Source organism: Oryctolagus cuniculus, unplaced genomic scaffold (assembly GCF_964237555.1).
Source record: "Oryctolagus cuniculus unplaced genomic scaffold, mOryCun1.1 SCAFFOLD_89, whole genome shotgun sequence".
NCBI classification, from domain to species: Eukaryota; Metazoa; Chordata; class Mammalia; order Lagomorpha; family Leporidae; genus Oryctolagus; species Oryctolagus cuniculus.
The window spans coordinates 140033-212121 of NW_027208271.1; the positions used below are offsets into that span (position 1 = coordinate 140033).

Consider the following 72089-nt stretch of genomic DNA (forward strand, 5'->3'; position numbering starts at 1 on the left):
TAGGTAGATAGGGGATATTTTCATTTTAAGCTCCTGATCAGCATTCCTGTTCAACCAGATTTAAAAGTCCCTATGATGCAGGGAAAGTAACTATCCAACCCTAATTTTCTGACAGAATCCTTGTTTCATAGGATCTATCAATGAAGGTAAATTTTATTCAAATGGGAATTATTTCATTTTCTACCCATTAAATTCTCACATGTAAATTCATTTAAGTATTAGCACCCTTGTTTGTGATCCATTGCTCCATTATTGAGCATTATGAGTTTTTTGTTTGCTAACAAGAAGAGGACAAAGTTCTTGGAAAGGATTTCCAGAAAGAACCAAAATAATAGCCTCTTTCCTAATGACTTCACATTGAATCTATCCTCTCACTGCCTCTAATTTAATCTCATGCATAATAGCTGCTAGGTCTAAGGAACAGGAGTGGGAACAAGGCCTGAGAATCTGATATCCTATGAGGCCCTACCATCTAAGTCCAAAGGCCTGACCGTGTCATGAATCAGCTAAACCGAGGCTCAAGGAACCTACTGGCCTTCTTTATTTCCAGTTAGCAGGTATGGGTCATCTGGACACTGATCCCGAGGGGTGGTTCTGGGTCAGGTTTTCAGGGAGCAGTTCAGGGACACTCCTGTGGTTTCAGTTCTCCCTTAGATGTCTGGGAAGAAGGAGTGTATCCTGAGTTTGTCAAGGCAGCCCTTGGAGGGCACAGGGCCCCTGGTCAGAGAGGTGGTCCCAGGACCAAAGAAAGGAAATGAACATGATGTGTAAGCAGTACAGTCTATGTACCTCTTAGGGCCTCTCCCACCCTCATTTTGAAACATCTCCCACTCCAATGGTCCCTACATTCCCAATCCAATGGTCCCTACTTCCCCAAAGACACTTTTCCCTAGAGAAGTAAAATTCCAAAAGCACAGTCCAGAAATTATACTAGAATTTTCACAGAGAGGTGAAAGATTATTCTGCTTGTCTCTGCAAAACTTCTGTAGGACACTCTATTTTTAAAGATTTATTTTATTTACATGAAGAGTTACAGAGACACACAGAGAGAGTGGGAGAATTCTTCTATCCACTGGTTCACTCACCAAATGGCCACAATGGCCAGGGCTGGGCCAGGCTGAAGCCAGGAGCAAGGGGCTACTTCCAGGTCTCCCGCTTGGTGCAATTCCCCAATTACCAGGAGCATCACCAGAAATCTGGATTGGAAGTGGAGCAGCCAGGGCTTGAACCAGCATCCATATGGAGTGCCAGTTAAACAGGCAATGGCTTAAGACACTATGCCACAATTTCAGTACCTGTAAAATACTTTTAAGGTGTGGGGATTGTAGGGCTATAGGTTAAGCTATCACTTGGCAGGGCAGATTCCAGTTCTGGCATCAACACTTCCCATCCACCTTTATGCTAATATGCTCTGGAAGGCAATGGATAATGAACCAAGTACTTTGGTTCCTACCACTCATGTGGGAGACCACCCAGATGGAGCTCTTGCCTCCTGGCTTTGACCTGGCCCAGCCTAGGCTATTTTGAGGTGTGAACCAACAAATGGATGATCTCCCTCTCTCCCTGAATGTGCCCTCTTTTTACTCTGCTTTTCAAATAAATAAATCTTTTTAAAATATCTTTTGTTATCTCTACTTATTCCCAAAATTCCTTTCCTCTCCCCAGAGATTTTTCTGTCTCCTCCTTGTCCTGTTCAGCCCCATTGGCTCCATCTGGTTCAGAGGCCTCACTTGCCTTCTCCGTGGGCTGGAGGGATCCATATGATTCTGAAAGCAGCTCATGTTCACCATCATAGCTTATGCTGTCCCTGTCTCATCACTACCTGCAGATGAAGATGTCCTTCATGGCCATGGTAGTCTTCCTGGTCATGGCTTGGGGATGTTCCTGCCCTGGGATAGAGTCCTCCCTTAGGGGAAGAAAGTTTTTGTTTATGCAGTGCACACCATTACTCTATACCCACATGCTATGAAACACCTTGAGTGGTCTACCTTCTTTTTAGAAGCAAGCTACTTCCTTTGCCCAATGCCACCATACTGTGGCAGTAAATTACATGGAAAATTTCCCTTACATTGAGACAGAGATGGACCCTAGACTTTGGAGCTCACTAACTCCCTTAGAAAGCACAAGGCACAAGTTCCTCTTATCCTCTTACTTGTTTCAAACTCAAAATGTCTCTATATGTCCGCTGCTACTCACCCCAAGAGCCCCTTGTACCCAGACTTCCTTCTACAGGCTCCATCCTGCCATGAACATGAAAGCAAGGGTTCTCCAAGAATCGCTGGATTGGCAATAATTGATGCTCATTCAATAAAGCTCACAAATGTGAATTTAGTCAGAGTTATAGGGATTATATTGAGGAACTGAAGAACTTTGGCCAGGAAGTGCAGGTATAGTCCAAGGGACCAAAGGTGGTGGGACGAGTCCTTGACATTCTCCATCCCCCATGACACTCAGGACTGTGTAGTTCCCACCTCTGCATCTCTGGTCCTCTGATTCTTTAGTTTTCCCCCTCCTTAAGATCTTTCCTCCCCGACCTCAAATGTTCAAACACGGATACCTCAGTGTCAGTGCCATCAGTCAATTGACCCATGTATCTGATCCCAAATTCTCAGGATTGATCTGTTTGGTTCCCCTGAATCATGGCATTTCTCCTGCAATCAACTATGACATAGAAGTAGTGGGTCACCAGGTTCAAACCCTCCCTTGTGGAGGTGTGGGTGATTAGAGGCCCCAGGCATGGACCGTTTTCACTGCTGACTAGATCCTCATTTATCTCTAACCCTACTGTCCTCAAAGAGCTGAACTGAGACAGGACTTGTTCTTTTTTTCTGAACCTTTTCTTTATTTTAATCACCATTCAGGTTTTTGGAATCAATACTCTTCCTCATATTTGTTCTGTTGGAAACTATGCTGCACATGCTTGTTGGCCCCTATTTGGCCACAGCCACAAGAGCAACATAGGGTGGATGAGGTGCTGAGAGAAAACCTGGAGTCCTGCCCATGGATCTGGCACCAGGACTTTCACCAACTGGACTCTGGACTATGCACCTTTTCTTGCTGTCCACCACTGCCTGTCCCTTCCTGCCAGAACCTTGGCTTCTGATAACTACACCTGCCCAGAACCTTGCTTAGCCCCAACTTAGTGCCCAAATAGCAGGGTTCCCCAAATTACTGCCCCAATCTTAACCCTTAGCAGGTGGTCATGCCCCCTACCCTTTCCACAGAACATAGAGAGACACTTGACCCCAGAACTCTTATAGAAACTCCTGGATGACAGAAAGGGACAGGCATTCCTCTTGAATTATCTGAAATCAAACATCAATAAACAGGGTCCCAGGCTCCCTCAGCTGGGAAGTAGCACCTGTAACAGACTGATAACAAGTGCCAACTTTTTAAGGACTGTGGATTATAGTACTCTGCTGGCCACAGAGAAACACAAGGAATTCATCATATTTCTCAGACACTGTCCTCTGCACCACTGTTTCCTGGAGCTAGGGAGCATTTCACAAATTCATATTCTGAGCATCATAGGAGTGCATATGTGTGTGTCCAGAGGTGTTCTTCAAGTATGAAAACCCTTGAATTTTAGGAACCATTTTGGAAGTTTTGGCAGGGCTCATTTTCAAGGTTTGAATGAACATTTTCATGAACACATTTTAAAAAATCATGTTGCTAATTGAATTTCTATGGAAGAAAATCCAGCAAGATTTTCTTACTTAATATTTCAGTAACCCAGAAAGACATCATGCGTCTAAGGCAATGATTAAATCATTATTCACTCCCCTCTTAGGAATGTTCTAAGGCCACAGCAAGCTTCCTACCCAGGAAGATGGGTTATAGTGATCTAGGCTATATCTGCTCATGTTTTGCAAAACTGGTCGTATCTCATCTGCATGTTCCATGGTCCCACGCTATCATGACCATGACCATGACCATGACCATGACCATATTATATAATAAAGAGCCCACTGTAGAGGACCTGAGTGGGAGCCACATGATGGGGTTGAAGATTTGATCTCTTCCCAAGGGTTTCAACATGCCCTTGACACAGGCAAATGGACAGCTTGTGGCAGAACCCTTGCTGCCCTTTTGGTATCCCAAGGCCTACCTCTGACAATGTGACTTCTTGGTGAGAAGTACCAAGAGCTCGGTGACCTCACCCTCATCTACACTGATAGCCTCATGCCTATCTCCAGGTGCATGGGAAACTGCTCTGGCCAAGTTCCCACAGCCAGAAGTGCAGAATCCATGCCTCCAGGACCAGCTCATCTCACTGGGGGAGGGGCCTAGTAGGTGAACAGTCCATGCTTCCATCCTTCCAGTAAGCAAATCCATTCCTGTCCTAGAGGTGGCAGTGGATCAAGCTTCAGGGCCAAAGAAAGCAGCCTCAGCCTTTCTTCCTTCCTTAGAGGGACTTCCTTATCTTCTGCTCCTTTTCTTCTGATTCCTGGGACCAGGGCTCACTGGGTCTCCCTGGACCTAAGTCTCAGACTTGGCCTCCTAGGAACTCAAACTAAGGTCCTATACCTTCCCCACCACAGCTACACAGAAAACACATGATACTAGGGCTTTTCAGAAGTATCTAGCAGTGAAATCTCATGCATGTCCAAGTGGTCTGTATAGGGTCACTCAGAAAAACTCTAGCAACTTCCCCCCACACTGGCCTCTCCTTACTAGCCCTGAGCTGCATCTCAGCCAAGCATGGTCACTCATGGCAGGGACACCTTGCTCTCAGGCTGATGGAACTCACATCATTGGTTTCTTCCATGTCATAGTTCTCAGTCCATGAAGGGAGGCTTAGAGGCCAGAGATGGGTCTTGTCTTTGGGCTCATAGAGCTACCATCACTGTTGTCACTATCAGATAAGCATGACTCCTGCCTCACAGGCCTACAAAGTGTTCCACAGGGAATGTACAAACATCATCACTTTCTACTGAGGGTCCAAGTAGACTCTGCCTGAAGCCAGAGGCCACATCAGACACCTAGACCTAGATGGGGACTCTAAGCAGCCCATCTTCCAAGCACTCTCCCAAACTCCTTGCAGAAGAGCCCAGTGGAAAGAAAATGCAGTCACTGCACAGATCAAGGAATTTGGAACATACTATTGCCAAGAAAGATGTGGGTGTATCATGAATCCCACATAGGAGGGAAAATGGCAGCCAGGGTCTCTGGACCCAGGATGACTTGCAGGCTCCATCAAGAAATTCCTTCCTCACATAAGGACTAGCTTTTCCCAGTGACAGAATAAGAAGCTTGGGAAACACCTGCACAGGCCATCCTGGCTCCAAAAATTCTTACTCTGACCATGACTCCAGAGCACCAGACCTGGGAGCCAGAGAAGGATGCTTCATGGATATGGTGTCCATTGGTCCCCAATATCCTCAGGAAACCCTGCACACAAGAGTCTTACTGGACTGACACAGCTTCTCTGCAGACCCTGAGAAAGCCTGCAGTACCTGTATTTGAGTTTCCCTAACATATGAAACCACAATAACACTTTTACACAAGGATACTCATTACTGCCAAACACATGTTGAGAACTGATTATTGTGCCCCCTCCCAATTTGGTTGATCTTTATCAGTGGTCCTCTGAGGACAATGTCTCTTCGGTCTGTACAGTCAGAAGAATCATCTCAAATAATAAAGGTCCAGGCACAGGAAAACAGATGTTTCCAGGGGTTGTTCTCAGAATAGTGCAATGAGGAACAAAGAAGGGAAACATCTGAAACCCTGAGAGGCTCCTTATTTCCACTTGTGTTTTGTCTGCATGTGGTCAGAGGTGGAAGAATAGGCATCTCCAGCTGGCCAGGCCTTAGCAACTCCTCCTCCTGGTGTGTTTGCCCAATGATAAAATCAGGAAGACCCCGAAGCCACCCAAGCTCTGCAGATCTTCCATAAGTCACAACCTCAGGGGGCTAAAGATTGACATGCAGGGCAATGTATTTAAGGTCTTGAAAGAAAAACCTTCCAACCAAGAATGGTTTTTACAGAAAAACTATCTTTTCAAAGTGAGAGTGAAATAAAGTATTTCCAGACAAGCAAAATCTGAGAGAATTCCTAACCATCCTAACCTTACAGGTTATAGTGTAATTCTGAACGGAGTCCTACATTAGAAGTAACCATATTGAAAGCACATAGTGGTACAAACTTCACTAACAGAGTTGATAGAATCAGTAATCAATCAAGAAAATGATAGCACTAAGTTCTTATCTATCAATATTAATCTTGAATGTAAGTAAAATAAGTTCTGTAGTGAAAGATACAGGTTGACTGGATTGATTTTTTAAAAGACACAACTATATGCTGCCTATGATATATTTACTTCACAGATTAAAAATACACATAAACTGAAAGTGAATGGCTGGAAAAAGATATTCCAAGCAAATGGAAGCCAAAAACAAGCTGTATTAAAATAGATTTTGAATCAAAACTTGTATAAAAGACAGGGGAAATATATATTGTGAGAAGGAACAATGTAGCAAGAAATGCAAGAAGATATAACAATCATAAATATATAGGTACCCAACAAAAGACAACCCAAATTATACCACACATATTATTAGACATAAACAGAAAGATAGACTCCAATGCAACCATAGTAGGGGACTTCAACATCTGACTATCATAGGTAGAGAGATCATTCAGACAGAATGGGGGCTGGCACCATGGCGCCACAGTAGGTTAATACTCTGCCTGCAGTACTGGCATCCGATATGGGTGCTGGTTCTAGTCACAGCTGCTCCTCTTCCAATCCAGCTCTCTGCTATGGCCTGGGAAAGCAGTAGAAGATGGCCCAAGTTGTTGGGCCCCTGCTTGTGCATGGGAGACCGGGAAGAAGCACCTGGCTCATGGTTTTGGATCAGCGCATTTCTGGCCATTGGGGCCATTTTGGGAGTGAGCTAATGGAAGAAAGACCTTTCTCTGTCTCTGCCTCTCACTCTCACTGTCTGTAACTCTACCTCTCAAATAAATAAATTTTAAAAAAATCTTAAAGAAAGAAAACCAAGAAATATACACCAGATTTCAACCACACTATTTAACGAATTGACCTAACAAATATTTACAGAAAATTTCACCCAACAATTATGCAACCCATATTCTTCTGATAAATACATGGAAGATTTTCTAGGATTGCCCATATATTGGGCAGGAAACTAAATCTCAATAATGTTTTAAAACTGCTTTATATCTTCTAAAACCACAGAGAAACAAAACTAGAAATCAACAAGAACAATGGAAAATTTACAAGCATACCAAAATTGAGCAACATGCTCTTGAATGACAAGTTGCTCATTAAAGGAATTTTAAAGAAATATTTTGAAACAATTGAAAATGAAAATTCAACATATCAAAAATACATATGGTATATGGAAATATTGTTAAGAGGAAAGTTTATAGCATTAAGTGTATACATTAAAAATAGAAATATTTCAAATAAATAGTCAAATGATGCATCTTAAAGACTTACAAGAGCAATAAAAAACACGATCCAAAATTATTAGGACAGTAGAAACAATAGGGATCAGAGAAGGAATTCATTAAATTTAAACTAAGAAAACAATACAAAAGATCAACAAAAAGAAAAGCTGATTTTCAAAAAGTTGATTAAAAGAGGCAAACATGTCAGAGAAACAATGAAAAAACTGAAATGAACAAAATTTGGCATGAAAAAAGAGACATTGCAACTGATAAAGTGCAATGGATCATAAGAAGCTATATGCTAACTAGTTGGAAAAGCTTAGGAAGTGGATATATGACTGGATACAAGCAACCTAATAACATTAATTCAAGAAGATACAGAAAATTTACACAGACCTGTAATAAGCAATGATACCTAAATCTAAGCAATAACAACATTTTTTCCTAACAAAGCAAAGTCCAGGACCTGATGGTTTTACAGCTGAATTCTACAAAAAGAGGGAAAAAAAGAGGAAATAAATCTGGGAGCAGTGTTGCATTGCAGTGGGTAAAACCACTGTCTGTGATGCCAGCATCCCTTATGGTGTTGGTTCGTGTTCCACTTCCAATCCATCTCCTTGGTAATGACCTGAGAAAAGCAGGGGAAGATGGCCCAAGTACTTGGACTTCTACCCCCGACCTGGGAGACCCAGATGAAACTCCTGGCTCCTGGTTTCAGCGTAGCCTATCCCCAGGCACTGTGGTCATCTGGAGAGTGAACTGGTGGAATGAAGATTTTCTCTCTCTCTCTCACTTGCAAATGAATCATTTTAAAAAAGAGGAAATTACTCAAATATGTTCTAACAATTCCAAAATATTGAAATAAATAGAACTCTGTCAAACTGTTTTTATAACACCAGTATTACTATGAAACCAAAACAAAAGAAGGATACAACACAAAAAGAAAACTACAGACTGATATCCCTGATGACCATAGATGCAAAAATTCTCAAAAATATTAGCAAGCCAAAACCAATACTACATCAAGACAATACATCATGTACAGGTGAGATTCATTCCAGGGATGCAAGGATATCTCAACATTCACAAGTCAACAAAGGTAATAGATGACACCAAAACGAATGAATGAAGAACAAAAAAGCCATATGATTATATATGTGGTGGAATGAGGTTTAAAGGTCATATCAAGATGGATGCTAGGCCAGAGCCGTGGCTCAATAGGCTAATCCTCCACCTTGCAGTGCCAGCACACCGGGTTCTAGTCCCGGTCAGGGCGCCAGATTCTGTCCCGGTTGCCCCTCTTCCAGTCTAGCTCTCTGCTATGGCCCAGGAAGGCAGTGGAGGATGGCCAGAGTCCTTGGGCCCTGCACCCACATGGGAGACCAGGAGAAGCACCTGGCTCCTGGCTTTGGATCAGCATGATGCGCCAGCCACAGCTGCCATTGGGGGGTGAACCAAAGGCAGAAGGAAGACCTTTCTCTCTGTCTCTCTCTCACTCTCCACTCTGCCTGTCAAAAAAAAAAAAAAAAAAAAGATGGCCGCTGAGTTGAAAAGGTCATGCCAAGATGGCCACTGACAACAGAAACTGCCTGGCAACCAGCCGTGATTGGATGGCTTTGGAAACCACATGACAACAGAGGAAACCACCTGACAACAGAGCCTGACTGATGGCAGGCCATGATTGGATGCTTTCAGAAACTGCCTGGCTACAAGAGCCTGACTGGCAACAGGCTGTGATTGGATGGCTTTGGAAACTGCCTGGCAACAGGCTGTGATTGGTTGGGGAATAGACCACCCCTTGACTGGATTGGCTGGTCTTGGCTATACAAGCTGTTGTAACTAACTCTGTGGGCTGCTTGCCTCAGGCCTGCTTTCACCTGACTCCTGGGGTCTGTATGGTGACTCTGCGCCTCTTGCCCCAACCACGCTCCTCCTCTCAGAAATGAATCCAGTGCAACATTGTTGAGAAATCAGCTGCAACATATATCAATAGATATATAAAAAGCATTAGTTAAGGCCGGCGCCACGGCTCACTAGGCTAATCCTCCGCCTTGCGGCGCTGGCACACCAGGTTCTAGTCCTGGTCGGGGCACCAGATTCTGTCCCAGTTGCCCCTCTTCCAGGCCAGCTCTCTGCTGTTGCCCGGGAGTGCAGTGGAGGATGGCCCAAGTCCTTGGGCCCTGCACCCCATGGGAGACCAGGAGAAGTACCTGGCTCCTGCCATCAGATCAGTGTGGTGCGCCGGCTGCAGCGCGCCGGCTGTGGCAGCCATTGGAGGGTGAACCAATGGCAAAATGAAAACCTTTCTCTCTCTCTCTCACTGTCCACTCTGCCTGTCAAAAAAAAAAAAAAAAAAGCATTAGTTAAGAATCAAAAACCTCCATGATAAAAACTTTCAATAAATAAGCTATAGAAGAAAATATACTTTATAGAACAAAGCTGGTCTATTTCACCTCTCTTATTCAATATATTATTGGAACTGTTAGCAAGAGCACTTAGAGAAGAGAAAGAAATAAAAGTCATCAAAAATGGAAAATAGAAGCTCAAGATATCCATGTTTTTCAGATTATATTATTTTTACATGTAAAACCTAAGCACTTCCCCCAAAAAGCTCCATTCCACCCTAAAAAGAATGAAATCTTATTTGCAGCAAATGAATAGAACTGGAGGACATCATGTTAAGTTAAATAAGCCAGAAACAGAAAGACACATGCTTCTCTCCATGAATGGGAGTAGCCTCATTCCAGGTTGCATGGCTTACCCATTCATTCATGTTACTGCATTTCAGCCCTGCATGTCCCCTATCTTTACCTACCTCTGAGAGTCCCCACAAAGAGTGGCTTCCCACCTGAGTGTGAGGGGAAAATGGGCAAAAATTGAGCTTCTTGGAACTATGAACTCACAAACACTCCCACAATGCTCTGTTCCCCACTCCTGGTCCCAGACATCAATAAGAAATAAAAGACGTCATAGAGTAGGAGACACTGTGACCGAACCGAAACTGAAGGGCCAGGGAGGAGCAGAGCTAGGGGTTAGGAGGATCCTCCTAAGTGCAGTTACTGGGTATTCAGCCTCCAAGCCTAAACTTGGCCCTAAATGACCATATTGGCTTCCCACATCTTGCTCCCCATCCCATATCACCCGTGCCATGCCAGCTTAAGCCTTGTGTACAAATCTTCATCTCTATCTGAAGGGCTCCCTGACTCTGCATCTGACTGTAGAGTCCTCTCACCTTTTGCCTCCTCCATCCAGAATATGTCACCAATGCTGGACTGACCATTGGACAGAATGCAGCTTTCATTTCTTGAAGGTTTAGTCTGTAGACAGCACATCTTGGGCTTCTAACACTTGTGTTCCCAGGCTCATCCTCATTGGCCCTGATTTGCCAATGAAAAACCTGAGGACCTGGAAAATCAATGATGTTCCCAAAGTCACACAGACAGGAATAAAGTGGCAGGGTCTGTACTCAAATATCAGGTGCACACCTGCTGCTTCATTTGTTTAACAGGGTGCAGAGGAAAAGTATACACAGAGCTGGGTTAGACAACCACATGAGGCCACTACTTGCAAAACCAGAATCCCATATGAGCACTAGTTTGAGTCTCAGTTGCCCCAATTCCCATCCAGGCCCCTGTTAATGTGCTTGACAAAGCAGCAGAAGACACCCCAAATAGTTGGGCCCTTGCACCAACATAGGAGACATAGAAGAAGCTCCTGGCTCCTGGCTTTGGTCTGGCCCAGCCCTGGACATTGCAACTGCTTGGGGAGTGAAACAGTGGATGGAAGAATTCTCTCTGTGTCTCTCCCTCTTTCTCTCGGGTAACTTTGCCATTGAAATAAATAAATCAGAGCTATGCATTTTACAGTAAATCCACAAAACCCTAATAAGCAGGTGCTGTTATTATGCCCATTTTAAAGATGAGAAAACTTAGATGGATGAAGCAAGTTGCCCAAGGACCTCAGCTAACCAGAACTGTGTTTCTAGACATTCAGCTTGTAAACATAACTCCTAGGCTATGGGTTATTCTTGTGCCCATGGACTAGGCCAACTGATGCTGAGGAAACTCCTGATTGTTGATAACCCTCTGTTAGGCAGTGGTCATGCTGGACTCAAGACATGTGTTCCTTGTGGATGTATTGGAAGAGTGAGGAGTACATGAGCAACAACAACCCAGACCTGGCCAAGAACACACACCTTGCGGCGCCGGCACACCGGGTTCTAGTCCCAGTTGCCCCTCTTCCAGGCCAGCTCTCTGTTGTGGCCAGGGAGTGCAGTGAAGGATGGCCCAAGTCCTTGGGCCCTGCACCCCATGGGAGACCAGGATAAGTACCTGGCTCCTGTCTTCGGATCAGCGCGGTACACCGGCCGCAGCACGCCAGCAGTGGCGGCCATTGGAGGGTGAACCAACGGCAAAGGAAGACCTTTCTCTCTGTCTCTCTCTCTCACTGTCCACTCTGCCTGTAAAAAAAAAAAAAAAAAAAAAAAAAAAAACCACACACCTCATTTGTAAGCTCTCAGCATGTCACTGTCTAGGAAGCCAGCACTACCAAGAGTCCAAGGTCAACTCTTCACCAACACACTTTAACTTAGCATAAGTGGCAGAAATTTGGAGGAGCAAGGTCCAGTCACCAATGGGCCTTACTGCAGGGAAGTAGAAGATGTTAATGGCTGCTGGTATCCTTCCTGGTCCCACCTCATCAGTGCCAGAGGGGAAACGAGTACACAGTATGTCACACTGCTAGCTAGGACACAGTGTGCTCATGCCCTGGAGGAAGATGTCTGGGCTGGCTGCTGGGGTGCATGAACTTGTGAATGTCTGAGGTGCCTGGTCACTGATCAACATGGGAACAACCATGGGGCATTCCTCTTGGGTTAACGTGGATATTTCTGCAGCTTTCAGTCTCAGCAAGTTCCTTTCCCTTTAAAGGTTGTTGGCTGTGGACCAAATTAATATAAATCAGTTTCAGGCCCCCCACTCCCAGATCTGTCCTCCTCACCCAGCTCACACTTCTCTGACATCATGCAGAGAAAATATTTATGAATTTCCAGAAAGATGCCACTGGCTCAAGAGAGGACGAAATGGCAAAAACCAATCCAAACAAAATGTACTTAACTTCCACATAAAATTCCATCCCCTTCCCACTAGTGGATTTGATCATTTTTCATTCAAGCCCTAGTGCAAAAATATGAACTGTTTAGGGAAATGAAACATCATTTTAAGAGATTCATACATATTATATCATACTTCAAAACAATAAACAATGGATCAATAAAGTTTCACTTGGAGAAAATTACAAAAAAATACAGAAAATGTTAAGACCAGCTGGGCCAAATGAGAGGAGTAGCTGGCCTGCAAAAACACATTTTCTTGTCTCCTGGACAACATGTCCTGATTTCTCCTCCTAAGTTTGCCATCAGTGATACACAGGGCAACAGTTACTAAAAATTATGAAAACACTATGTTTTTATAAATTCCCTTGGAAAATGGCTAGAATCCAGAAGACTGTGGAAGTGAGGACTAAGGCAATTTACAGAGATTTTTGGTGAGTTTAAAACCGTCAGCGTTTTAAAGTTCCAGATAGGAATCTTTCTTTCACAAAACAGTTCCCAATAGTCAGCCAGAAACCTCCCACATTTGAAAACGAAACAATGCAACAGAGGCTGAGGGCCCTGCAAATCAGCGCTGATCATTCTTGGCGACTGGGATTCCATGCGCATGCGCAGCGTCTGGCCTCCTAAAGGCTGCGATTGGGCATGCGTTTACCGGCGTTGCTTGGCAACAATCATTGTGAGCCAAGATTCAGGAAGCGCTGAGCTTTTCTGTTGGGACATGGAGGCGAAACTGGTGGCTCATCTGCAGGGCTAACCTTAGATTTCTCTGTCTGGGAAGATCGGCAGTAGTCTAGGACGTGAAAGTCTTACCTTCCCATGTAAGAAGAGGGAGTGTCTATGGATGTTGATGTCCTCTGTCGGCTGTTGAGAATGGTGAATGAGATTAAATCAGGTTCTCGGTACTGCTTCCCACCAAAGGCTCTTGGGAAGCTGCACAAAGCTGCCAACGAGGGTGAAGATGCTTGAGAGCAGCCGCTCCTGATGCTCAGAAGTGGCGGGAACTATAGAGACCAGAACCCCTTACAAACCTTGGTGGATGGGGAGAAGTGTGAGCTCAGCACCAACTGTGGCCAGCCCCTCCTGTAACCCGGAACCCTGGGCTCCCAACCCCGCAGGCTTCTCAGCACCTGAGATGGAGAAACAGCGCCTAGGCTGCCTCTCTGAGCAGCTGAAACTAAACCAAAACCTCAGCTGGTTTCCGAGCTACCTGTGATCCCCTTATAGAACACCTTCCTGACAAGGGTAAGTGATTTAACTAACACAATTACATCTGTGGAGTGGCTTATTTTAATGTACTCATTCTACTGCATATACTGTACACACTACAGAAAAATGCATCCCGAGATAAATAATTTCCATCATATATGAACTTCTGAGCCAATAATTCTTTTGGTAAAATCCAGTATCTGTTTCATATCAGTGAACATTTATGTATACGCATTCTTTAATGAGAGGCCTTATATGGGAGCATGGACAGCGAAGGTGGTTCTGTGTCAATAAGCAATTATCTATTCTCACAATGTGAGCTCTTTATGTGTTTATTCATTTTACAAAGCAAAATAATGATGGCAGGGCTTTAAAAGTTTGAGTTACCATGCTTTCATTTACTCTTGTGACAATACTTGTTGGGAATGCCTTAAAAACGTGCTATTAAAGATATGAAAGTGGGCTGCTAATTTTCACAAAATAGTCATTACTGACAGTTGAAAAGACAAATGAATGGAACATGATAGGAAATCCAGAAACACCAAAGAATATGTAAGAATTTAGAGTTGATACTGGTTATATTTCACAATATAAACTTGATGAATGATTACAAAATAATAATGAGCATAATTAGTTTTAGTTTGTTTTCTATTATAGTCCCCAGTATTTTCCCATTTCAGCTATGTCAATTCATTATAAAGGGACACGCTGTTTCCCTGGTGCTCTAAGAAGAGCGTGGTTTAGCAGTCAGTTTCCCTCCCAAGGATCCTTTAAACTGGTACCTTACACTGCAAGCAGCAGAACGAGGCTGAGGATGCACACCGGCAGCAGCAGCATCATTGCATACCTATGAGTGAACTTTACTGCCCTGCTCTGTGCTATCTTGTAGTTACAGCAGATGAAGCAGATCATCACTTCCAATATGAATAGGTACAGGACCCAGAGAATCATGGTGTAGGTGCTTGGCAGTGTACACCTCAGCGCCCACCCATGCAGTCATGTAGTGCAGCACCAGAGGGAAGCCCAAGTCACCCACCAGCAGGGGCAGCACTCTCCAATCTTGAAGACCCCTGGTTCTGCTCTACTAAGTACACCTCCACAACGGCCACGCTGCCCATGATCACCAGTGAGATCAGACACCCAGTATGCCTGTCAGAGATCAGCAGCACTGTGATTGGCACCAGGATCCTGGCCTGGACATGCACAGCCCCCACACTAGGATGGAGAAGGCTCTGGGTAGGAGGGAGAGCAATGGCATGTGGAGCACTAAGCCCATGGGGATGGCATGGGAAGGATAGGTGCTGAGCATGTCCAGTTGCCTGGAGGGCACTATTCTGGGTTGGTGAGCTTGGAACCTAGGGAAGACCAGAAGAGTCCTGGTCAGCCTGTGGGCCAGGCAACCAACTCCCATCCCCAGGTTTCTCCTGCATGTTTCCATGTCTGGTGCCTGAGGGTCATCGCGCACTCGAATCAGTACAAGAGCAGAGAGCAAGATCCACTGGAGCAATACCACCAGGGGGCGACATAGGATGACCTGAGGCACCTAGATCTTACCACCACCAGCTGGAAGGAAATGTAAAGGAGGTGGTTCCACTAAGCTGCACAAACCCCCTCCCAAGTTTGATCCTGCTGCATTCTCACTGATACTCCTCTCTGGACTGCAGATGGAGGCCCAATCCACTGGTCCGAGGGTGCCATCTTTCCGTGGGGAGACAGGTCTGCCCAGTCCACTGAGCCGGGAAGCCCAGGAGACCCCGTCCATCATCCCAGACTGGAATCAGGCTCTATGATCGAGTCCTCCTTTGCCTCCCCAACTCTGTCTTGCTGGCCCAGCTTCCTCAATATTCTGTCCAAATGGCACAGGCCTTTCCAAGTCCTGCTGCTTACACACAATGCTCCCATCTCCATTCCTGCACAAGCCCTCCTTGTCCTAACCCTCACTAACCCATTTCCAGGGCCTGCTCACACTTCCCAGTCAAGTCCCTTCCCACCACTGCAAAGAGCCCCAGCCCTGGAGCTCAGCTGACTGACCTGTTTAGACAAAGTCATGACTCTTAATGTTAGTCATAACAGTCGAGTGCTCAGTCATGGCACCTCTACTCAGCTCTGCCTCCCAGTGGTACCCTTGGCCAAACGAGGGTTCCCTACCACTCACAGCCCCAGAGTATGGAGTCCCTTGGGGGTCCCTGGGCTCCTGCTTGCAGCAACAGGCTATTTTAGTGCCCACTGGCTCGACAGTCTGGCCTGGAAACCCTCAAGGGCCCCTTCTTGCCCATCTGGGCCTCCTTTGGCTTCAATCACAGCTGGAAATTTCTTCTTTCCATCTGCTGTCTACACCACCCCTGCATCCTCCCTTTTTCCCTGATTCACTCAGAAAATCCAGGGCTGAGGTGCACTGCTGGTGGGAAAGAGCCCATCCTCAGGAATTAAGGGACTGGTGACACCCTCATCCTCAGCCCAGGCTTCTTACTAGGCTTCTTCTGGGCCCAGATCTTGGCTACTAGGAACTCACTCAAGGATCCTGGCTTCTGGTGGCTGTCCCACCCCACACCTCCAGTGGCTCCCCATAGGAACCCTTCAGTGAGCTCAAAGGAGTGGACAACTTGACGTTCAGCTGGTGGGTAGGGATACTGGTGTCCCCAGCTGTGCTGAACTGAACACAGAGGGACTCACTTGTAGCTCTGATACTGTGCAGCAGCCCTCTGGAGTCTGGCATTTCACCCACCCAGGGAATCCTGCTTACCTGCACAGGCAGCTCGCTGGGCCTGGTATCTTTCTGGCAGCCTACAATAAGGTACAGGGCTAGCTGTCCATCTTGATGCTGTTGGTCCCATGGATAGGTACAAGGCGGGTCCTCGGTCACAGTCCAAACTGGAGCAAGGGTCCTCTGGGCCTATAGGAAGCAGTTTAGCATTCCTGGATTTACTGGAAGGCATGACAAAGGGAAGATGAATGGCTTTCCATGGGAGTCATGGGTTGAGGCTTCAGGTGCCACTCTCCACGCTGTCCTCACTGAGTTCCCACCTCCTGCTGTCCCATCAATTCCTAGGGCAAGGGTTGTCCTTTGTGAGCCAGAAGAGGAGACTGAGGCTCAGAGAGGTGACATGCATGATTGCAATGCCATGATTGGTGAGCCAGCACCCTCCTATGCCTACCTACACAGAGGTCCTTCACAGGACACTGGGTCACTGCTGGTGGTGGAGTCTGCACAAGTTGCCCCAGCTGCATCCCTACTAGGTTCCTGATAGCCAGGCAAGCATGGTCACAGGGGGACAAGGTAGGCTGGCCACCGTGGTGTTGCCCCACGCACTGAAAGGCCATTCATACTTGCTCTTCCTGAGGAAGAGCCCACAGGTTCCCAAAGCTGACTTTGCCCAGGAAGGAAGCCGTATCCCAGCTCCTCTCTTGTGGGGTGGGAGTGGAGGAGAAAGACCACCACTCCCTCCAGTCTCAGAGAGAGTTCACAGGCAGACCCCTCTACCCTCAGTCAAGTATGTGCTCAGTGCCCACACAGCAGTCATGACCCACAGCCGTGAGCTGATTGACTCATGCAAAGGGGCTCTTCAGCCAGAGTGGGGCAGAGTCTTGTGATGGGGTGTTTCCTGGGATAACTGTAAGAACATCAGTCAGGAATGGGAAGACATTGGAGCAGGCAATGCAGACACACACACACAGACACACACACACACACACACACACACGGATCTTCCATTCTTCTATTGACCCCAATGGCCTGAGCCAAACCCACAATCCAAGTACTGCATTTGGTCTCCCACATGGATGGCAGAGGCCCAAGCACTTGGACCATCTTCTGCTCCTTTCCTAGATGGATTAGCAGACAGCTGGATCAAAAGTGGAGCAGCCAGGATTTGAACCAGAGCTCACAGGGAATGTCAGCATCTCAGTCAGCAGCTTAATCTGCTGCAACTGCAACTTTAGGGGATTCAATTTCATTTTGAGAAATGAAACTTCAGAATACTTTCTTTAGAGGTCTTTGTTGATGTAAAAATGTCATTTATGACTTGGTTTTCCTTTCAGACTTCAGGGTTTTGTATATTTAAAATTAAGATTTTTTATTCCATCACAAGTTTACTTTTGTTTTTTCTTTATTTTTAACTCAATATTTCATTATGTTTTTGAGGTAATATTGTAATTTATACTACTGTCAAAGGTTTAATGATGTTAATAATTAAAGAGAGCAACACATAAAATGTTAAAAAGCTACAGTCCTGTAAGAAAGGGATATAGGCCGGCGCCACGGCTCAATAGGCTAATCCTCTGCCTAGCAGCACCAGCACACTGGGTTCTAGTCCTGGGCGGGGTGCCAGATTCTGTCCCGGTTGCCCCTCTTCCAGGCCAGCTCTCTACTGTGGCCAGGGAGTGCAGTAGTCCTTGGGCCCTGCACCCCATGGGAGACCAGGATAAGTACCTGGCTCCTGCCATCAGATCAGCGTGGTGCGCCGGCCGCAGCACCCCAGCCACAGCGGCCATTGGAGGGTGAACCAACAGCAAAGGAATACCTTTCTCTCTGTCTCTCTCTCTCACTGTCCACTCTGCCTGTTAAAGAAAGGGATATAAACAATAATCAAATGAAAAGATGTTTAACTTCTTTCAAATAATGCAAATTTAAAAATAGTCACAGAATCATAAAAGTTATAGGGTCATAAAACCTAAAGCTAATTTCTCTAAGTTAACAGGGCAACAATATGGAACTATTGGAAACTATATGGAACTAATTGGAAAATGAATTTTTTAAAGTGTTGCTCCCCGTCTTCATGGAGGAACAACACAGGACCCTGCGCTGTTCTTTTGTCTGCTCACCCCCCCCTCCGGGTTTGTTGCTGGTTCTTCCCGGGTTGGCTACCGTCCCTCCACCTCCGTGGAAGGGCGGGCCCCCTGCCACTTTCCCCACTTCCGCAGGGGAGCGGCACACCGCCGGCCAGCTCTCTCGGGGGCTGCACAGGTGTTATTCGGATAGATGTTCCTGGTGCATGTTGTCTCTCTCCTCCTTTATAGTCCTCTTCCACCAATCCCAACTCTGCTACCCACATGCCGAGTACGCTGCTCTCCTGCAATCAGGAGCAGGTCCTGCTGTTTATTGGTTGAACTGGAGGCAGCTGTGTAGAAGCTGTTTCCTCCTCTCCCAGCGCCGTATTGTGGGAGAGCAGATGCATAGAATAAGTCTTAATTCCAGTAACTTAGTCTAGTCCGAGTTGCTCCCCACATTAAAGATTTATCTATTTATTTGAAGGTCAGAGTTTTACAGAGAAGGAGAGGCAGAGAGAGAGAGACAGAGATCTTTCATCTCTGGTTCACCCCCCAATTGGCCACAACAGCCAAGCCGCACCAATCTGAACTCAGGAGCCAGACACTTCTATTGGGTCTCCCACAAGGGTGCAGGGGCCCAAGGATCTGGGCCATCTTCTGCTTTCCCAGTCCATAGCAGAGAGCTGGATGGGAAGTAGAGCAGCCAGGATCTGAACCGGCACCCACATGGGATGCCAGCACTGCAGGCAACAGTCTTACCCATTATGCCACAGTGCTGGCCGCTGGGAAGTTAAATTCTAAATGCTTACCTATATTTGAGTGTTTCTGGATTATCTGTTCTTTCATTCATTTCTTTCCAATTTTGAATAAATGATTAATTTGTGGAAATCAATACCTTGTCATATCTAGAAAGACAAGACTTTTTAAAAATAAATTACAAACATCATCACAACAGTAGAAGAGCATTTGTAACTCTAAAATTTGAAAACCTTGTGGTTTTGGTCAAGGCAATAAACATAAAGTACTAACATTTTGACAAAAATAAGCCTCCTTATACATGAACACAGGGGCATCTTCTCACTGCAGTGCCCCCTCTTCAATAATGCACACATCAAGTGAGGTGTGCACTGATATAACATGGATACGGGATTTACTGAAAGAATGTTTTTAAAGACTTATTTACTTACTTTTATTTGAAGGGTTCAGAGTTACAGAGAGAGGGAGGGAGAGAGAGAAGAGAAAGACAATGAATGTGAATGCCTTCCATCCCCTGGTTCACACTCCAAACAACCGCAATGGCTAAGGCTGAGCCAGGCCAAAGCCAGAAAAGAGGAGACATTTAGGAGACAGGGCCCCAGCACTTGGGCCCTCTTCCCCTGTATCATTTGGTCACTCCTTCTCTGCTGCTCCACCTTTCAAAGAAAAATTAATAACTATTTTTTCATGCTTTGTTGTTGTTATTCTTATTAAATTATGTCAATAGCCCTATTTTAATATTATTTAAGGTGTAAATTTCATGCCATTAATATGTACAAATTTAGGAACTTAATGATAATTATAACCCTACCTCCCTCCCACCTATATTCCCATCCTTCTTCCTCCTCCCTCTACCACTCCCATTTTTTTTTTACAGAGACCTCTTTTCAATTAACTTTATACTCATAAGATTAACTAGACTAAGTAGAAGGATCAACAATAGTGTGAAGAAAAAAAACATAAGAAGCAGAAAAGAAACAAAAAGCAATGTTCCTCAATAGTCAAGTTAGGACTGTTCAAAATCATTGCATGATAAAGTGCCAATTTCACTCCCATAGATTACCTTTTAGGTACTATACTAGTTAGCACAGATCAGAGAGACTATATGGTATTTGTCTTTTTGGACTGGCTTATTTCACTAAGTATAATGGTTTCAAGTTGCAACCATTTTGTTTCAAATTACAGGTTTTCATTTTTTAGCAATGCATGATATTCCATACTGTGTGTGTGTGTGTGTGTGTGTGTATATATATATATATATAGCATAATTTCTTAATCCAGTATTCGGTTGATGGACATCTGGGTTGATTCCATATCTTAGCTATTATACATTGAGCTGCAATGAACATGAAGGTACAGATAACTCTTTAATACACTGATTCATTTACTTTGGGTAAATTCTCAAAAGTGGGATGGCTGGTTCATATGCTAGGTCTATATACAGCTTTTGAGGTATCTCCACACTGTCTTCCACAGTGGCTGCACCAGTTTACATTCCCTCCAAGAGTGGATTAGTGTACCATTTCCCCCACATCCTCACAGGCATTTGTTGTTTTATGATTTCTGTATGAGAGTCATTCTTTTTAAAAAAGATTTATTTGAAAGTCAGAGTTACACAGAGAGAGAAGAAGGAGAGGGAGAGGGAGAGAGAGAGGGAGAGAGAGGGGGAGAGGAAAGGGAGAGAGAGAGGGAGAGAGAGATCTTCCATCTGCTGGTTCACTCCCTAACTGGCTGCAATTGTTGGAGCTGAAGTGATCTGATCTGAAGCCAGGAGCCAAGAGATTCTTCCGGGACTCCCATACCAGTGCAGGGGCCCAAGGACTTTGGCCATCTTCTACTGCTTTCCCAGGCTTTAGCAGGAAGCTGGATCAGAAATGGAGCAAATGGGACTCGAACCAGTAACCATATGTGATGCTGGCCCTGCAGGTGACAGCTTTATCTGCTATGCCACAAAGCAGGCACCTCCATTCTCTCTTTCCACACCTTCAGGACCTCCTAATTCATATATATGGATTATTTGATAGTATCCATACATCTCAAACAGTGTTTTTATGCTTTTTAATTTCATTTGTTCTGGTATGACTGAATTATTTCCAAAGATTTGTCTTCTAGCTTGGATAGTCTTTCTTTTTCCTCTCCAAATCTGTTGTTAAGGCTTTCTACTGCATTTTATTTAATCTATTGAATTCTTCATTTCTAATATTTCATTTTGATTTCTCTTTAAAATCTCAATTTCATGTGAAAAATTTTCATTCATGTCACATATGGTATTCTTTAGCTTGTGGATTTGCTTCTGACTACTTTTGAGTAATCCTATGACTAATTTTTTGAATTCTGTTTTCATCATTTCATCCATTTCTTGACCTTCACATTCTATATTGAAAAATTGTTGTGTTCCTCTGAAGGGCCATGATGTCTTCCTTATTCTCATTTCCTAATTTTCTACATTTATTTTTAGGCTCTTGTGGAGGTAATTGCTCTTTTTTGTTTCCTCTGATGAGTTGTATCTTTGAGCTATGCCTATGTGCATTGTCTGTACTTTCAGTGACTACCAAGAGGTGTATGACGGATGTTTCCAGGGACCTCTGTTCAGTGCTCTAGAGTAGGGTGAGTATCCAGAGTAACAATCAAGTTGGGTTTGGTAACTCTCCTCTTATTAACAGAAGTGGAGGGAGGATGGTCACATTTGTTGGTGTGATCAGCCTCTCACCTCTTTTCCTCCAAGCTGAGTAATGCCCAGGTGTTTGTCCCCAGTGTCTTCAACACTCATCTGCACTTCTGTATGAACCACACAAATGACCTGCATAGTCCTCTCTGTGAGCATGATTCCTGCTACAGGGATCTGCCCTGGCAACCAAAGAGTTCTGAGAGTGTGACTCTGCATCCAGAGCTTGCCCAGACCCAGGCTAAACCTTGCCTCCTTCCAGGCAGTCACAGTGTTTTCACAGTCTCAGCACCCAGTGCTCCCATGGTCAAGGGCTGTAAGAGGGTGCACTCTGCCCTGCTAGCCTGTTCTGTCTACACAGTGACTGGGGAGTTCATGGAGCCACTGCCCATGTATTCTACCCTGGCAGATGGAGCCTCTCAGCCAGACTGAAAGTGGAGAATGTGAATGTTTCCCTCTGGCAAAATCCTTGGGTGATGTGTATGTACAATACCTGCTGGCCACAGCCCCACTCCTTTCACAGTTGTGCTGGGTGTGTACAAACATCCCCACTGGCAGCATTTCCCTTTGTTTGCAATAGATTCTCCTCCAAGCCTATTGCAGTTTGGGCATGGAAGAACTGGTGTTTACCTGATGACAAGGTGGAGACAGTGACCACCAATTTACTTAAACAGCAGTGGTTGCCCCTGCTGACAATTCTTGCTAGTTGCTGGGTATGCACAGAAGAGCTGGAGCAGCTGCTACCTGCTTATATCCCAAATGGCATCAGCCTTCCCACAGCTAGCCACAGGGCACTGCTATGAAGTGGAGAGAAGGGAAGAGAGAGATGCATCACTTTTTTATTCCTCCCCTCAAGGTGAGCAGTTGCCTTGCTCCCATGAAGTTTCCCAGTTGGACTCAAAGACAGTGCAGTCCACTAGCTTTCCCTCCATCTGTATTAACAATTGTGCAGGCCCATGCAGTTTGACTGTACTTTGCTCACCAGAGTGGACTCTGGGTCCTTTTTTATGTTCATGCCTGTTGCTGAGCCTTCCACTCAGTTCCAGGCCATTTCTATTGCTTTTGCAGGACTTCCCACTGCAGTTTTCTCTGCAACTTTCTCCTGAGAGTACTTTCCCTACTTTTTTTTCCTTCTAACTTTGCCTAGTGTAGAGCACACCTTCTTGTCACTATTTTACCATTGTGCAATTAAGTTAACAATGCAGTGCCTATAATGCTCACTGATACAATGGTTCAAGATGAAAAGAAAAGGGGAACCAAAGAGGATCTGAAATATTTCTTTTTTTTTTTTTGACAGGCAGAGTGGACAGAGAGAGAGAGAGACAGAGAGAAAGGTCTTCGTTTTGCTGTTGGTTCACCCTCCAATGGCTGCTGTGGCCAGCGCACTGCAGCCGGCGCACCATGCTGATCCAATGGCAGGAGCCAGGTACTTATCCTGGTCTCCCATGGGGTGCAGGGCCCAAGGACTTGGGTCATCCTCCACTGCACTCCTGGGCCATAGCAGAGAGCTGGCGTGGAAGAGGAGCAACTGGGACAGAATCCGACGCCCCGACCAGGACTAGAACCCAGTGTGCCGGCGCCACAAGGCAGAGGATTAGCCTAGTGAGCCACAGTGCCAGCTGAAATATTTCAAAATCAGGTGTGTCATACAAGCCAATACCAAGAAAAACCTACCAAAGATTTAATGTAATTCCAAACAATAAATAAAGTTGTATTTTTGCTGGAATATACACTATTACTGTGACATTCCTAATTACATGTGTCTTTTATAAAGTAATAAGCAGGGTCAAATATTGTGATGCAGCACTTGGGACTCAGACATCCCATATAGCAATGCCAGTTTGAGTTCTGTCTGTTTTGCTTCTGAGACAGCTCTCTGCTAATGTATCTGGGAAACAGTGGATTTAGGAACACTTTAGAATTCCAAAGTGACAGCAGTTCAAGTCTCCAAAATCTTGAAGACATTATTCATGGCTGATTTCTTTATACTAAAGCATGACCATCATCTGGGCAACATTCTTTTATTTGTTCAAATCGAAGTAAAACAAAACAACACTTCATATGAAAGGAACATACATAATAAAATTAATGTTATTTTTCTTCTTATTTAATAAATTTTGTTTTCTCATTAAAAATACACTCAATCATTTTCCAATTTCAGCCATGCAAAAATTAAGCCAATTCTCCCAAATCCATTACCAGAAAATAATGTTTTGCAATGAAGAAAAACATTTTTGAAGGATCTGAATTTTGACTTAATGTGAAACAAGTTCTCATTGTTTTATTTCTCACATTTAGAAAGAACCTCTCACATCTGGATACTATTTTTTTCAGGTACCAAGCCACCGGCAGGATCCATCAGTAGGGAAGCTTTTTAATCACAGAGAGAAAAGATGGTTAACATTTACAAAGCATATTCTACTCTTCTTCCAAGCAGAAAAGATGGCCAGGGCAATGTGAACAAATCACTCAGGTGGCATTTCTAATCTCCTAGTGCCTCCCTCCAACACTGAAGTCTGGTGTTCACTGAATTTATACAAGATGAGCAGTGCAGCCACCTGAAGGCGAGGAACGGTAGAAACCTGCAGGGGACAACTCTGGACTGGAAAGTCCAAGAGGGGTAGCCTGAGCATAGATGGCCCTACAGTGGTCTGGGGGTTGGGTGTGAACCAGGCAGGGTTAGGTGCAGTGTTTAGAGGCCCCTGAGAAAGATCTAGTGACAAGCCAGGGTGACCAGGAGGTGCAGAGTTTCTGGACTTTGTGAAGGATTGGAAATTCTCTGCAAGAGCAATGGAATGTCACTTAAAGTTTTGAACTTCAATGCTAAATGTGAGAGCCCAGTACACCATGTGCAGGCATCCCCCGTGCCATTGAATGTCAACCTGACAGCTCCTATCATGCCTCCTGGGAGCAGAAAGTGTCTGTTGTAATCCTAAACTGGACAGTGGTAAATAATCTGGAAGTGGCCTTCAGCATCCTTCTTCTCAGGGTTCCTAGTCAGGAATGCATGGTTGTCTGCTGGGTGCCCCAGCTCCCATGAAGACAAGGATCAAGTAGAGCCAGAAAGTCCTGAGGCCTGATTAGACAAGCCAACAACATGATCAGACCTAATTTCTCCACCTTTGAAATGGGTCAGGATAGCCAACAGAGTCCCTGCAGAGTCACAGCCTGCTTGCAACCCATGTGCCTCCTGATCATCCCCTTCCATCTCCTTCCATATGGGCACTGACCCCTCATGCCCACAATTTACATTCAAGTTCACTAATGACTCAAGACCCATTGGTGTCAACCCACTTTAAAAGTTAGAAATTACTGAATCCAAGTCCATAATTATTTTAAGAAAACACCAACCAAAAACATGAAGCATCATTGATATGTGTATATTTTCGCCCTTCCCCTTATGTCTTGAAAAGTCTTTATTACTATTGCTAAAAACAAATTACCTCAGCTCAGTTAAGGTTCATGGGGTATTGGGCACCTGGTGTCCAGGACTTTGTTCCTCTGACAAGTCCAGCCATCAGCCTGGCCTTGTACAGCTGGGGGAGACACAAACACAGAACCCTCTCCAACCATCTGTTTGTGGGTCCCTCACACCAGTCAGGGAGCAGAGTTCATGTTACATTGCAACTCAGGCAGTATCCACATCACATTGATCCACAGCAGCATGGCTGGGAAGGGACCTCACAACACTCTCACTTGTGCCATCATCTTGGATCTTTTCCCAATTTCTCCTGTGTACCCATCCTTCTTTCCCTTTTCCAGGCCTATCAGGCTCCACAGAAATCCAGGCTTCCTATGACCTATCTACTGATGCCAATTAACAGCTGGGGATGTATCTGCATTCTACTGAATGTAGCATTCTCAGAGGCAGGCCTCAGAAGCAGCCTCATATTCTATACAAAGTACTGCCCATAACTTCATAAGTGGTTCCATTCTTACTTATGAGAAAAACCCAGGAGAATCTTTTTTGATTGGCATTAACAGGCTGCCCTGATAACATTGAGTAAACCTTGGGAGGAAATTCTACTGTTTCTTTTAGTTAAAATTTTTTGAAGTTTTTTTTTTTATTATTATTATTTGACAGGTAGTTATAGACAGTGAGAGAGAGAAAGAAACAGAGAGAAAGGTCTTCCTTCCATTGGTTCACTCCCCAAATGGCCGCCTTGGCCAGAGCTATGCCGATCTGAAGCCAGGAACCAGGTGCTTCTTCCTGGTTTCTCATTACGGTGCAGGCACCCAAGCACTTGGGCCATCCTCCACTGCCCTCCCGGGCCATAGCAGAGAGCTGGACTGGAAGGGGAGCAACCAGGACTAGAACCCAGTGCCTATATGGGATGCTGGTGCCAGCCTCAATAGTCTACTATTTCACACTCAAGAAACATTTTGTCAAAGAAAAGGGCATGGGAGAAAAGGCAAGATAAATTGAACCTCATACCCACAGAAGCCCTAATCTGCAAAGTGATATTAGCTCTTTGCTGAGATGCCTACCTGGACTGTCAAGTGTATTCTCTTTATTAAAGTTTCTTATCTTGCTTAGCCAACTCTGAATGACTGGGCACTCCCACTCAGATTCATCTGAAGAGATGTCCATTCATTCTGATGGAGCACTACCTCATTGCACCTCATTACCTTGTTTATCACGACTCTGTGTCTCACATCGAAAATTCTTTTCTTATGCAAATAGAATATTCTCTATTCCAGCCATTGCAAATAAAACATAAAAATACAGACAGCAGCTTATAACTTTCAGGTTAAAACTAACTTGGGAATATGCAACTAATTGCCAGTTGAGTAAGTTTTATTCATTTTTGTTGGTGAAGTTCACTTATTTTTATTTGAAATAAACTCGATTATATAAAATGCTGAGCAAAAAGAATAAAAATTCAAATTATTATTTTACAAAAACTAATCATAACTGCTGATTCTCAGCCATTTTTATGCTTAAAAAGATGAGTAGAGGAAAATGTATAAGTGATGGTGTAGTTTCCTCTCTGACAAAAAAAGTCTACTGAAGAATCTTGCTGGTGGTACTTGATATCTGAAAAAAAGTACCCATGTGTGAGAATTTCTTTTAAATTTGAGAAATAATAAAATGAGAAATTGTATCATGCTATGTAAAAACTTCATGTCCTGTAAAAATATGTTTTCCTTAATTTCAAAACATTCTTTACTAGTAATGAATTTGAAAGAAATGGCTTAATTTTCTGACTGGAATCAGAAGATGATTGCTTGATTCTCTTTTTATAAGAAAATTTAAAAATTATTTATTGTGTGCAAACTGTTGAAATCTTTACTTAGTATATATTAAATTGAGTTTCTGTATATAAAGATAATTGAAAATGAATCTTGATGAAGAATGGGATGGAAGAGGGAGTGGGAGAGGGGTTGGTTGCAGGTGGGAGGGTGATTTGGAGGGGGAGCCTCTATACTCCAAAAGTCTACTTTGGAAATTTATATTTATTAAATAAAAGTTAAAAAAATGAAAAAAAAATATTTTTGTGAAATAAGTAGCAAAAAAAAGATTAGTTTTTATTAAGCAGTTTTTTTTAACATGAAGTGATGGGTCTATTTTATCTCAACTTAAAAAATAAAAAAGTTTGCTTCAGTACCTAGAAGTCAGCCATGAGTGATGTCTACAAGATTTTGGAGACTTGAACCACTGTCACTTTGGAATTCTAAAGTGTTTCCAAATCTACTGCTCCCCAGATACATTAGCAGAGAGCTGTATCAGAAGCAGAGTAATCAGTACTCAGACTGGCACTCTTATATGGGATTTCTGAGTCCTAGGTGTGGCACCACAATGACTGCCCTTGTTTATAATTTTATGAAAGGAACAAGTAAATAAGAATTTCAATGTAGTAATGAGTATTCCTGTCAAAATTATATTTATTTGGCTGTTTGAAATTGAATTACATTTTTGGTGAAGTTTGCTGAGAGCCTACTGAAATGTTACTTTTTTTTCTTTTTCTTTTTTTTTTTTTTGACAGGCAGAGTGGACAGTGAGAGAGAGAGACAGAGAAGAAGGTCTTCATTTTGCTGTTGGTTCACCCTCCAATGGCTGCTGTGGCCAGCGTGCTGCGGCTGGCGCACTGCGCTGATCCGATGGCAGGAGCCAGGTGCTTCTCCTGGTCTCCCATGGGGTGCAGGGCCCAAGTACTTGGGCCATCCTCCTCTGCACACCTTGGCCACAGCAGAGAGCTGGCCTGGAAGAGGGGCAACTGGGACAGAATCCGGCGCCCTGACCGGGACTAGAATCCGGTGTGCCGGCGCTGCAAAGCGGAGGATTAGCCTAGTGAGCTATGGCGCCGGCCGAAATGTTACATATTTTTAAGTGCTAGACTTGGGACTGGTTTGCATGAGACACTTCATTTGAAACATTTCAGATCCTCTTGATATCCCCTTATCTTTACCTCCCACAACCAGTCCTGTGGGCATTGCATTTGTTTTATGTAACTACAACCTAATAGATTTGTGATTTATGTCTCTACACTTCTTGTATCTGAGTGGCTATGTTATCCCTGAAGCAAGTACCCTTAAGGAATAGAAATTTATAACAAAGTAAATTTTATGATTTCTTCTAAGTAGTTAAAAGCTAGTTTTGTTACTTATGGATGCTTGCTCAGGAATTGTCCTCACAATTTTTAAGATTTATTAATTTTTATTTATTCAAAAGAGCAACAGAAAGGTAGAGACTGAGAGAGATAGGAAGACAGAGCATTTGTAGCCATTGGTTCACTCTCTAAATGACCAAAACAGCCACGTCTGGGCCAGGCCAAGCCAAGGGTCCAGGTGTCCCATGTAAGGGGAAGAACTCAACTACCTGGGACATATTTAAATAAAGACTTACACATGAGGCCAGCTCCATGGCTCAATAGGCTAATCCTCCACCTTGCATCACCGGCACACCGGGTTCTAGTCCCGTTCGGGGCACCGGATTCTGTCCCAGTTGCCCCTCTCTGCTGTGGCCCGGGAGTGCAGTGGAAGATGGCTCAAGTCCTTGGGCCCTGCACCCCATGGGAGACCAGGATGAGCACCTGGCTCCTGCCTTTGGATCAGCACAGTGCGCTGGCCGCAGCACACTGGCCGCAGCGGGCATTGGAGGGTGAACCAATAGCAAAGGAAGACCTTCCTCTCTGTCTCTCTTTCTCACTGTCCACTCTGCCTGTCAAAAAAAAAAAAAAAAAAAAAGAGAGAGAGACTTACATATGAAACTAAGAGTAATAGAATTCATTAAACTGTATATTAAATTTATATAAAGTCACAAATGTTTGAAAAATCATAATACTGTATTAGAAAAAGGTATTTAAATCTGAAAATATTAATACTATTTAATACATTTTTAAAAGTTTCAAAATTTGAAAACATTTTGAGCAAAAATTTAAAACTTGAAAGTAGTTTAAGTAAGCACTTTCTGTGATATTATTTTTTTTATTTGACAGGTAGAGTAATACACAGTGAGAGAGCCAGAGAGAAAGGTCTTTCTTCCATTGGTTCAGCCCCCCAAATGGCCGCTACAGCTGGAACTGTGCCGATCCAAAGCCAGGAGCCAGGTGCTTCCTCCCGGTCTCCCATATAGGTGCAGGGGCCCAAATACTTGGGCCATCCTCCATTGCCTTCCCAGGACACAGCAGAGAGCTGGACTGGAAGAGGAGCAGCTGGGACTAGAACCGGCACCCATATGGGGTGCCAGTGCCACAAGCGAAGGATTAACAAAGTGAGCCACAGCGCTGGCCCCTGTGATATTATTTTTGAAACTTATTTTATGTCATGGTGAATTAAAAAGCAAATATAAAATATAATCTCATAATTTTTTTCTAAGGGCACAACGGTATTGAATTCCCTAAATGTGAATTTGAAGCAATTAGTTCCTATTTAATTGTATAATACCTCAGTGTAACCTCAAAATATCACTTCAGTTCTGCTCTAAGTGCCACAAATTTTTCAGTCTCACCTTAAATCATTCTATGTAGATAGATAAATCTATAAAATGTAGATAAAGTGTCTTTTGTTATTTACTGGGCTTTAATTTTAGGTCTTTCTGGCAATGATTTCTTCACCAAATTAATTTCAAGAGAGAGAGAAACATGAAGAATTTATAGAGTAATATGTAGTGGTAGATGTCATGAGACACATATGAATTTTCATTTGTAATACTTATAAAGAAAATCATAATAGACTATTTCAATAATTTAGCTAAAATTATAAATTATAAAGCCTTTTGAAAGCATATCAGACATAGAAAATTATTATAGAGAGGTAGATGTATTTATAGCAAAGCAGTGTATTTTATGTTACTTGACTTTATATATATATGTATACCAGAATATACATGAGAAGGGTGGCGTTATCATGACATTTTTAAAACACATTTCCAGAAGTTTTATAGATTTAGAATTATTTAAAATACAAAATGGTGAAATGAAGGTCTAGCATTTTGGTGTCATGGGTAAAGCTTCTGCCTGAGATGCCAACATTCCATATGGGCACCAGTTCTTGAACCAGCTGACCAACTTCCAATCTAGCTCCAGGTTAATGTCCTGGGAAGATCAGAAGAAGGTGGCCCAAGTGCTTTGCCCCTGCTCTCCATGTGGCAGAGCTGGAAGAAGTTCCTGGCTCCCAGCTTTGGCCTGGCCCATGGCTGGCAATGGCCATCTGGGGAGTGAACCAAAGGGTGGAAGATAGCTTTCATTGCCTTGATGACTCTCTCTCTCTCTCTCTCTCTCTCTCTCTATCTCTCCCTCTCTCTTTTCTCTCTCTCTCTGTAACCCCTTCAAATAAATATTTACTTTTATATAAACACTAAAATGAAACATCCACCAGAATAATAAAGTCAAGTAATACAAGAATGGCTTGGTTTCCTGACCCAGAATTTAGCTATTTCTACGCGACTTCCAACTAATCACAAAAATGAAAAACACAATAGAAATACAGAAAAAATCTAATCCATCTTTATGACTCTTTAAACGATGCTTGAAGTGTCTTACATGTACTCTCTTATAATATACTAAAACCCAGTGACAATTATTATTATGACTGCCACCAAAAAATTTAGTGTAGATGGAAGCTATTAAGAAGTATCAATTATTCAACATTATTATTCATCACCAAATGCTTTACACTTACCATTTTATCTGGATAGTGAGCATTCAGCAGATAATTATGAAACAACTGAATGGAAAACTGGTTAATATTTCTAACTCTCTCAGTAGCTCACCTTTCCTAAGGAATTTCTCTTGTCCTAGCAGACATATCAAAGATATCAAAATTTTGCTTGGCATGTTATAGGCTTTATTCACTATTTGCTAAGTTAAGATGCAGTTAACAATAAATGAAAAACTTTATCGGAGTCAGTGCTGTGGCATAGTAGGTAAGGCCACCCTCTGTCCCTCTCCCTCTCTCCATATCCTTCTTTTTTCCACTTGATCAGTTTTTCTGATTTTCAAATAAATAGATATTTGTAAAAATTTGTAAAAATAATTCCTCTGAGTTCTCCAGTTTTGACTAAATTTAATAAAATAAATGAGAGTGGAGACAGGCTGTTGTTTGACAGAGAAGAGCACTGGCATGAAATTTTAGGGAGTTCACCAGTGTGAACACCACAAACACCTCAGGATGATCAACAACAACCACAAGGAAGCACTTTAGGTTTGGGCTATAGGCTCTCTGACCTGTCCCATGACATCATTTGAATGATTAACCAGGACAGGGGCAGATACCATTGCAACATCATACAGGGCTGCATTGTCCTGCAATCATTGATGGGTGTATTCAGACACTGCTATATGGATCAGGATCGCAGGATTCAGGTGTCTTATCAACAGTACCTTCCTATGGTCCTCAGAATAGTATAACACCACCCTTTTGTGAATAGGAACACAACTATGCAAGAAACACTGAAATGCTGGGGCCAGTGCTGTGGCTTAGCAGGTACAACCACCACCTGCAGTGTGGGCATCTGATATGGGTGCCACTTCAAGTCCCGGCTGCTCCACTTCCAAGCCAGTTCTCTGCTATGGCCTGGGAAAACTGTAGAAGATGGTCCAAGGCCTTGGGCCCCTGCATTTATGTGGGAGATCTGGAAGAAGCTCCTGGCTCCTAGCTCCTAGCTCCTGGCTTCAGATTGACACAGTTCCAACTTTTGTGGCCATTTGGGGAGGGGACCAATGGATGGAAGACCTCTACACCTCTCTCTCTCTCTCTCTCTCTCTGCCTCTCTTTCTCTCTGTATAAATTTTTGAATAAATGCTGAAATTCCAAATATCTTACCTATAATGAAACAGAATAGAGACACTAGATTTTATATAGATTTTTAAAAGATTTATTTATTCATTTGAAAGTTGCAGTTACACAGAGAGAGAAAGAGAGGCAGAGGCAGAGAGAGAGAGAGAGAGAGAGAGAGAGAGATCTTCTATCTGCTCTTTCACTCCCCAATTGTCCACAACAGCCTGAGCTGCACCAATCTGAAGCCTAGAGCAAAGAGCTCCTTCCAAGTCTCACAAGTGGGTGCAGGGGCAAAAGGGCTTGAGCCATCTGTGGCTTTCCCAGGCCACAGCAGAGAGCTGGATTGGAAGTGGAGCAGCCAGGACTCGAACCATTGACCATATGGGATGCCTGCACTGCAGGCGGTGGCTTTACCCCTAGGCCACAGCGTCAATCTTAGATTTTATATAGTTTATATCTTAGGACTTGTCTTAAATGTGTGGAAAATTGATTTATGTTTTGTCGTTTTAGCATTATCATTATAATGTAAAAATTGCAGTTGTGAAGGTATGATGATGAATACATTGGGTCTGGTAACTCTTTAATTGTGTCATTGCACATATCACATCTTCAAACTGAATTATGCTTGGACAAAATGATCATGAAATTTTCTAAATATCTCCAATTCTACAGTAAAAATAAAATTTCAACCAATATGGACTTTAAAATAATACAGAATTTGCATGGAATTATTTTCCTGTGCCTTATTTTAAAAGAGACATATTCATTGGAACATACATAGTATAAACAATGGGGCCGGCGCCGCGGCTCAATAGGCTAATCCTCCACCTAGCGGCACCAGCACACCGGGTTCTAGTCCGGGTCAGGGCACCGGATTCTCTCCCAGTTGCCCCTCTTCCAGGCCAGCTCTCTGCTGTGGCCAGGGAGTGCAGTGGGGGATGGCCCAAGTGCTTGAGCCCTGCACCCCATGGGAGACCAGGAGAAGCACCTGGCTCCTGCCTTTGGATCAGCGTGGTGCGCCAGCTGCAGCGCGCCGGCCGCGGCAGGCATTGGAGGGTGAACCAATGGCAAAAGGAAGACCTTTCTCTCTGTCTCTCTCTCACTGTCCACTCTGCCTGTCAAAAAATAAAAAAAATAAAAATAATACAGTATAAACAATGAAGCAATTTTTTTTTGACAGAGTGGACAGTGAGAGAGAGAGAGAGAGACAGAGAGAGAAAGGTCTTCCTTTTCTGTTGGTTCACCCCCAAAATGGCTGTTGCGGCTGGCGCACTGTGCTGATCCAAAGACAGGAGCCAGATGCTTCTCCTGGTCTCCCATGCGGGTGCAGGGCCCAAGCACTTGGGCCATCCTCCATTGTACTCCCAGGCCACAGCAGAGAGCTGGACTGGAAGAGGAGCAACTGGGACAGAATCTGGCACCCTGACCAGGACTAGCACCCAGAATGCCAGCACCGCAGGCGGAGGATTAGCCTATTGATCCGCGGCTCTGGCCCACAATGAAGCAATATTTACTAAGTGAAAAATTACTTGAATTCTTCCGAAGACTTACATGGTCATCTAGATTCAGGCAGCTAAAAGATGCAATGCAGTCTACCCCACTGCAAAAGAAAAAAAAAATTATCCAGAACACACTTTAGTCAAACTATGAAGCATAAAGGAAAAGGAGAGAATTCCAGATACAGTAACAGACAGTGTCATCTTTGTCATGTTTAATATAAAGGAAAAGAAGCAAGTTTGTCAGTAGAAATCGTAGAGGCCAGAAGAGATTGGGGCAATATATTCAATATTTGAAAAGAAAAACAAACCAAAAACACTGAACCATGAATATTATATCCAGCAAAGATATCCTTTAGAAATGGAGGCAAAAAAAAAAAACCTATTTCATAGGCATATAATAACAGAATTCTACACCACTAGACAGGCTTATAAGAAATTCTGAAGGAAGGCCTATATTAGAAGTAAACGATAAAGACACATAACACTACCAAATTCACCAACAGTGCTGATACCATCAGCAACCAATCAGCTTAATAGCAGGTGGTAGATCTTATCAAAACATACTAAACTTGAATGTAAATGGGCTAAATTTTCCATTCAAATCATTCTGTTTGGCTGAATGGATTAAAATTAAAAAGACCCAACTCTACACTGACTACATGAAAGAAACTTCACAAGTAAAGAAACAGATGGACTAAAAGTGAAAGCATGGAAATTGATACACCAGGCAAATGGAAACCAAAAATAAGTGAGAGTAGCAATATTCCTATTAAATAAAATAGCATATTAAATCAAAATAACATATAAAACCAAAAAATTATATTGTCACAAACTATAGAAAGAGACTAAGAAGGATATTTCATACTGATAAAAATGTTTAAGTCCCAAGAGGGTATAGCAATCATTGATATCTATTCACCTAGCACAACACCACCAAAAGATATACAGTAACTATTATTTGACCTAAAAGGAGAGATGGACTCCAATACAGTAATAGTGGGCAACTTCAATGCCACACTGTTATCAGTAGATAGATAAACCAGACATAAATTCAATAAAGATATATCAGAGTTGAACCATAATAAGCAAATGGATCAGCTACAGATGTAGTTACAGAAGTAACTGGGTGTAGTTTCATCTGACAGCTGCAGAAAGCACATTTTCTCATCAACACATGGAGAATTTTTATTTTACTATCATTTCACATTTTAGAACTCAAATAAAATCTCACTAAAATTCAAAAGAATGAAATAATCCCATATAGCTTCTCAGACCACAAAGGAATAGAACTAGAAATCAATAAGAACAATAGAATATTTACAAATTAAACAGCATGCTATTGAATAGCCAGAGTCACTGAATGAATTAAAAAAATAAAAAATGCTCTTGAAATAAATGACAATCAAAATGCATCCTATCAAATCCTGTGGGATACCACCAAGGCAATGCTAAGAAGAAAGTTTGTAACAATAAGTACTTATATTAAAAATTGGTAAAGACCAGAAATAAGTGACTGAATCATGCAGCTCTTTAACTTAGAAAAAAAAAAAGCCAACGCAAAAGTGAGATAAGATGTCATAAAAATTTTTAGTTTAGCAGTTAGCAGAGTGTTCCTGTACTTTGTGATTTGGGAACCGGCCAACCTTTCCCTGGCCTGAAACAGCCCCATTGCTTGCTTCCCATGAACAGAGCCCGGACTGAGTTCTCAGGAGAAGTGGACTGAGACACCTGTGCCTCTCCCACAAGGCTGTGGCAAAACCCGACTCGGGGTCAATGAGTCCCTCTGTGAGTGGCTGGAGCTCTCTTTGGGAAGAGGATCTTGGTTCATTCAGTAAATATTGCTTTAGGGAGGGGCTGGATACAGTGGCAGGGCGGTCCCCAGCCTTTGTGGAGTAACAGCACATTTTTAAAGAACAATTTATGACTGACCAGGTGATCCCTCACTTGAACTACCTGTGCTGATACCACTGGGTAAGTGGAGAAGCCAAAGCTCTGAGTGGTGGTAGGTCTCCCACCTTGTGAAGGGCAGGGCTGAGAAGGGGAAGCGGGAAATGGGGTTGCAGGATTTGCAGCTCCTCTCCACACCTTCAGATGGTGCAGGGGTCACAATTTCTTTCTTCATGACCTTGCCCTGGCCTAAGTTTACTGGGCAAGGAATGTCACCTCCTCTTGCTCAATTTTAGTATTAGTTCATTTAAAATTTTATGTCCCCATGGCTATGCTTGTCTCTTTGTTAAAAAAAAAAAAACTGAAACAGAATAAGCAAGATGTGGCTATGAAAAAAATTAAAACTAAAAAAATATTATAAAAGATCAACAAAACCAAAAACTGTTATTTTTAAAGAAGATAAACCTAATACACAAACTTTTATATAGATTAAAAAATAGAAATAGAAAAATAAAATAAAATTGTATATAGAGAAGGAGATATTATAGCTGATATCACAGAAATAGAAAGAACCATATTGAATAAATGCATGTTAAATCTTAAATAAAGGGATAAATTCCTAGTTCTACATATTATATCAAAAACAATTTTTTTTAACTTTTATTTAATGAATATAAATTTCCAAAGTACGATTTATGGATTACAATGGCTTCCCCCACATACCGTCCCTCCCACCCACTACCCTCCCCTTTCCCACTCCCTCTCCCCTTCCATTCACATCAAGATTCATTTTCGATTATCTTAATATACAGAAGATCAGCTTAGTATACATTAAGTAAGGGTTTCAACAGTTTGCTCCCACACAGAAACATAAAGTGAAAAATAATAGATGATTTTTTTTAAATGATGATGAAATCAGATCAGACCTATTGTCATGTTTAATCCCAGTGAGAGTCAAGTTGGGAGTTGATAATTTCTTTTTTTTTTTTACAGAGGATCAGTTTAGCATACATTAAGTAAAGATTTCAACAGTTTGCACCCCCATAGAAACACAAAGTGAAATATATTGTTTGAGTACTCGTTATAGCATTAAATCTCAATACACAGCACATTAAGGACAGAGATCCTACATGAGGAGTAAGTGCACAGTGACTCCTGTTGTTGACTTTACCAATTGACACTCCTGTCTATGGCATCAGTAGTCTCCCTATGCTCCAGTCATGAGTTTCCAAGGCTATGGAAGCCCTCTGAGTTCTCCGATTCTTATCTTGTTTAGACAAGGTCATAGTCAAAGTGGAGGTTCTCTCCTCCCTTCAGAGAAAGGTACCTCCTTCTTTGATGACCTGTTCTTTCCACTGGGATCTCACTCGCAGAGATCTTTTGCCAGAGTGTCTTGGCTTTCCATGCCTGAAATACTCTCATGGGCTTTTCAGCCAGCTCCGAATGCCTTTAGGGCTGATTCTGAGGCCAGAGTGCTATTTAGGACATCTGCCATTCTATGAGTCTGCTGAGTATCTCACTTCCCATGTTGGATCACTCTTCCCTTTATTTATTCCATCGGTTAGTGTTAGCAGGTACTAGACTTGTTTATGTGCTCCCTTTGACTCTTAGTCCTTTCATTATGATCAATTGTGAACTGAAATTGATCACTTGGAATAGTGAGATGGCATTGGTACATGCCACCCTGATGGGATTGAATTGGAATCCCCTGATATGTTTCTAACTCTACCATTTGGGGCAAGTCAGCTTGAGCATTTCCCAAATTATACATCTCTTCCCTCTCTTATTACCACTCTTATGTTTAACAGGGATCACATTTCAGTTAATTTTTAACACTGAAGAATAACTGTGTATTAATTACAGAATTAAACCAGTCATATTAAGTAGAACAGACAAAAAAACTACTAAGAGGGATAATGTATTAAGTTGTTCATTAACAGTCAGGGCTATGCTGATCAAGTCACCGTTTCCCATAGTGTGCATTTCACTTCAGGAGGTTTCCTTTTTGGTGTTCAGTCAGTTGTCACCGATCAGGGAGAACATATGGTATTTGTCCCTTTGGGACTGGCTTATTTCACTCAGCATGATGTGCTCCAGATTCCTCCATTTTGTTGCAAATGACTGGATTTCGTTGTTTCTTACTGCGGTATAGTATTCTAAAGAATACATATCCCATAATTTCTTTATCCGGTCTACCGTTGATGGGCATTTAGGTTGGTTCCAGGTCTTAGCTATTGTGAATTGAGCTGCAATAAACATTAGGCTGCAGACCGCTTTTTTGTTTGCCAATTTAAATTCCTTTGGGTAAATTCCAAGGAGTGGGATGGCTGGGTCGAACGGTAGGGTTATCTTCAGGTTTCTGAGGAATCTCCAGACTGACTTCCATAGTGGCTTGACCAGTTTGCATTCCCACCAACAGTGGGTTAGTGTCCCTTTTTCCCCACATCCTCGCCAGCATCTGTTGTTGGTAGATTTCTGTATGTGAGCCATTCTAACCGGGGTGAGGAGAAACCTCATTGTGGTTTTGATTTGCATTTCCCTGATTGCTAATGACCTTGAACATTTTTTCATGTGCCTGTTGGCCATTTGGATTTCCTCTTTTGAAAAATGTCTATTGAGGTCCTTGGCCCATCTCTTAATTGGGTTCTTGGTTTTGTTTTTGTGGAGTTTCTTGATCTCTTTGTAGATTCTGGTTATTAACCCTTTATCTGTTGCATAGTTTGCAAATGTTTTTTCCCATTCTGTCGGTTGTCTCTTCACTCTCCTGACTGGTTTTTTTTTTTTTTTTTTTTTTTTTGCAGTACAGAAACTACTCAATTTGATGCAATCCCAATAGTTAATTTTGGCTTTGACAGCCTGTGCCTCCCGGGTCTTTTCCAGAAACTCTTTGCCTGTGCCAATATCTTGAAGGGTTTCTCCAATGTTCTCTAGTAACTTGATGGTGTCAGGTCGTAGATTTAGGTCTTTAATCCATGTTGAGTGGATTTTTGTGTAAGGTGTAAGGTAGGGGCCTTGCTTCATGCTTCTGCACGTGGAAATCCAATTTTCCCAGCACCATTTATTGAATAGACTGTCCTTGCTCCAGGAATTGGTTTTAGATCCTTGATCAAATATAAGTTGGCTGTAGATGTTTGGGTTGATTTCTGGTGTTTCAATTCTGTTCCATTGGTCTATCCATCTGTTTCTGTACCAGTACCATGCTGTTTTGATTACAAGTGTCCTATAGTATGTCCTGAAATCTGGTATTGTGATGCCTCCGGCTTTGTTTTTCTTGTACAAGATTCCTTTAGCTATTCAAGGTCTCTCGTGCCTCCATATAAATTTCAGCACCAATTTTTCCAGATCTCAGAAGAAGGTCTTCGGTATCTTGATTGGTATTGCATTGAATTTATAAATTGCTTTTGGGAGAATGGACATTTTGATGATATTGATTCTTCCAATCCATGAGCATGGGAGATTTTTCCATTTCTTGGTATCCTCTTCTATTTCTTTCTTTAAGGTTTTGTAATTTTCATCATAGAGATCTTTAACGTCCTTGGTTAAGTTTATTCCAAGGTATTTGATTGTTTTTGTAGCTATGGTGAATGGGATTGATCTTAGAAGTTCTTCCTCAGCCATGGCATTGTCTGTGTATACAAAGGCTGTTGATTTTTGTGCATTGATTTTATACCCTGCTACTTTGCCAAACTCTTCTATGAGTTCCAATAATCTCTTGGTAGAGTTCTTTGGGTCCCCTAAATAAAGAATCATGTCATCTGCGAAGAGGGATAGTTTGAGTTCTTCCTTCCCAATTTGTATCCCTTTAATTTCTTTTTCTTGCCTAATAGCTCTGGCTAGAACCTCCAGAACTATATTGAAGAGCAGTGGTGAGAGTGGACATCCCTGTCTGGTCCCAGATCTCAGTGGAAATGCTTCCAACTTTTCCCCATTCAATAGGATGTTGGCTGTGGGTTTTTCATAGATTGCTTTGATTGTATTGAGGAATGTTCCTTCCAAACCCAGTTTGCTTAGAGTTTTCATCATGAACGGGTGTTGTATTTTATCAAATGCTTTCTCTGCATCTATTGTGAGAATCATATGGTTTTTCTTCTGCAGTCTGTTAATGTGGTGTATCACATTGATTGTCTTGCGCACATTAAACCATCCCTGCATACCAGGGATAAATCCCACTTGGTCTGGGTGGATGATCTTGCTGATGTGTTGTTGCATTCTATTGGCGAGAATTTTATTGAGGATTTTTGCATCTATGTTCATCAGGCATCTTGGTCTGTAATTCTCTTTCAGTGCTGCATCTTTTTCCGGATTAGGAATTAAGGTGATGCTGGCTTCATAGAAAGAATTTGGGAGGATTCCCTCTTCTTCGATTGTTCTGAATAGTTTGAGAAGAATTGGAGTTAGTTCTTCTTTAAATGTCTGGTAGAATTCAGCAGTGAATCCATCTGGTCCTGGACTTTTCTTTGTTGGGAGGGCCTTCATTACTGTTTCAATTTCTGTCTCAGTTATGGGTCTGTTTAGGTTTTCGATGTCTTCCTGGTTCAATTTAGGTAGGTTGCATGTGTCCAGGAATCTATCCATTTCTGATAGGTTTCCCTGTTTGCTGGCATACAAGTCCTTGTAGTAATTTCTGATGATTCTTTTTATTTCTGTGGTGTCTGTTGTTACATTTCCTTTTTCATCTCTGATTTTATTGATTTGTGTCTTTTCTTTTTTTAGTTAGTTGGGCCAATGGGGTGTCAATTTTGTTTATTTTTTTCAAAAAACCAGCTCCTCGTTTGGCTGATTTTTTGTAATGTTTTTCTTGATTCAATCCTGTTGATTTCTTCTCTGATTTTAATTATTTCTCTTCTCCTACTAGATTTGGGTCTGGTTTGCTGTAGGTTTTCTAGATCCTTGAGGTGATTTGAAAGCTCATCTATTGGGTGCCCTTCCAATTTCTTCATGTAGGCACCTATTGATATAAACTTCCCTCTTAACACTGCTTTTGCTGCGTCCCATAAGTTTTGGTATGTTGTGCTGTTATCCTCATTTACTTCCAGAAAGTTTTTGATTTCTCTTTTGATTTCTCCTATGACCCATTGTTCATTCAGGAGCATGTTGTTCAATCTCCATGTGTTTGCATATGCTCTAGGGATTCCTGAGTTGCTAATTTCCAACTTCATTCCTTTATGGTCTGAGAAGCTGCATGGTATGATTCTAATTCTTTTGAATTTGCTGAGACTTGCTTTATGGCCTAGTATGTGGTCAGTCCTAGAGAAGGTTCCATGTACTGCTGAGAAGAATGTAAAATCTTTAGCTGTAGGATTGAAAGTTCTGTATATATCTGTTAGATCCATTTGGGCTATAGTGTCGTTTAAATCTACTGTATCCTTGTTGATCTTCTGTCCTATTGATCTATTTCTGAGAGTGGAGTATTGAAGTCCCCCAGTACTATTGTATTGGGGTCTAAGTCTCCCTTTAAGTCCGTTAACAAATCTTTTAGATAAACTGGTGCCCTGTAGTTAGGTGCATATACATTGATAATTGTTATATCTTCCTGTTGAATTGATCCCTTAATCATTATGTAGTGTCCCTCTTTGTCTCTCTTAACGGTTTTTGTGGTAAAGTTTATGGTGTCTGATATTAAGATGGCTACGCCCGCTCTTTTTTCATTTCTGTTGGCATGGTATATCTTTTTCCAGCCTTTCACTTTCAGTCTGTATGGATCTTTGTTGGAAAGATGCGTTTCTTGTAAGCAGCAAATAGATGGGTTTTGTTCCTTAACACAATCAGCCAATCGGTGTCTTTTAACTGGACAGTTCAGGCCATTCACGTTCAATGTGACTAATGATAAGTGGTAACTTTGCCCTGCCATTTGCCAAAGATAAGTTCTAATATATGCTTTGAATTCCCTGTGATCTTTTGCTGTGAGCTTTCCTTCCTTGGTTTCCTTCCTTTACCTTCTTTCATATTGATGACCGTGTTTCTGTGTTTCTGTGTGTAACACATCTTTAAGCATCTTTTGCAGGGCTGGACGAGTGGCAACAAATTCTTTCAATTTCTGTTTGCTATGAAAAGTCTTTTTTTCACCTTCATTCACAAATGATAGCTTTGCAGGATATACTATTCTGGGCTGGCAGTTGTTCTCTCTTAGTACCTGGGCTATATCTCGCCATTCCCTCCTAGCTTGTAGAGTTTCTGATGAGAAGTCAGCTGTGAGTCTGATTGGAGATCCTCTGAGAGTAATCTGACGTTTCTCTCTTGCACATTTTAGGATCTTTTCTTTATGTTTCACTGTGGAGAGTTTAATTACAACGTGTCGTGGTGAGGATCTCTTTTGGTCGTGTTTATTAGGGGTTCTGTGAGCTTCCTGTACTAGGATTTCTCTGTCCTTCTCCAAACCTGGGAAATTTTCTGCTAATATCTCACTAAAAAGGCCTTCTAATCCTTTCTCCCTCTCCATGCCTTCAGGAACTCCTAGAACCCGAATGTTGGGTTTTTTAATAGTATCCTGAAGATTCCCGACAATATGTTTTAGATTTCTACTTTCCTCTTCTTTTCTTTGGTTTGACACTATCCGTTCCTGTTCTCTGTCTTCTAAGTCCGATATTCTCTCTTCTGCTTCACCCCTTCTGTTTGTAAGGCTCTCTACTGTGTTTTTCATTTGATCTATTGAATTTTTCACTTCAGTCACTATCCCAGTTTCCTGTTGTACTAGTTGTTTCGTTTCATTTTGATTCCTCCTTAATATTTCATTTTCACGAGAGAGATTTTCTATCTTGTCCATTAAGGATTTCTGTAGTTCAAGAATTTGTTTTTGAGAACTTCTTAATGTTCTTATCAATTTTTTGAGATCTGCTTCTTGCATTTCTTCTATGTCATCATCCTCATAATCTTGAATTGGGGTGTCTTTTTCATTTGAGGGCTTCATGGTGACTTCCTTGTTTTTATTACCTTGGTTTTTGCGTTTGTTATTTGGCATATTGGAAATATTTGGTTTCTTCACTGTGGTGCTTTTTCTTGTTATACTATGACTCTAGATTAAGTGGACTATCTGTTTTTGATGGAGCCTTAGGGCTTGAGATGGGTGTGGCCTGAGAGCTCTGTTTGGTGTGCCAAAGGTGACACTCCCAGGTTAGGGGTGGTAAACCTCTCTCTCTCTCTCTCTCTCTCTCTTTCTTTTTTTTTTTTTGATTCAAAAGGGAAGTTATTCTGCACAGCTGAACGAAGTTGGAGGTAGTTAGCAGGCAAATGATATACCCACAGGAGCCAGAGATTGAAAGCTCTTTCCCAAGGACCACACAGGGAATCTGTTCGGCCCTCAGAGTGGGCTCAAATTCTCCTTCACTCTCCCACTGGGTTGCCAAAGTTACGGAATTGTAGTGTCTCTGGAGAGTGCTCACGTGAATTCCGTGAGTTCTCTCCCCCACCGTCTCCTTTTTCACAGTCTCAGTTCAGTAGCACCACAAATTTACTAGGTCCTAATCTCCTGTTAATTCGCCCCGCCCAGAGTCAGGTTTTTCTGCTAGGCTCAGGGCCGGTGCAGACCTGAGGTCGCTCTGCTTATGACGTATGTCCAAGATGGCACCTGCTCTTTGTCTTGCTCGCCCTTGAGAGGTGAGCGGAGAGAGAGAAACCCGTGTCCATACCTGTCACCTTTTTTTTTACTCTCTCTCTCTTCCAGTTAGCCTGGTGAAGTTCCCCCCCCCGGGGGTCGTTCCCTCTAGTCTCCTCTCTCCGCTTGCCTGCCGGTGTCTTGGGCTATTGAGGTTCGGCTCACCTCGCGTTCCAGCGTTGGTGTGTTGAGTCTGCCGCTGGTGTCCCGAACTGTGGGCTCCCACGCTCTCCACGCAGGTCCGCTCCCCTTCCAGCGCCGATGTGTGGGCTTGGAGCCCTGGATGTCCCAAGTCTCCCCGCTGTTGTCTGTGTGGCACGCACTCCCCTTCGAGCACTGTCGCGCAGACCCTGCAGCTTGCGCAGCTCGGTCCCGCAGCTCGGCTTCCGTGGCTCGGTCCTGCGGCTCGGTCCCGTGGCTCGGCTTCCACACGGTGGGCGACCTTGTTCTCCCAGTAGGTCCTCTGATTCACGGCCACTGGATCCAGAAGAGTTTCCTCTGCAATATTTTCCTGGTTCTTTTTTCTGAGGCTACCGTAACTCCCCTTTTATTAAACTAAATTTTCCTGGACTATCGGTGCATGCCCTCACTATTCCGCCATCTTGGCTCCGCCAAAAGCAAATTTTTTAAAATTTAAAGCTTTTTAAAATTTTTTGGAAGGTAGAATCACAGAGTGAGGGAGAGGCAACAAAGAGATCAATCTATCCACTTGTTCATTCCCCAAAGGACCTCAATGACCAGAGCTGAGATGGGCAAAAGCCATTAGCCTGGGATTCCATCTTAGTCTCCAACATGGTTGGCAGGGGTCCAGCTACTTGGTCCATCATTCTCTGCCTTTTCAGGTACATAAGCAGGGGGCTGTGTTGGAAGCAGAATAATGGTGACTGATCTTCTGTAAAAAAAAAAAAAAAAAAAAAGAAAGAAATTATCAATTCCCAACTGGACTCTCACTGGGATTAAACATGACAATAGGTCTGATCTGATTTCATCATCATTTAAAAAAAAACATCTATTATTTTGCACTTTATGTTTCTGTGTGGGAGCAAACTGTTGAAATCCTTACTTAATGTATACTAAGCTGATCTTCTGTATATTAAGATAATCAAAAATGAATCTTGATGTGAATGGAAGGGGAGAGGGAGTGGGAAAGGGGAGGGTAGTGGGTGGGAGGGACGGTATGTGGGGGAAGCCATTGTAATCCATAAATCGTACTTTGGAAATTTATATTCATTAAATAAAAGTTAAAAAAAAGTAACTCTGAAATAAGGAAGCTGAGCTGGTGAGCCTAAACTTCTCTTGTAAGAAACTTTGTTAGGAGGAAGATGGATTTTGTGGAATTTATAGGAAGAATGACAGACAATACCCTTCTTCCCCCTAGTCAGTGCACCTCCAAAATAGATGGCTGGGGCTATGAGAGAAATTTGGAAGAAAATTTTTGTGTTAATCTAATTAGTCTCCAGGGGAACCAAATCTGTAGCTCTAGCTTCATTAGTACCATCCCAGATGAGCCAACTGACTGGAGAGTCTGCAGACTTCAGGCAAGCATTAGCAGTCAAATCCAAGATGATCTGGGAAGTCATGTTGTTTACTAAGTCAGAGAGGGTAGGATTATGCTCATGTTATCTACTAAATGTTATTGCATAGTGTGTGAAGGCTGACCCTAGAGAGTCTGAATGGGAATGGGCTGAAACTTCGAGAAATCATTCCATTTATATCTAAAATATGTAATAAAATGTAAATAACGATGAGTATCAGGATCTCTGAGATAGTTTAATAGGGCAGATTTGAAAAAGGCCAATGGATTCTGTTGGGACCTTCCATGTCATCAAATCAGCAGACCTGATGTGCCAGCACTGTCTGAGCATCATTTTTCAGTTACTGTTTTCAATATTTAGTGTGTAAAATATGGAGAACTGAGCTCATTGTGCTATAAATATAACTTATGAGGGCAACTGTTTTCCTATCAACTTATGAACTACTTGAATAATTTCCTGTATTTTAGTATTTTTTCTCTCTTCCAGGCAGATCTGTTCTCAATTAAATCAAGGAGTCACGATTCTTTGAACAGGGCAGATAGTGGAAGCCTAAGCAACAACAACCTCTTTCCTTATGCTTTCTGTGGAAGATGGGTGGGCTGGGGGAGAAGAGAGATGAGAGTGTGGATCTCATTCTAAATAACAGGAGGAACTATGACCTTATGGATATAACAGGCATTGTCTTGAGTTGAATTAGGAGATGACTAGGTATATGTGGGGGTCTAGCTGATGGTTCATCCTTGACACCATAATCAGGTTCTTTATCAGAAAGCAGCTTAGGCTATTGAACATAGCTTCATGGTCAACAATTCAAAGCACCTTTGAATACCTCCAATCTTCTTCTTAAGCCTCTTCAGACTCTTCCCCTTGGCCATCTCTTCTTCATCCTTCATATCTCCAAGCTTAAATGTCCCTTCTGTTGAAATGTTTGAGCAGACAGGCGCTTGGCACAGAAGTTCAAATGCCCCTTGGGAGGCCTGGCTTCCATGTTGGAGTACCTGAGTTTGAGTCACCAGCCCCATAGCTGATTCTAGCTTCCTGAGAGGCAGCAGGTGATAGCTCAAGTGCTTATGTCTCTACCACTTATGTGGGAGACTCAATGAGTTTCTTGCTTCTGACTTCAACCTGGCCCAGCCTGAGTTGTATCAGGCATTTGGGGGAGAGATTCAAGAGATGGAAGATATTTGCTCGCTCTCTCTCTGCCTTCCAACTAATAGAAGGAAGGAAAGTGAGAAGGAAGGAAGGAAAAAAGGAAGAAAGAAAGTAAAGAAGGAAGAGGGAGAGAAACTACCATTAGGTGGGTAACTGTTCTATCTAAAATGCATACTGCCTTTTATTATCTCTCTCAAACTTTTGATTGTTTTCTTTTTAATTACTTATTTATTTTACAGATAGAGTTAGACAGTGAGAGAGAGAGACAGAGAGAAAGGTCTTCCTTCTGTTGTTTCACCCCCCAAATGGCCGCTATGGCCGGCGCTGCACCAATCCAAAGCCAGGAGCCAGGTGCTTCCTCCTGGTCTCCCATGCAGGTGCAGGGCCCAAGCACTTGGGCCATCCTCCACTGCCTTCCTGGGCTCCAGCAGAGAGCTGGACTAGAAGAGGACCAACTGGGACCAGAACCTGGCACCCATATGGGATGCTGGCACCACAGGCAGAGGATTAACTTAGTGAGCCACGGCACCAGCCCTTTGTTTTCTTGTAACACATAACCTAATCTATAATTTTTTTTTCATTTGTCTTACTCACTAGAATAGTAGCGCTAGAGGGTAGGGACTATATCCGCATTATTTCACAGTCAAATATCAGTGCCTGGCACCCAGCAATAAGTCATTAAACTTGTGTTTGCCAAATAAATGAACATATTTAACTTAAAAAAGGTCCTATGGCAAAGGCAATGGTTCATGTTAAAGTGAGGGCATAAGATTGGACTTATCTTTGCCATTAACCATCTTTGCAGTTCTATCTGACTTTCTATTTCTCTGATCTCATCTTTAAAATGGGAAGCTAGAAGGGGTTCTTTCTCATTCCAGAGTTATATGATTAGAGATCACTGACCATACTTTTTGAAGTTTTTTGAGTGTTAGTTTACACTATGGGCTCATACTGAGGGTTTCTCTTTCTAACTGGTTTATATATCTTATTTTTCATAGAGCAACTTATTTTGACACAAGTCATTACTATGACCAAAACTAAACCATCTGAAAAACTTGTACACATAGTTAAATTCTGGTATTTATGATTCCAAAACCACTTTAGTGAGAAAATATGGTCATTGAATATAGGAATTCCTAACACAAATCAAGCATTAGTCTATTAAAAATAATCACGAGTGATTTGGAAAATGCAAAGCTTTTGTGGTGTCTTCAAAATATTGCAATTGAACAAATGACAGTGTTTACTGAACAATCAACTTGTTCTTTCATGCTAAGAATAGAGGTATTTAAAAATTGAGAAATCTCCCTGACAGCCTCACTGGTGAGGACAAAGGCATAAAGTTACCATCATAATTGTACATTAAGCTGAGGCCTAGCAGAAGACCACAGGAAAGTGATCACTAGGGTTCATGAGACTCATGAAACAGATGTGAGCTGCCAGTAGAGCATGGACTCAGATAACCCTGTATGTATTGATTCCATTTTCATAAGAACCAGAAGTAGAAGGAAACTGTGTCTGATTCACTGGGTGATTGTTGTAATGATTGTTGTCATTAAGATGTTTGCTGACATCCAACTATTAATTTCATCCCCATTAAACCTGCAGTGGTGACTTTCAGAAGGAAGAGATAAAAGGCAAATTATTTTACAAGGGTATTTTAAAAAGATCATGCAAAATAGAATTAAAAGGTAAAGTCATTTTAGTACAAAACTGTTAACATCTTTACTTAATATATGCTAAACTGATCTTCTGTATATAAAGAGAATCGAAAATGAATCTTGATGTGAATGGAAGGGAAGAGGGAGCGGGAAAGGGCAGGGAAGTTATGGGGGAGGGGGAAAGCCATTGTAATCCATAAGCTGTACTTTGGAAATTTATATTTATTAAATAAAAGTTAAAAAATAAAATAAAAAAATTCTTGTACTGTATTCTTAAAAGTACAGAAGAACTAATTCTTTTTTATGAGGAAAGCCAGGAGTACTTGTTAATAGAGCCAATTTCTTGTCAAATGACAATGTCTTAATCACTCTTTCAAACTAAATCCCTTTGCAATACAAAAGATTTTTCACTTTTCCTTTTCTATTTCAAATTTATATTTTTGTTTTTGAAAAAATACTGTTTATTTTCATCTACTTGAAAAGCAGAGCAAGACAGAGAAAAGAAATAGAGACATCTTTTTTCTGCTGATATACTCCGTAAATTACCACACATTTCAAGGTTGGACAAACCACAATCAGGAGAAGGACGATTGAGCTAGGAACTCCATCTGTGACCCCCATGTGGTAGGAAAAAGCCCAACTGGTCCATCATCTGCGGCTTCGCAGGATGCTTTGGCAGAAAGATGGATTGGAAGTTGGGTTGCCAGGACATGAATCAGCACTCCAATACTAATGTGGGAATCCCAAGTGGTGGCTTAATCCACTGTGCCACACTAGCCCCTACCTTACACTCTTGCAATATATCACTTTGTTAGCCGGCGCCGTGGCTCAATAGGCTAATCCTCCACCTTGCGGCGCCGGCACACCGGGTTCTAGTCCCGGTTGGGGCGCCGGATTCTGTCCCGGTTGCCCCTCTTCCAGGCCAGCTCTCTGCTATGGCCAGGGAGTGCAGTGGAGGATGACCCAGGTGCTTGGGCCCTGCACCCCATGGGAGACCAGGAAAAGCACCTGGCTCCTGGCTCCTGCCATCGGATCAGCGCGGTGCGCCGGCTGCAGCGGCGGCCATTGGAGGGTGAACCAACGGCAAAGGAAGACCTTTCTCTCTCTGTCTCTCACTGTCCACTCTGCCTGTCAAAAATAAAAAAAAAATCACTTTGTTGATAGAAGCCAGTTGGCCATCCTTTATAAGACACATAATATGTTATACAAGTCATAGAATTTTGTTGTGAGGACTAAAATGAATTTAGCAAATTTATACTGCTTAATAATAATCATTTCATGGGATGTCCTGCAACGAAACTAAATATTTTACAAATAGTTTTCAGTACCCAGAGATGCTTGTCTTTATTGAAAATATCTTTAAGGGTGGGCATTTGGCTTAGTGGCTAAGACACCACTTGGTATAATTCTATCCCATATTAGAGCACCTGGGTTCAAATCCTAGGGTCCACTTCTGTTTTCTGTTTCCTGAATGACAGATTGTGGTCCAAGTACTTGAATCCCTGCCACTGCTGTGGGGGACTCAGATTGAGTTCCTGGCTTCTGGCTTTGTCTTAGTTCATAACTGGATGTTGCAGGCATTTGGAAAGTGTATTAATGGGTAGACGAGATATCTCTGTCTCTCTTTCTCTGCCTTTCAAATAAAAAATGAATTTTAAAAATATCAAACTTTTATTTCTTTCTATCAAACATTATGAATAACTTTGTTTTTCCTTTTGCTTTGGCAATCAGAAAGCTGAATCTAAATTCAATCATATGTTCAGTTAGTATGAGTGGCATAATTTTCTTTGTCCCTGAATATCACTCTTTCTAGTTTAATCCCCATTGAATAACATTATTGCACTTTGAGTTACCTAGAAACTATCACTAGGAAAAACATTAAATTACAAATTGATTTTCAAATGCAGATATTCTATTTAAACAGATAGTATTTTAACCATTCTAATTTTTAATTTTACCATACCCTTTTTGTATTTTATTTTCACATTTTAGCTTTTTAATTTTATTTGCTCATTTTAATTTTTGTCTGTTCTTCCTTGAATCTTTACTCAGAAACAAGTTCTGGACCCTGAGTTGTGGATACTTTAGTCTAAACCGTAAGTTATTTCTCTCCACATGAATTCCCTGTAATGTATACAGTGTATAAAATGAAACATGTACATTAAACTACAGGAAACAATCAATTTTGTTCAATCACTTATCACCTGTCAGTGAAGTCTATACAGGGGATTGTGATTAACTTGGACACCGACTGAGGTTTAGGCTTTGCTTCCGCTGCTCTGAAAGGCGGCCAGGGTGCTTCCCCCTCTCAGGGGAGGAGGGCCTGTGGGAGCTGGGCGCCCAGTGTTCCTGGTCACAGGAGGGCGGCCTCGGCCACTGTTCCTGAGCAGCGGAGCTGCTGCCCTCAGACGTCCTCACTCGCGCTGGCAGCCTTATCCTTGTCAGGAAGAGGTACCTGGGCTGTGATTTTATCCCATTCGCCATCTCTCACCCAGCGGAGGAGCTCAAGAGACACGCACCCTCTTCAATGGGGAGGTAAGACCTCCTTCACGGCTGATCCTTCTAGCGGCTTTTTCCAGCATGGGAATCCTGAGGCAAGCCCAGGATAGGAGCAAGCCCTGGCCTCAACGTCCCAGCGCACAGGCTTCCTGTGCCCACAGAATTAACTCACAGTTACTGTAGCCAAGCAAGGAGGTTAAACGGAAGTGAACTCGGCCTGCAGAGGGCAGTCACTGCACATGCGCACGGAAGACCAGTGGCCGCCAATAATCAGTGCCTATGTTGGGTCCTCACTTCTGAGCGATGGCCTTCCTTGCTTCCAAAATGGGTGGGCCCTGGTGACAGCAGGCAACATTTCCAGAAGTAAAAATTCAGATCTGGAACTTCAGGAGGCTGAAGACCTTGTACCTAATAAGTTTCCCTAAATTCTCTGTGCCTCTGAAGTACATGTCACTCTGTCCTAGGCAGTTTCTTTGGGAATTTAATAGCTGCAGCAAAACTGTGTTTTCATGACTTTAGACACTGGCCATATGTGTTACCAATTACGATTTTAGAAACAGAAATCAGTGCATATTTGTGTTATTTCAATTTTTATTATTTTTTATATATAGGAATCACCAAAGAAAAACATACAGTTAAATAAACTGTTTTCTAAATGGAAACAGAGGGTATAAATTTTAGTAAGACTATGTTGCTTCTCAAATGTTGCAATTTCAATCTGGAAAAATAGTTTGATTCAAAACCTTAGAATATTATAGAGCTAGAAACAGAATGTTTTAGGCAGCTCCTCCTTTCAACTCTTTCACAAGTCAGAAAAATAAGCTAAGTTTTCATCTAGAATACCATTCAACTTAGGGAAAAATTGTAATATGGGGCATACAGGTAAGAAAAATCAGTTAAGGAAACTTTTAAAAAATTGTTCAGTAAGAAATGTAGGAGGTAGAAAAGAGACATTTTGATACAAAATTTGATATTGAAGACTTACAAAATAGATAAGTGCAGTTTGAAAATGTTTCCTGTCACCATTTAGAAAACAGCAAGCCTATTGAGAATAAACACAAATGAAAGGAAATTTCTTTGAAAAACACCAAAGATGAAATGAAGCAGAGGAATTAAGATTTGTTTAAAATATTCTCTCAAGTGCTTAATAGGTCTCCACGAAGAAATGGAGTTTAAACCTTTTAGGACAGTTTTGGATGTTGGCATTCTGGGTAAAAAGATACTACAGCATTTTCTTGCCAAAAAAACATGTTTTTGAAAGACCAACCTGCCTTGATAATTCATTAGATAATTATTAAAGTTCTTGCAAAGTATAGAAAATGCACTAATGTTTCATAATATAATACTTAATCATAATGGTAGAAATAATGTTGTAACTAACTTCTATTCAGATAAGTGACTAACTCAAAATGTATGTTAGAAAATAATTTTATAGACTAAAATATGTAGAAATATAAGATATTCATAAAAATTATAATTGAAATATGAACATTAAATCAGTAACTTTATAAATCATAATTATATTTTGAGTTTATTACTATAATGGCACATAATATTTTGCTTTATCTTTATTGAGACATTATATAATACACTGACATTTCTTCAGTTTGTTTGGGATGAACATCACCTTCAGCAAGAATTTTTATTAAATTTTTAATATTTTTTTCAAAATGAAGTTACATGTTTAATAATATCAGATCTGTATATAAGTTTAACAAATGAAAAGTTACAATGTAACAAAGAAGAGCATAGTTTTTTCCCATTATAACTCCCTGTATTTTCACACTATCATAACTGTAAATTCACTTCTTCAGTCCCCTCTGCTCACTCTGCTGTGGCATGACATGACTCTGTCTTCATGTGACTGAACTGGCTCATTCTCATTTCTAGCATAGCTCCTCCTGTCAGCTGTGTCATCCTACTGCAAGATGGAAACTGGCATGAGAGGGATGGTGACCTAAACTAATATCTAAAGACAGATCAGAACCCATGGCCTCCTCAGCCCACAACCACTGTAAGTACTGCTGAGCATGAGAATATCTTATTGTTAAAATTGTCTCTGACCAAGTTAGCTGAATGGTGACTATCACTTGAAATGTGGCTGCCTGGTCACCAGGGTTCTAAGTTCTATCGTGTTCTATCACTAAGAAAATGATAACACCTTTACTCCCCTTACCTGATCCATCTCCTCTAATAGGGAAACCCCCAAGAATCCTCCATTGATTTCCCAGGCACATTAGCAGGGAGTTGGATTAGAAGTGGAGCAGCTAGGACTTGAATTGGTGCCCCTAAGTGATGCCAGCGCTGCAGGCCGGGGCTTTAACCCACTCAACAGCACTGGCCCCTAATGGTTCTTTTTGACTTTCCTGTCTCCCATGTTTTCATTAAAATGGTATTTTATTCTTATACAAAAAAAGAATATTAAACAAATAGCATTCTACCACCACCTGTATTATAGATAAGCATGTAGCTAAAATTTCTTTTAAAATTATGTATAAAATTCAAAACCTAAACCATATCCCCATGAATCATTCATTCATCAATTAATTTAAACTTTTAAACTATATTCTGAATACCTGTATTCTTTCCCATGCTAATACTTCCTACCTAAGAATTGACTCATATAGACTCATTTAATTTACTCTAAAGTTGGATTTATTTTAATCGCAGCATTATAAGTATGTAGCAAGTTAATATGTAGGTAGCAAGTAGATAATCTCTTTGGAAATCTTCAAAGTGTACCTAGATAAAATGAAAACCCATTAACCATATGAACAAAACATTATTGTCCAAGTATCTGGACTTCAATAGCAGATATACCTATATTAGAATTCCAGTTCTGTTAACGACATCTTGAGTGCTTCCAGACAATATCATGTCACTTTCTAACCTTCATCATCTGTTTCAAAAATCAGGATAATAGAAACATATAGAGTGTTAGTGAAAATTCAATGATGTAAGTAACATTTACCAGTCTCAGTGCCTGACACAAATTCATGGCTCATTCATTGAAGATTTTTAGGTGTAATCCATTTGAGATTACTTCTGAACTTAATACAGCAGAATGGGAGGTCCAAGATGGCTGAATAGAGATAAGATGTGCTGATTTTGACCACAGGAAGATAACAGAAAGAGGGTGAAGTAACTGCATTTCCAGGACAGAGTTTAAGAGAAGTTTGCAGTGGAAATCCTACAGAAAGTAGGAAGACTCTGTGGAGCATGGACAGTACAAATACATAACAGTGGGTGGGGACACCATGGGGAGACTCTCGCAGCTGGATCTGGAGAAGACAACATCTTCTTGGAGCTAGGTGAGCTCTATCTGTGACATCTTGTGTCACTGGTGATTTTGCTGAGGGAGAACCATGTGGACAGCATTGACGTTGAGTCAGGCCTGGTGAGATAGTGAGGGGCAGTTTTCCCACCTTACCCTGTGACAGGAGAGCACACTGATTTCCTCCCACTCCCCCACAAGGGTGACTGGTGACTAGCAGGAAGAAAGTGCCATCTTATTAAGGTGAATAAGGCTGCTGCAGCTCACATGTGCATGATTAGGTTTTATTTACTTATTTATTTATTTTTATTTAAGGAATACAACTTCATGCATTTAATATATACAGATTTGGGAATGTGATGTTCTTCCTCCCACCTCCCTCCCATACTCCCACCTTTCTGCATCCCCCCTCTTCCTTTCCCATTATTATTTTTTAAAGATTTATTTATTTATTGGAATGTCAGAGTTATACATAGAGGGAAGGAGAGGCAGAGAGAGAGAGAGGTCTTCCATCCACGGGTTCACTCCCCAGTTGGTTGCAACAGTTAGATCTGCGCCATCCTTTCACTCTTAGCCCCTGGCAACCTGTAATATATTCTGTGCTTATGATTGAGTTTCATGGATTCCACAAATAAGTGGCATTTATATTTTTCTGTGTTATGTCAAGAAGCCCAATGTCCACATTCATACTTTAGGGTCCATGTTGTGACAAAATGTCACAATTTCTTTTTTAAGGTTGAATGTCATCCCATTTTTTGTGTGTATCATTTTTTCTCTTTTCATGTGTTGACAGACAATGCAGTTATTTCCGTATCTTGTTCTTGTGAACAATGTTTACATGAACATGGATGTACAGATGTATCTTTAAGATAGTGATTTTATTTCTTTTGGATACAAATCCATTAGTGGGATTGCTTTGTCATTTGTTCCATTTTTAGAAGCACCTCAATAGTGTTTTCCATAGTGGATATACCAGTTTACATACCTACAATTTATGCGTTCCATTTTCTCCACATCTAGTTCAATACTTGTTAGCTTTCTTCTTATTCTTTTTATTTTATTTATTTGACAGGTAGAGGTAGAGACAGCGAGAGAGAGAGACAGAGAGAAAGGTCTTCCTTCTATTGGTTCACTCCCCAAATGGTCACCACGCCCAGCGCTGTGCTGATCCAAAGCTAGGAGCCATTTTGTGCTTCTTCTTAGAATCCCATGCGGGTGCAGGGGCCCAAGCACTTGAGCCATCCTCCACTGCCCTCCCGGGCCACAACAGAGAGCTGGAATGGAAGAGAAGCAAGTGGGACTAGAACCCAACCCCCATGTGGGATGCTAGCACCACAGGTGGAGGATTAACCAAGTGAGCCACAGCACCAGCCCCTTTTTTCTTTTGATAATATCCATTTTTACATTTGTGAGGTGATAAGAATTGTAGTCTTGATGAACAGTGCTGAGCCCTTTTTTAAAAGATTTATTTATTTATTTGAAAGACAGAGTTACACACACAGAGAAGGAAAGGCAGAAAGAGAGGTCTTCCATCCACTGATTCACTCCCCAGTTGGCTGCAATGGTTACAGCTGTGCTGATTGAAACCCGGAGCTAGGAGCTTCCTCCAGGTCTTTCCATGTGGGTGCAGGGGCCAAATGACTCAGGCCATCTTATACTGCTTTACAAGGCCATAGCAGATAACTGGATTGGAAGTGGAGCAGCTGGGATTCAAAGCAGTGCCCATATGGGATGCTGGCACAGCAGGTGGAGGCTTTACTCACTACACCACATTGCCAGCCCCAATGCCGTTATTATTTTCAAAAGATTTATTTATTTATTTGAAACGCAGGGTTACAGAGAGGCAAAGGCAGAGAGAGAGAGAGAGAAAGAGAGAGAGAGACTTTCCATCTGCTTGTTCACCCTCCAGATGGATGCAAAAGTTAGAGCTACATAAATCTGAAGCAACAAGCAAGGAGCAGGAGCTTCTTCCAGGTCTCCCACATGGGTGCAGGGGACCAAGGACTTGGGCCATCCTCTACTGCTCTCCAAGGCCATAGCAGAGAGCTTGATTGGAAGTGGAACTTCTGAGATTCAAACCAGCACCCATATGGAATGGCACTGCAGGTGGTGGCTTACTTGCTACACCAAGCACCAGCCCTTCTATTCTTATTTTTTACAGAAATCAATTTTCAGTTAATTTTTATACTCATAAGACTGTCCCTATACTAAGTAGAAAGTTCACTGTTTAGTATGAAGAAAGAAGTAAAGAACAAAAACAAAAAAAACATTGTTCCCCAATAGTGAAGGCACATGCTGTTCAAAATTATCATTTCTCAAAGTGTCAGTTTCACTCCTATGGATAACATTTTAAGTATTCTGTTACTTAACATAGATTAGAAAGACTATATGGTATTTGTCCTTTTGTGATTGGCTTATTTCACTAAGTATAATGGTTTCCAGTTGCAACCATTTTGTTTCAAATGACAAGATTTTATTATTTTTTTACCACTGTGTAGTATTCCATAATGTATATATACCATAATTCTTTATCCAGTCTTGAGTTGATGGACATCTGGGTTGATTCTATATCTTAGCTACTTAAAATTTAGCTGAAATGAACATGAGTGCACAGAGAACTCTTTCATATGATTTAATTTCCTTTAGATAAATTCCCAGGAGTAGGGTGAATAGGTCATATGGTAGGTCTATATTCATCTTTCTGAGCTATCTCCATACTGTCTTCCAAAGTGGCAGTACCAGTTTTCATTCCCACCAACAATGGATTAAGGGACACTTTTCCCCACATTCTTGCCAGCATTTGTTGTTTGTTGATTTCTACATGCTAGTTATTCTAACAAGAGTGAGGTGAAACCATATTTGGTTTTGATTTGCATTTCCCTGATGGCTAGCAAGCCTGAACATTTTTTCATTTGTCTATTAGCCATTTGAATTTTCTCTCTTGAAATTCAAAATTTCTTTAGTTCATTTGCCCATTTCTTAATCGGATTATTTATTTTGTTATTGTTGAGTTTCTTGAGCTCTCTATAGATTTAGGAAGTTAATCCTTTGTCAATTGCTTTGTTTGCAAATATTTTCTCCCATTCTGTTGGTTGTGTCTTTTTTTTTATCGAGTGCTTCTTTTGCAGTGCAGAAGCTTCTCAGTTTGACGTAACCCACATGTTAATTTTGGCTTTGATTGCCTGTGCTTCTGGGGGCCTTTCTAAGAAACCTTTCCCTATGCCAATACCTTGCAGCATTTTCCCAAAGTTCTCTAGTAATTTGATGGTATCACCTTATTGATTTAGGTCACTGATCCATTTTGAGTGGATTTTTGTGTAAGGCATAAGGTTTTGTTTCATACTTCTGCATGTGGAAATCCAGTTTTCCCAACACCATATGTTGAAGAGACTGTCTTGGCTTCAGGAGTTGATGTTTGCTTCTTTGTCAAAGATAAGTTGATTGTAGATGTATGGATTTATTTCTGGGGTTTGTATTCTGCTCCATTGGTCTACATGGCTGTTTTTGTGCAATTGTCAGGCTGTTTTGATTATACCTGCCCTGTAGTATGTTTTGAGGTCTGGTATTGTGATTCCTCCCATTTTGTTTTTTGTTGTATATTACTTTAGTTATTTGGGATTTTTTGTGTTTCCGTATGAATGTTACTATCATTTTTCTAGATCTGAGAAGAATGTTACTGGTAGTCTGGTTGAAAATCACATTGAATTTATAAACTGCTTGCAGTAGTATGAACATATTGACAAGGTTGATGCTTCCATCCATGAACATGGAAGATGTTTACACTTTTTTATGCCTTCTATTTCTTTCTTTAATTTTTTTGTAATTTTCATCACAGAGATCATTGGCACCCTTGGTTAAATTTATTCCAAGGTGTTTTTTTTTTTTTTTTTTTGTAGCTACTGTGAAAGGGATTGAACTTTGAACTTAGAAGTTCGTTCTAACTTATGGCATTGTCTATGTATACAAATGTTGCAGTTGATTTCTCAACGATGTTGCAGTGGATTTGTTTCTGAGAGAAGGAGTGTGGTGGAGGCAAGAGGTGTGGAGCCACCACACATACCCTGGGGAGTCAGGTGAAAGCAGGCTTGAGGCAAGCAGCCTGTGGACTCCTTTATTTCAGTTGCTATAGTTGCTTATATAGCTGAGAACAGCCAATCTGGTCAAGGGGCTGTCTATGCCCCAACAAATCACAGCCTGTTGCCAGGCAGGCTCCGTTTGACAGGTGGGTTTCAAAGCCATTCCTGAGTAACTGACACTCACTTACCAGTGGCCATCTTGGCATGGCCTTCTCATTCAACCACATACAAAGACTCTTTATTTTTTTTTTAACAGGCAGAGTGGACAGTGAGAGAGAGAGAGAGAGAGAGAGAGAGAGAGAAAGGCCTTCCTTTTCCATTGGTTCACCCCCCAATGGCTGCTGCAACCAGTGCACCATGGCCAGTGCACCGTGCTGATCCAAAGCCAGGAGCCAGGTGCTTCTCCTAGTCTCCCATGCGAGTGCAGGGCCCAATTACTTGGGCCATCCTCCACTGCACTCCCGGGCCACAGATGAGAGCTGGGCTGGAAGAGGAGCAGCCTACACAGAATCCAGCACCCCGAACGAGACTAGAACCCAATGTGCTGGTGCCACAGGTGGAGGATTAGCCTATTAAGCTGTGGCACCGGCCAGCTCTTGATTTTTTTTTTTTAAGATTTTATTTATTCTGAGAGATAGAGTTACATACAGACAGTGAGAGGAAGAGACAAAGAAAGAAAGGTCTTCCTTCCATTGTTTCACTCCCCAAATGACCTCAATGGCTAGAGCTGAGCCAATTTGAAGCCAGGAGCCAGGTGCTTCTTCCAGGTCTCCCACGTGGGTACAGGGGCCCAAGGACTTGGGCCATCTTCTACTGCTTTCCCAGGCCACAGCAGAGAGCAGGATTGGAAGAGGAGCAGTAGGACTTGAACTGGCACCCATATGGGATGCCAGCACCACAGGCAGATGATTAACCTATTGCGCCACAGCACCAGCCCCAAGGCTCTTGATTTTGTGTGTTGATTTTATATGCTACTTTACCAAACTTGTTTATGAGTTCCAATCATCTCTTCACAAGCTATTTTGGGTTTACTATATATAGAATCATACCATCAGCAAATAGGGGGAGTTTGACATTTTCCTTCTCTATTTGTAGCCCTTTGATTTCTTTTTACTTACCTGATGGCTCTAGTTAAAACTTTCAGGTCTATATTAAATAGCAATGATAAGTGTGGGCCTCTTTATTTCTGGATCTAAATGGGAATGCTTCCAATTATTCTCCATTCAGTAAAAGGTTGGCTGTTGGTTTGTCTTAGATTGCTTTGATTGTGGTGAGGAATGTTCCTTCTATAACCAATTGACTTAAACTTTTCATCATAATTGGGTGCATATACATTATTCATTGTAATTGGGTGCATATACTTTAATTATAGTCACCTCTTTCTGTTGTATTGATCCTTTGACCATTACATAGTGTCCTTCTTTGTCTCTTTTGATGAATACAGTTCTTACTATAAGTGGTCATGAACATTAATCCTAGAGATTATCTTTTAAAGTGATTGAGGATTCAAAATTAACTGCAACAAAAAGTGCTTTTGCCAATGTAAAAGAGATGAAAACCTCTTGAGTATATCCATCCTTAAAGTAGTTGAAAATGTCAAACATCAATTTGCCTCATCCTATCTTCCCTGTTTAATGTTATATATTGTTAATATAAAGTTATTTTTGACATCACTGTTAAATCATATTTCAGTATCCATGAAATTGTAAATGTATATGTTATCTTAGAATTGATTTTTCTTTCCTGAGTAAGAGGTGATTTGTAGCATAGTAGGTTGTAATTTTAGTTAACATTTAGGATACTTGCCCTTATAACACCAAATCACATAAATTTGCTATATTTAAGATTTTTCTAAGAACATTTGAATTTATATCATGTTATATTAATCTATCTGAAAGGGAGGTCAGTCATTGGAGAAGCAGCAGGCCACTTTCTCACAATGCTATGCATATCAGATAAACACATGTAATGAAATGGAAGGCTAATGGATGAGTTACTAAATATTAGAATACTTAATTTCAATTGAAATTAAATAAAAAATAAACTATTTCGTTCTTTTGGGCTACAAGATTATTGAGGAACTGTTGTAGGAGATAATTTATGATGAGAAATATGCTTATTTGTTGAATTTTTGACATTGGTTTATTTTCATAGGAGAATATATTCACAAATTATTAATTTTTATTTCTTCATGATAGGTTAGATGGAGTTATATTTGAAAATGAAAAAAGTTAAAGTTATTGCCAAGAAAATTACTAATAAACTTAAGATAAATCAGAACAAATGGTAGGATTGAAAAACTTTTTATCTCCAGATCTGAGCCCGTATGTGTCAAAATGTATTCTTTTTCCCCATAAAGCAAAATATGTAGTTAACTGCCCTCACTTTTCTTATTAATTCTGAAAATGTTTCACAGCTAAGTTGTTGAATTACTCTAAAATCTTAACTGCTCATAAGCCATTAGAGGGTTTTAATTCTTCCAATTACTTTTTAATGAAGAGAATAATTTTAAATTTTTCTTCCTTGAATTCTGTCTTGATAGTGGAAAATAATATTAATCTCAATTAAAAATTATGCATTTCAACATTATGATCCTTTCATTTAGTGTAAATTTTTGTCAATGTTAAACATACTGTTCTAAATGTATTGGTATTAAAATCATATTTAGACATTTATACTTTATAAATAAACAGTGATGGGGAAAAATTGCAGAAGTGTGTAGTCTGTACTTAGCACAGAATAATTTTACATCTAAAGACCTTTACTTGTGATGCTATATACTGTTACATTATTAACACCTCACCTGGGATAATAAATGAAAATGAAAAGAAATATGATTACTTAGTTATATTACATTACCTTCACAGATATTATCCTAATTGCTAGACTTTTAAAACTTCCCCTATGGTGGAAGGAGCTGAAGTTCTTTATTTTATGTATACAAACAAATTTTATTAAGAAATTCAAGAAACTGACAGAAAGTCTAGTTAAGCCAAACAGTAGAACAAACTTTTCTACTTGTTAATTATTTAAAGAAATTGCTCTTGGTTCACCTGAACATATTTCTTGCAGCTCATTTCTGTGTGATGTGACATGAAACCAGTGGATGGAAAGAAATTTTCTTTTAATAAATGTGTTCGTTGTGTTAGACTTTGTAAGGACATTTTATGTTATCTGATAATGGTTCCACTATTCTTATTTCATTGAACTTTTTTTTCTTTCAGAATATTTTCATAGTAGGCTGAGAAACTCATGGTTAGAGTTATAGTTGATAGAAACTACTTGGGCTGTTGAGTATATTTTATGTTTTTGAGAAATTAGAACTTGATGCTATCACTCAGTTTTTCATGGATTGAAGTTTATGATTAAGGATGATGGAAAATACCAATATTTAGGAGTTAAAATTGTTGCTAAAATGGGATGGTAGTATTTTTCTTTGTTGCTCTTTCATGTAATATTTTAAAAGTAAATATACCTGACCTCAGATTGTGTTTTATAAATTATATTCTTCTATATTTGATTAAATTTCCTTTTCAATATTTCTCAGATCAATAATGTAAATTAGAGTACAATAGTATTTTATTGTTTAACTATTTTATCCCATTAAGGCTTCCATTTATTTAGATTTCCACTGAAAATCTCAGTACCTTATGACATTTTAGATTAATTCTGTACTGATGAAGATGCTCAAATATTTTAATAACATTTAATACATATTAAATTAATGTATATTATGCTATTTCATATGCAATGGATTAATCATAAAATCACCATGAGTATGAACAATGGCACTACTGAAAATGAGCTTTAAACACAGGCTTGATTTAGAAAAGATAATACAGATGATTACTAACAGTGAAGGTGCAGAAAAATGTTCTTATCACTCATGTAAAAGTTAACTCTTTAAGAATTACATTTAATGATTCAGATTAGATTTACCAGCTCCATTTCCCACTACTTCTATAACTGATTTAGGTGAAGTGACAAGAAGTTTTGGCAACTACTCTTCATAAGTTATTTCTTGCCTATTTCCCTTCCTTATTATAAAATATCATAAGTAAAAGAAATATACTAAGAATTGTACCAAGATTTATGGCAGATGCATTTATACACTCTGACAGGCAAAATGCTATGTTTTAATTTTTGGATATCTTTATTTGTTGATATGTTACTGCATGTTCGGTCATATTCATTTAACCATTAGTTTTATTTTAGCCAAAGCCATATATCAGGGATCAAAAAATAGAAATAAATAAATATTTTTAAAGAACTTTACAATGTAGTGGAGTAACAAACATATAAACAAATGTAATTCAATATAATAATCCTCTGAAAAGTAGAGACACTTTTACTATAGCATAATAGGCTAATAAAATCCTTTTCCTAGGCTGGCACCATGGCTCACTAGGCTAATTCTCCACCTGCGGTGCTGGTACTCTGGGTTCTAGTCTCAGTTGGGGCGCCAGCTCTGTCCTGGTTGCTCCTCTTCCAGTCCAGCTCTCTGATGTGGCCCGAGAAGGCAGTGGAGGATGGCCCAAGTGCTTGGGCCCTGCACCCGCATGGGAGACCAGGAGGAAGCACAGGAGGAAGCGCGCCAGTAATAGCAGTCATTTTGGGGGTGAACCAATGGAATGAAGACCTTTCTCTCTGTCTCTCTCACTGTCTAACTGCCTGTCCAAAAAAAAAATCCTTTTCCTAGTTTTGGGTGCTCTTATAATGAAGAAGTGTGGGGTTTTTTCAAATTGTTTTTTGTTTATTGAGATGTTTATATCCTTTATTGTTCTTTTTCTATTTTTTGGATATTACATTGAATGATTTTCATTTGTTTACTTTTCCTTTAATTCAAAAGATATTCCATTTGGTTAAATATAAAGTATCTTTTTAGGTGTTACTGAATTGTTTGTTCACATTTTTGCTGAGGATTACTCATCTATAAAAATAGGGAATATTGTCTTGGTTTTCCTGAGTGTATTTTTTGATTTTAGTATGAGGATAATGCTGGCCTCACTGAATGAGTGGAGTGTTTCCCATCTATTTTTGAAAAGTTTGCAAATAATTGGAGTTAATGTTTCATTTTTCAACACAGACACGTTATCCTTTAGGAAGGTGGAAAAAAGAGTTACAATGAAAATATATTATTACAGTTTGTTTTTCTACATTGTGCTATTAGTGGTACATTTTATGTCTTTGTGTTAATATTTGCTATCATCAAATACCCCTTAATTTTACCTTGAAGTACTTTTAGCAATTCTTGTAGGATAGATTTACTGATGACAAATTCCCTCAATCTTATTAAATCTATAAATTTCTTAATTTATTCATTAATTTCTTTTTTTAACTTTTATTTAATGAATATAAATTTCCAAAGTACAGCTTATGGAGTACAATGGCTTCCCCCCAATAACTTCCCTCCCACCCACAACCCTCCCCTTTCCTGCTCCCTCTCCCCTTCCATTCACATCAAGATTCATTTTCAATTCTCTTTATATACAGAAGATCAGTTTAGCATATATTAAGTAAAGATTTCAACAGTTTGCACCCACATAGAAACACAAAGTGAAAAATACTGTTTGAGTACTAGTTATAGCATTAAATCACAATGTACAGCATATTAAGGACAGAGATCCTACATGAGGAGTAAGTGCACAGTGACTCCTGTTGTTGACTTAACAAATTGACACTCTGGTTTATGGCATCAGTAATCACCCTAGGCTCTTGTCATGAGTTGCCAAGGCTATGGAAGCCTTTTGTCTTCACTGACTCTGATCATATTTAGACAAGGCCATGGTCAAAGTGGAAGTTCTCTCCTCCCTTCAGAGAAAGGTACCTCCTTCTTTGATGACCCGTTCTTTCCACTGGGATCTCACTTGTGGAGATCTTTCATTTAGGTCTTTTTTTTTTCTTTTTTTTTCCAGAGTGTCTTGGCTTTCCATGCCTGACATGCTCTCATGGGCTTTTCAGCCAGATCCGCATGCCTTAATGGCTGATTCTGAGGCCAGAGTGCTGTTTAGGACATCTGCCATTCTATGAGTCTCCTGTGTATCCTGCTTCCCATGTTGAATCATTCTCTCCCTTTTTTATTCTATCAGCTAGTATTTGCAGACACTAGTCTTGTTTTGTGCTCCCTTTGGCTCTTAGTCCTATCATTATGATCAATTGTGAACTGAAATTGATGACTTGGACTAGTGAGATGCCATTGGTACATGCCACCTTGATGGGATTGAATTGGAATCCCCTGGTATGTTTCTAACTCTACCGTTTGAGGTAAGTCAGCTTGAGCATGTCCCAAATTGCACATCTCTTCCCTCTCTTATTCCCACTCTTATATTTAACAGCGATCACTTTTCAGTTAAGTTTCAACACTTAAGAATAACTGTGTATTGATTACAGTATTCAACCAAAAGTATTAAGTAGAACAAAGAAACAAAAAATACTAAGAGGGATAACTTATTAAGTTGTTCATCAATGGTCAGGGCAAGGGCTGAACAAGTCACCATTTCTCATAGTGTTCATTTCACTTTAACAGGTTTCCTTTTTGGTGCTCAGTTAGTTGTCACCAATCAGGGAGAACATATGATATTAATTTCTTAAAGATTTATTTATTTCTTTGAAGGGCAGAGTTACAGAGAGTCAAAGGCAGAGAGACAAAGAGAGAGAGACAGAGAGAGAGCGAGAGAATCTTTCTTCTGCTGGTTTATTCCCCAAATGGCTGCAATGGCTGAAGCTGGGCTGATCTGAGCCAAGAACCAGGAGCTTTTTCTGGGTTTCCCATGTGAGTGCAGGGCCCCAAGGACTTGGGCATCTTCCACTGCTTTCCCAGGTTATAGCAGAAAGCTAGATAGGAAGTGGAGCAACCAGGACTCGAACTGGCACCCATATGGGATGCCAGCACTGTGGGTTGCATCTTTACCCACTATGCCACAATGCTGGCTCCTGAAACATTCTATTTCTGTCACTTTTCCTTTCTGGGACATGCATGTGGATCATGATATACTTGATTAGTTTCCAAAGATCCCCTTGGCTTTGTTCATTTTTATTTATTCATTTTTCATTTTTCCATAGATTGGGTAACCTGAAATGCCCTTTAGTTTCTATCTTCATTGATATTCTGAGCAGCATGGAGACATTGACCTCATACTTTATTATCTTTAGATAATGTTTCTTTTGTTCTTTGTGAATGGTTTAAATAAGTGATTTAAACTCTTTGTCTAGTAAGTCTACCTTGAATTCCTCAGGGATAGTTTCCATTGGCTGATGTTTTCCTGTGCTGGGGACATACTTGCATCTTTCATTATATTCTCCCATCTCTGTTTCTTGTATAATATTTCTGTTCAAAACTGGACATTGATATAATAAAAATGAGGATTCAGATTATCTCTCATGCTAGTTTGTATGTGTATATGAGGGGATTACTATTTGGTTAATGACTAATGACTTTTCAGAACTAATTCTGTAGCCTGTTTTTATGTATGACCACTGAAGTTTTTGCTTGGTTAGCTTAGTGGTCAACTAATAATTAGACAGAATGTCCCTTACATATTTGGAACCAGTGAATTAATTGAGTAGCCTTTGCCTATTGGATTGTGTACTCACTGTTATGTCTCATTCACCCTTGATATTAGATATCATATTCAAAATATGAGTTTGGTGTGGGCACAAAAATACACTCCCTACCAACTTCACATTCTTCAGCTTTTCTTTTCAAATTTGTTTTTGTCCACTGCATATTTTCTCCAAATGTTATAATTTCTGGAAGCCTCAGTGTTGAAAGTATTGCTGCCTCTAATTCTCAACAAATTGATTGATTTAGGTCAAATATTGACAGGCCCTCCTACTGGGGTTTCCAGGGAAGAGGAAGGCTGGTTAAATAATGAAAGCTCTATGTTAACGTTGCTGCACAACTGTCCTGTTTCCTCTGGTGTCTGCACAGCTGCTCATTTTCACTGTGAATATGAACTTGCTGGTTTTTAATAGAAGTTCAATATCCCTCAGGTGAAAGATCTGAAAATAAATTATTTTGGACTTTGCAATTTTTAGATATTGAAATAGTTATAGATTTCATAATTAGAAGTCATGGAGATGGGGCTCAAGTCTAAACATGAAATTCATAACCTGAATGTAATTTTATACAATATTTATAATGTGCCTGCATTTTGACCATAACTCTTCACAAGAGATCTAGTGTGGGATTTTCCTCTTGTGATGAGCACGCAAGTTTCAGACTTTGAAATTTAGGAGTTTTGATGTTTGGATAAGTGAAGGCAAATTTTTACTACCAAGCAGGAGGGGAGAGGGAGATCTGAATAGGAAAATATCCATTGCCCCAAATCTCACTACTTTCAACAAAATTCTCGCACTCTTCTTGAGTAACCATTCCCTTAGTTATTGCAAGCCTTTAAGTAATTTCCAGATTTCTGGAAAGGTATACATTGAAACTTTTGAGAGTATTCTTATTGATTTTATAGGGGAAATGATTTTTCAAAGAAAATTTAGATAGTCATTTCCAGTGATTCCATCTCTTGCACCTTTTCAAAATTGCATTTTCTAGTTAATTTTTTTGGTTTCACCTTAATCCATTCCTCCCATTCCTTCTATCATTTTTATTTTTTACCTTTCTTTCTAGTTATCATTTATGTCCTTTACTCAGGGGCATTTTTTATGGACATTAATAACATTTAGAATCAATGTTTACTTTTCAACTAAAAAAAAAACTTTCAAAGCATTTTTTTATGATTTAATATTTCTTTTTTTTAAACTTTTATTTAATGGATATAAATTTCCAAAGTACGATTTATGGATTACAATGGCTTCCCCCACATACCGTCCCTCCCACCCACTACCCTCCACTTTCCCACTCCCTCTCCCCTTCCATTCACATCAAGATTCATTTTTGATTATCTTAATATACAGAAGATCAGCTTAGTATACATTAAGTAAGGATTTCAACAGTTTGCTCCCACATAGAAACATAAAGTGAAAAATAATAGATGATTTTTTAAAATGATGATGAAATCAGATCAGACCTATTGTCATGTTTAATCCCAGTGAGAGTCAAGTTGGGAGTTGATAATTTCCTTTTTTTTTTTTTTTTACAGAGGATCAGTTTAGTATACATTAAGTAAAGATTTCAACAGTTTGCACCCCCATTGAAACACAAAGTGAAATATATTGTTTGAGTACTCATTATAGCATTAAATCTCAATACACAGCACATTAAGGACAGAGATCCTACATGAGGAGTAAGTGCACAGTGACTCCTGTTGTTGACTTTACCAATTGACACTCCTGTCTATGGCATCAGTAGTCTCCCTATGCTCCAGTCATGAGTTTCCAAGGCTATGGAAGCCCTCTGAGTTCTCCGATTCTTATCTTGTTTAGACAAGGTCATAGTCAAAGTGGAGGTTCTCTCCTCCCTTCAGAGAAAGGTACCTCCTTCTTTGAAGACCTGTTCTTTCCACTGGGATCTCACTCGCATAGATCTTTTGCCAGAGTATTCTTAGATAACAAATTTTGTTTTAAGTTAAAAAATGCCTGAGTGTGTGTTTGTGTGTGTGTATGTGTGTCTTTGTGAAGATTTGAGTTTTCCTTCTACTTATTAGTTTGAAATGTATTTCTCTAATAATAGGAAACTGTAAACAAATAAGACTTTCTGGTAGACTTTAAACTTAAATGATCTCATGTTGGCCATTTGATAATTTCAGATAGCCAAGACATTTTATTTATTCTGTTTTTTAAAGATTTATTTATTTATTTGAAAGAATTATACAGAGAGAGAAGGAGAGGCAGAAAGAGAGAGAGCTCTTCCATCTGCTGGTTCAATCCCCAATTGGCCACAATGGTCAGAGCTATGTGGATCGGAATCCAGGTGCCAGGAGCTTCCTGCGAGTCTCCCATGCGGGTGCAGGGGCCCAAGGACTTGAGCCATCTTCTGCAGCTTTCCAAGGCCATAGCAGAGAGCTGGATCAGAAGTGGAGCAGCCAGGAATTAATCCAGCACCTGTACAGAATGCCAGCAATGCAGGTGGTGACTTTACTTGCTATGCCACAGCAACAGACTCAGCCAAAGCATTTTAATAGATTACTTTTTAGTTTTTATTTTTTTTTAACCTAAGATGTAGAAATGTTTTGATGCATTTCCTATTTATTAAAGCCAATGGCATTCCAACATTTGGAAAATAACCATGAATGTCTCTTAAAATATCATTAATTTGAGCATTTTCCTAGGTATAATGTTATAAAGTAATATGATAATGCTTGCTTTCATTCTTTCTAGAAAAGATTTTATTTGTCATATTCTTGTGTTAGTTCACACTCTCCTTATACATTTTTGAAAGAAATATATGAAGTGACATTAACTGAAAAATACGTTGTGAACTGAAATATTAGTGTTTTCAGGATTATCCAAGATGATCTTATCAACTTTATGATGGCATTATGGTAAAATGCACAATTTCTCAAATACAAAAATTGTAAACATTTTCTATTATGCCATGTCATCATTTTTAAGCACATCCTAATTTCAGAAATATGTGATAATATATAAAACTTAGATTGGAAATATATTAGTTTGTATTGAAACGTCATGAAACCTTGAATAATAAGAATGGCAAATTTATGGGAATTTCAAAGGTCAGAATATAAAGGTACAATGTTGTCACCCTCTCACTGATCTTAACTATAACTTTGATTCTATCTATTTTTTATTGTTTACTTAAGTTTATATGTAATTATATCATTAATATATCTTAACAAATCATGTTTTTCCTTTCCTCAGACTTTTCTCTCTCCACTATTTCAGTTAATTGTGTGTGCGTTCCTTACACTCAAATTCTTTCAAATTTTTCAGTACTGATTCATCTCAACTCTGTTGGTAATATTTCCTCCAGCTTTTATTCTGTTACTATGCTAGTTGAGGTCATCATTTTCCATTTCTTCTGTGAAGTATCACAGTAGATTTTAAATATTCTTTCTCTTTTCTGATTTCTAAAAAATGTAATTATGTATTCCATCAGTTTGGATAATTTTTAATCATTTGTACTAGAACATTGGTAAAAATCTCTTACTCTGACTTGAGTTTTCTTTTTTTAATTTTATATTTGTTCTACTTCATTGCTACATCAGGAATACTCTGATCTCTTTTTTAGCATGAAAGACGTATTAAGGGATAGAGAATCCAGGATGCATTTTAGTAATATTTTCACTTGCTAAGTTGACTTTTCTGACCTCCCTTGGATATTCTTGGTCTTTACTGTACAACTGTCTACATTCATTAATTCCTTGCTCTTTGAAAACTCAGAAAGCAAACAATTCCACAGAAATGTTCCTATATTTGCTGAGATTCTGGGTAAGTAAGAAAAATATTAGAGTAGTTCAGGAAGCTAAAGCTATGTGTTACACAGGTAAAATATTCTTACTGTGTAAAATTATTTCATATGTAAATTGAATTGGGATTGTAAGAAAATCCTGGATCTTGTGTGCAGTACACCAGATTCTGTACTATCATGACCTTTATAAGATTTAAATGTACTTATTTTCTGTGTCTCTGTGTGTGCAAATAATATATTTTATAAAATTACTTCATCGATTTCTTTAGTTTTTAGATATTTCCTTTTCACTTTTATGGAAAATGGAATAACTACTGTGCTATATAAGTGAAAGGAAAAGTTATAGTTAAAATTATAGTTAAAATATTCAGAGATTGGTGGAATACTGTCATTTCTTATGTATTTTAGATGACACTAATTCACCTTTTATACTTTGTTTTTCTTAAAATTTCTGCATGTGTGAACTTCTTTTTCCTTATAACCACAAATCCTTTGTTGTATTGGGATGGAAAATGAGCTCAATTCTGTCCACAATATGCCTTAATCTGGCAATGGGATACTTAGCTTTCCTGTTCTAAATATTCAAAACCTACACCTTTAGAAATAAGTGTATTTTTGTTTACTGTATGAATGTTTCTCCCACCATTTTGCAAATTTTATCTTCCTTTGTTAAAGCATTTTTTCTTTTTCTTTCTTTTTTTTTTTTTTTTTTTTGGACAGGCAGAGTTAGTAAGAGAGAAAGGTCTTCCTTCTGTTGGTTCATCCCCCAAATGGCTGCTATTGCCGGTGTGCTTTGCTGATCCAAAGCCAGGAGCCAGGTGCCTCCTCCTGTTCTCCCATGCAGGTGTAGGGCCAAAGCACATGGGCCATCCTCCAGTGCCTTCCCAGGCGACAGCAGAGAGCTGGACTGGAAAAGACAGAATCTGGCATCCTGACTGGGACTATAACCCAGAGTGCTGGTGCCACAGGCAGAGGATTAGCCTAGTGAGCCACAGCACTGGCCTGTTAAAGCTTTATTAAAGCTACTGCTATGCTACTGGAATTTACAGCTGTGCATAATGCTGAACAATTAAAACTTCTTATTTATTGGTTATGGCAGCTTTACTTATAGGTAGTATGCATATATTATGGGATTATTGGAGCATATATTATATACAACAACAGATATGTTAGTCTTTTTAAAAAATATATTTATTTGAAAGGTAGAGTTACAGAGGGGAGGAGAGAGAGAAAGAGAGAGAGAGAGAGAGAGAAAGGTCTTCCATCTGCTGGTTCACTCTCCAGATGGCCACAATGCCCAGAGCTGCACAAATTCAAAGCTAGAATCCATGAGCCACTTCCATGTTTCAACTTGTATGTAGGGGCCCAAGGATTTGGGCCATATTCTACTGATTTCCAGGACATAGCAGAGAACTGGATCAGAGGTGGATCAGCCAGGATTTGAACCAGTGCCCATATGGGATGCTAGCACTGCAGGCCGCAGTTTTACCTATTAAGCCACAGGTCTGGCCCCATGTTAGTCATTAAGAGTGCATTATGTTTACTTAGAAGTAAAGAATAAATACAAATAATTTAGTAGTCATAGATATTCAAAATTAGATCATTTTTAAAGATCTATTTATTTATTTGAAAGGCAGAGTTACACCAAGAGAGAAAGAGAGGCAGAGAGAAAGAAAGAGGCCTTCCATCCATTGGTTCACTCCCCAATTGGCCACAACAGCTGGAGCTCTGCCAATCAAAAGCCAGGAGCCAAGATCTTCTTCCAGATCTCCCAAGTGGGTCCAAGGGTCCAAAGACTCGGGACATCTTCTATTGTTTTCTCAGGCCATAGCAGAGAGCTGGATTGGAAGTAGAGCAGCCAGGACTCAAACTGGTGCCCATATGGGATGCTGGCATTGCAGGATGCAGCTTTACCCACTACACCACAGTGCCAGCACCCATAATTAGATTGTGGATGGTTTTCAATAGAGTCATGATTTTTACAAAAATTGATATTCATTTTAACATAATTTTAAAATTACAATGAGAGAGAGAGAGAGAGAGAGAGAGAGAGAGAGAGAGAGAAGAGATATCTTCCATCCATTGATTCACAATTGAAATGGATGGAATAGCCAGGGTTTGGCCTGGCTGAAGCCAGGAGGCAAAAACTCAAGCTTGGTTTCCCACACACAGGTGACATGGGCTCAAATACTTGGCTCATCTTCGTGTTCCCAGATGAATTAGCAAGAAACCTGATCAGGAGTGGAGCAACCAGCACTCAAACTGGCACTCTGATATGGGATGCTTGCATGGCAAGTAGTAGATTAACTAGCTGGACCACAATGCCATCCCAAATAACATATTCTTTTTAACATGAATCACTTTATTTATTGAAAAGTAGTATGGCAAAGATGGAGAGGGAATGAGGGGGGGAATTGATCTTCCAACCATTGGTTCACTCTCAAATGGCTGTAACACTGGTGTTTTTTAGGTGGAATTCAGGAGTCAGGAACTGGATAATATGAGTCACCCACAGGGTGGCAGTCACCCAAGTACTTGAATCATCTTCCACTGCTTTTCAAGGTACCTTAAAAGGAAGCTGGAATAAAAGTGGAGCAGCTGGAATTTGCAAGTGATAGCTCATCTCATTGTGATGAATAAATTTTATTTATTTATTTGAAAGGCAGAGTGACAGAAAAGAATAGGCAGTAGGAATAGATTCTTAATCATTTCCAGAGTTTAATTTTGAAATACATTACTTGTGGTTTGGGGCCAGTGCTATGGCTCAGCAGATAAAGCCAAGGCACCTGATGTTGACATCCCATGAGTACCAGTTTGAGGCCACCAGCTCCACTTCTGATCCAGCTTCCTGAAAATGTGGTTGTGGAAACAATGGGATATGACGTATGTGCTTGGATCCCTGCCAATCATATGGGAGACCTGGATGAAGCTCCATGCATTTTGCATTGGCCTGGCCTACATCAGGCCACTGAGTCCATTTGGGCAGTACACCAATGGATAGAGGACCTCTTTCTCCCTCTCTCTCTCTCTCTCTCTCTCTCTCTTTCTTACTCTGACTTTCAAATAAATTCAATCTATTATTTATCTAAAATGCTTTAATGTGCCAGCGCCATGGCTCAATAGGCTAATCCTCCACCTTGCAGCACCAGCACACTGGGTTCTAGTCCCGGTCGGGGCACCGGCTTCTGTCCCGGTTGCCCCTCTTCCAGGCTCACTCTCTGCTATGGCCCAGGAGTGCAGTGGAGGATGGCCCAAGTGCTTGGGCCCTGCACCCGCATGGGAGACCAGGATAAGCACCTGGCTCCTGCCTTCGGATCAGCACAGTGCGCCGGCTGCATCGCGCTGGCCACGGCGGCCATAGGAGGGTGAACCAATGGCAAGGGAAGACCTTTCTCTCTGTCTCTCTCTCTCTCTCACTGTCCACTCTGCCTGTCAAAAAATAAAA

General features: G+C 40.8%; 1 long non-coding RNA gene across 1 annotated transcript; it reads left to right on the forward strand.

The window, feature by feature from the left end:
• The first annotated feature begins 11904 nt into the window (after positions 1-11904).
• Positions 11905-57830, forward strand: LOC138848112 (uncharacterized). The gene is made up of 3 exons (XR_011385937.1): positions 11905-13774; positions 49525-49568; positions 51862-57830. It is a non-coding gene; the product is annotated as an uncharacterized lncRNA (long non-coding RNA).
• Positions 57831-72089: the final 14259 nt, after the last annotated feature.